Source organism: Cibotium barometz, chromosome 51 (genome assembly GCF_041138505.1).
Source record: "Cibotium barometz isolate CiBa-2024 chromosome 51, ASM4113850v1, whole genome shotgun sequence".
Classification (NCBI taxonomy): Eukaryota; Viridiplantae; Streptophyta; class Polypodiopsida; order Cyatheales; family Cibotiaceae; genus Cibotium; species Cibotium barometz.
The window spans coordinates 23,052,921-23,115,390 of record NC_141096.1 but is presented as its reverse complement, the minus strand read 5'-3'; the positions used below and the strand labels follow the sequence as shown (position 1 = coordinate 23,115,390).

At 38.4% G+C, this 62,470-nt stretch overlaps 1 protein-coding gene across 1 annotated transcript; it reads right to left on the bottom strand.

Annotated features, from left to right (window-relative positions):
• Positions 1 to 8,416: 8,416 nt before the first annotated feature.
• PBF1 (N-terminal nucleophile aminohydrolases (Ntn hydrolases) superfamily protein) lies at positions 8,417 to 18,336 on the bottom strand. Its single transcript, XM_086787855.1, has 7 exons — positions 18,180 to 18,336; positions 17,882 to 17,989; positions 17,640 to 17,721; positions 9,770 to 9,899; positions 9,513 to 9,655; positions 9,322 to 9,408; positions 8,417 to 9,214 (listed from the first exon to the last, which is right to left on the bottom strand). The coding sequence occupies exons 1-7, from the start codon at positions 18,212 to 18,214 to the stop codon at positions 9,140 to 9,142; spliced, it is 660 nt and encodes a 219-aa protein (XP_086643981.1). The 5' UTR covers positions 18,215 to 18,336; the 3' UTR covers positions 8,417 to 9,139.
• Positions 18,337 to 62,470: the final 44,134 nt, after the last annotated feature.

Below are 62,470 nucleotides of genomic sequence, written 5' to 3'. Positions count from 1 at the left end.
AGATTAGAAATGGAAATGGTGCTAAAAAAATCTAGAATCATTTGGCTTTCATAATGGAAACTTGATGAATGTGTGGTTGTTGCCACCAATGGGGGTGGAAAGATGATAGATTTTCAATAAATTATTTACAAAAAGAAGTAAATAGAAAGGTTATGAATTTTTTAGTTTTTCCTCTTGTTTGACATAGAGAAATGGTGATGAATGAAAGCCACAAAGAGCTATAAATAGGATCCATGGAGTAGATAAAATAGGTATTAAGATGGAACAAGGAGGAAAAAGAGATTAGCACGTAGAGATGCGGAGCTCTCTTCCATTTTGGATATAAAATCTTAGCATGGTAGGGAATCATTGATGAAGAGGGCAGTTTCCATGTAGCTTTGTGTACAACAACTAATGTTTAAAAGTATTGTCTAAAACTGCATCAAAAATTTATAAGTGGCTTTATCAATCAACATTTGAATGGAGATGGTCCTTGTTTGAGAAGACTTAAAAAGGGATATGTGGATGGGTCAAACATATGCCCCAATCCAATTCTATCACCTAGTACACACCTCAAGGAACCCACTAATGTGGTAGAAAAAGCCACTCAAAATTATAATGATTCGAATGCCCATTTTGACTTGTTTTAATTCTCGGAGATAGGTAATCTCAACTAATTTTTATAGTCTATGTACATAACAAAAATTCCATCTATAAACATGTGAAAATAGCCTCCCCAATAGCAATTGATAAGAAACTTACTTACACCTCACTTGGAGAAGACCAATTTATTTTCAACTTCCAAAAAGGTCTCTTAGATAAAGCCTCCATTGCTAACCCTAATTTTATCGACACCTAATCAGTTACCACACTACTTACTGCCAATGTGGCAGAGCTTTATCACCACATAAAATAGTGTCCTATAATTATAGCAACTTTCCACACCAATTGACAAAATATTACCAAAAGTTATAATGCAGAACAAAACTCTTATTAAAGCAACTAAAAAAGTTGCAGTTCGTCTTTTGGCCATTTCTATAGGTTCCACTATGCTACAAAGGTTGTTTTTAAAAAAAGGAGACAAATCTAGAAATGTTTCATCCCAAATTCCACAAATGTGTTTCACACTAATCAAAAGAAGAGATATTTATTGTGACAAAATTGGTCATAATGATCAAGAATGCTCGAAGAAAGACTATGACCAAAAACAACAAAGAAGGGAAAGAATACAAGCCAATTATTTTAACAAGAATGACGATATGAATGATGATAATAATAAATATATGATTTATTTTTTGTTTTGTTGTTTGTTCTAGGTTCACATGACCTCCAAAGGTGTGGAAAAGCTCAATGAAAGGTAGTGCTAGCAAAAGGTGCATATTAATAGATACACAAAAGGCAAAGCTCACAAAAGACTAAGAAAAGACACATAACACGGAATATGAGAAAGACTAAGTAATATGATGAAACACAAAATTCACAACAAAAATTAAAACATGTGTGTAGGTATGTGCAGGTGCATGTGTGTGTGTGTGTGTGTGTGTGTGTGTGTGTGTGTGTGTGTGTGTGTGTGTGTGTGTGTGTGTACTCCGCAAACAATATCAAACGAATAATTAGACCCGTACATCATAAAAGATGAGAAGTGCGGGATAGGCAAAGCAAAGCACTGGATCGGTAGCTAAACCACCACGGTGGCATAAATGTTTCAATAACCAGTAGTGCGAGTTTATTCGAACGGACAACAGGAAATGCAATAGTAGTAGTAGTAATAATAATAGTAGTAGTAATAATAATAATAATAGTAGTAATAATAGTAATAACTGGGTAGTAATAGTAATAGTAGTAGTGGTAGTAGTAGTAATAATAGTAGTGGTAATAATAGTAGTAATAATAGTAGTGGTAATAGTAGTAGTAATAATAGTTTTAAATAACAAATGAAGTTTTCCTTTCTAAAAAAGAACAGAGAATGTTAAGCTAACCTTTGTATAATTCATGTGATGATTAACTAAAATTAATTAACTTAATTAATCATAATTAAAATCTACTCTTAATGAATGCAACTGAGAGGGTGTGACTCCTCAAAGGGTGTAACCCTAAGGAATTATCACTGTAATATATGATCACTCAATTAATAATAATCACAATTTTGCTTGTCTCCTTTCTACTCTCTAAACTCTCATGTGCACTAAAGATAAGATAGTTGAAGGTGGTGGAAGCTACAAAAAGGTTCTTGTTGAATATCCATCTCCTCTTCACAAGCATTGGTGTCCACCACTCTTACACTAAGCTTCCATTACATACACCAAATAATTTTCAACTATTTAGTATGACCTACCTCACTTGAAACCAAAGTCCATTAAAATATCAAACTAGGGGTGGCCGCACCCCATGCCTCTTCTACTTACTCAACTGTCCCCTTCTTCATCTCTTCCTTTCACTGCTTACTCTTCTTTATCTTAGCATCTTCTTCTTTTTTCTCTCCTCAACATCTCCTCTTTTACCTGCTCACACCATATCCACTCTAAGCTTACCCTAGCCGCCTCCTTTGATTATGTCTCAATGCACCCTCTTCAATAATAATGATCCTCTACCATGCTTGTCCGCAATGGGAGAGAGATCCCTACTTCTATGTATCATTCACTTTTTCCTCCTTGTTGCATCTTAATACCATTGTTGCCTACTATGCAACACTCGATTAAATCATTGCAAATGTTCAACAATTCACTAATCCATAGCTTTAATCCCCCTTATCAAAACGTAAATTGCTCCATTAATAAAGAAGATTTAGAAAGCCATAGTGTTAAACATCAAACTATCCATGCTATTTCGGGCTTCAACCTCAAGGATATGAGTGACAGAAAAGAAGAAAGAACCCTCACAAAGTCTAAAAGGTAACTTATGTACTTCTCTCTCCCTTTCACATTTAGTTGGCCCTTGGCTCCTTTTTTATCTGGCCCAACAAATGCCCTGAGTACCCATTGTCCAGCTTGCAAAGTAACTTTTCACGCATGCACAAATTGTGCCTTGTCCACAACTGATCTCTTGGGAGTTTTATATTACTATACACAAACTTCTTATACTTGCATTTGAGTCCCAATTCACGTGCCAACAACAAGATCTAAGATCTGATAGTTAGCTCAAAATTTTAACCATGGATCCATATCACCATCCATACCCTTATTGCTCATCAATTCATGAGCTACAAGTTAACAATTTAAGTCCAATTAATCAATTCAAAAATTTTACAACCACCCATTTGTAAAGAAGTCTAATATTATGTAAAAGACCCCGATACCATTAAGTTTCTTAATATAGTAAAATAAAATAAATATGCATGCACATGTTGAAGTATACAAGCTCAAGCCAGATGTGTAAAGGATGTGAGCATGAGTCCAACACGTTGAGAATGAAGGCAAATGTATGCCTAGAACAAAAGTTATGTAGTTTTTGTGTCATGTATAGACACATATTCTTAGCATTTAATATAAGTCGATTTCTTTTGTGTTTCAATTAGTTTTTTGAACATTGGTATCAAAGCTAGTCAAAGGCTATATGATCAATGACATGGGCCCACATAACCCGATTTGTAGTGTAGTTTTCTCGGCTGAAATTCAGAAATCTCGGTTGGAATCTCACGTTGCCTTTAATTTTAAGGGATGAAATTTGTATATTTTAGATATAAATCCATGAATTTGTATGATTTTTAGTAATTTTCAAGTCAAAATCCCAGCTATGTCTAAGCATTGCCTTTAATTTTAAGGGTTGAAAAAAAAATAATTTCTTTTGGAGCACTGCACGAGCGAAAGGCTAATAGAAGCACGAAGCTTGGATGGCCATTGGTGCACAAAGATTGGCCGCCGCAACAGAAGCACGAGGGCTTGTGGAGCGTGCATGCATGAGCGAGCATTTGGCTCTCTTGGCGTGTGTGGGGGTAGAAGGTCTCCCCCTTTCACACTTGATTGGATTCCTAGAACAAAATATATGCAGTTTGTGTGTTATGTATAGAAACACACTCTCAGAATATATTTTGTATGTTTATTAGGGAAAAACGTAAAGAATAAATAAAATATTTTTTAATGTTTGTTAGGGAAATAAAAGCAAAAGCAATAGAAAGCATTAAGATGCTTTTATGGACTTGTCTGTAAAGGTATTGAGCCTCACTTTAATACAAGTCGATTTCTTTTGTGCTTCAATTAGTTTTTTTTAAACAGTACATGTACATGTATTTGACTCACCTCTTGCTTGGAATTTGGGCTCCTTCTCCTCATTTTTCTCTTTCTCTTTTTGTCTATTCTTCAATATGTTTTTTAAGGGTTTGATAAAGTTATATTTGTCTAATTTATAATAGATGTTTTTACTTCTTTATCTTTTCCTTGAGTAACTTATTGTGCTTCTTCTTGTTGTAGTCTCATTTGACCATTGCTGGCACCCAACCCTCTCTCCTCTAAATTCACAATTTGCTAAGTCTAAAATTTCTTTTTTGTCTTCTTATTACTCCTAATGTATCTTCTTCTTCTTATTTATCCTAGTGTATCTTATTGTTCTTATTTCTGTATCTTATTGTTTAGATTATGCTTGTATTTATTTGGAATTTGCTTGACTAAATTTTTGTGTATCTTTATTGATTGTTGAAGGCCCATTTGACTTATTTTGCTTGTGATTTTTTACTCAATCTTGTAAACCTCAATAAAGTACTTCTTCTTCTTCTTCTTCTTCTTCTTCTTAATAAGACTTTTTATATCATTTTGTTTGTGCACAAACACATGTAGTAGACTATGAGGAAACCTTCTTACCCATTTTTTAAGATGGGTACGATAAGAATCGTTATTACTTTGGGAGCAAATCAAGGATGGGTGTTTCATCAAATGGATGTGAAAAATGTCTTTATCAATGGTTACTTGTGAAGGAAGAGGTATCTGTGCAAGTTTTAAAAAGCATTATATGGATTAAAACAAGCACCTCGAGCATGGTTTGATAGACTCTCAAATTATTTGAGAAACATTGGCTTCAACAATAGTTATGAAGACCCTTCACTCTTTGTGAAGATAGAAAAAAGGAACATTATAATTTTGGTGCTTTATATGGATGATGTTATGTAGAAATGTTGGATTCAACAATAGTTATGCAGGCCCTTCACTCTTTGTAAAGATAAAAGCAAGCAACATTATAATTTTGGTGCTTTATGTGGATGATCTTATTTTGAGACAGGTAATGATGAAGAAGAGAATGCTAAAACAAAAGCACAACTTTATGCAAGTTCAATATGAAAGACTTGGGAGAGCTTAGATATTTCCTTGGAAATGAAATAATCAAAGGTGAGAAAGCATATGTTCTTTTGTAAAGAAAATATATCTTGGACATGTTGAAACAATATGGTTTGATAAATTACAAACCTATAACCACACCCTTGGAGGTAAATGTGTAGCAGATATTTGCTTATGCAGTTGGAGTGGTAAGTCAATTTATGCAAAGCCTGAGAAAGCCTCACATGGATGCAGTAAAAGGAGAATCTTGAGATATTTCAAAGATATAGTGAATCATGGACTTAAATATTGGTGTGAAGATTAGTGTGAACCTCATACATATTGTGGTGCGAATTGGGCAAATGATCCACCAACAAGGAGAAGCACTATAGGCATGCGTTGCTCAATTGGGAATGGTTTTGTTTCTTGGACATCAAAGAAATAACCTACAATAGCCTTAAGCACTACATAAATATAATACATAGCTTTAGCACAAGCTTCATGTGAAGTTACATGGATGCAACAATTGTTTGTAGATTTGGAAATAAGCTTGAAAGAGCCAATGATAATATGAGTTCCATTTAATTCGCCAAGAATCGTGTGTCTCATGCTCGTACAAAACACATTAAGGTACACTATCACTTTGTGAGAGAAAAAGTGCAACAAGGACAAGTGGATCTAAGATTTGTGAAGACTGAAGATCAAATTACAGATATCTTCACCAAGCATTGGGAAGAGAGAAGTTTGAAAAGCTATGAGGACTATTAGCAGTTAAAGACATGAACTTGAGCTTGAGGCGTAGTGTTGAACTATGTGTACAAGCTCAAGCGGATGAGTAGAGGATGCGAGATGAGTCCAACACGTCGAGAATGAAGGCAAATGGATTCCTAGAACAAAATATATGCAGTTTGTGTGTTATGTATAGAAACACACTCTCAGAATATATTTTGTATGTTTATTAGGGAAAAACATAAAGAATAAATAAAATATTTTTTAATGTTTATTAGGGAATAAAAGCAAAAGCAATAGAAAGCATTAAGATGCTTTTATGGACTTGTCTGTAAAGGTATTGAGTCTCACTTTAATACAAGTCGATTTCTTTCGTGCTTCAATTAGTTTTTTTTAAACAGTACATGTATTTGACTCACCTCTTGCTTGGAATTTGGGCTACTTCTCCTCATTTTTCTCTTTCTCTTTTTGTCTATTCTTCAATATGTTTTTTAAGGGTTTGATAAAGTTATATTTGTCTAATTTATAATAGATGTTTTTACTTCTTTATCTTTTCCTTGAGTAACTTATTGTGCTTCTTCTTAATGTAGTCTCATTTGACCGTTGCTGGCACCCAACCCTCTCTCCTCTGAATTCACAATTTGCTAAGTCTAAAAGTTCTTTTTTGTCTTCTTATTACTCCTAATGTATCTTCTTCTTCTTATTTATCCTAGTGTATCTTATTGTTCTTATTTATGTATCTTATTGTTTAGATTATGCTTGTATTGGAATTTGCTTGACTAAATTTTTGTGTATCTTTATTGGTTGTTGAAGGCCCATTTGACTTATTTTGCTTGCAATTTTTTACTCAATCTTGTAAACCTCAATAAAGTACTAGTTCTTCTTCTTCTTCTTCTTCTTAATAAGACTTTTTATTTCATTTTGCTTGTACTTGTTTAGTTTTTTCTTAGGTAACTTTTTCTACATCTTTATTGGTTGTTGTAGGGCTCAATCTATCTCTATTGGTACCCAACCCTCTATCTTTTATGCTCATAATCCATAAATCTCAATGAATTTATCCTTCTTCTTATTATTATTCCTCTTCTTCTCTTTCTTCTTTCTTCTTCTTCCTAGTGTATTTTCTTGTTTAGCTTGTACTTATTCTTGTTTACCTTTATCTTGACTAGATTTGTGTGCATCTTGTTGGTTGTATTGGCTACTTCTAATCTATTTATAGCAAGCATTGTTGCCCACAAACTGCAACCCCATATCATCTACAATAACTCTTTGGTAAGTCTTAATAGACTAATCTTGTTTTTTCTTGCAATTTGATAAGATTTTGTGTCTTGCATAGAGAAAGAAGAACACAGTTCTTTCTTCTTCATTTTTTGCTTTTTAACAAGCACTACCACCCATAGTTTTTTTAAGGTGAGGTGTTTGAATAATTGAAAACAAGGGAGGTTGCAATGGGACCATTGTTGCTATTCTATATTATGATTAGAAAAAGCTCAAGAGGAAAAATCGTTTCTACCACACTCTTAGATCAACATTGAAACGTAGCCTTACATGCAAAAATAAGTGGTTGGATTCAAACAAATTTCATATATCCAAGTGGAATGGATTATCACATGTATCATACAAAGTTAAGAGAAGACATTGTTTCTTCAAGAACAAAAATTTTCAACTTGGGTCCTTATAGATAATGATGGTAACTTTGAGTGTCATTTTTCTAGACATTTGATAAAGACATGTTTGATTAAGAACATTAGCTGCTTGCAAAGATGTGATTGTATATGTGTGAGCACCACCAACTACTAGTACAAGACCCATAAAAAAGCAAGCCCACCTTGTAACCAACACCTTTACAACAATGTCCCAAGACGTTGGTCACTAATGGCAAGATTTAATTTGTCGTTGGGTCTTGTGAAATGACCCTTTTTACCACCCTCAGAATAGATGACTACTCAACCACCTAGCATGCAAAGGCACAGCTTTCGTGCCCTTCACATTGTGAGTTATAAGATGAAGAAGCGACATGAAAGAGCCTAAATGTGTTTTTTAGGTCTTAAAATTTAAAACAAAGACTTTTCTTTTGAGTTTACACACCCCATCTAGAGCTAGATGTGTTATTAGTATGATAATCTCTACAATGATGGACTAACACTCTTATGGCGATACTGATAAACAAACATTGTTGGCTATTCAAGGGTCTAGCACACAACAAATGAAAGCCTACACCCGTGACGAACACTCACGCCTCCCAAAGTGGAGATACTCAGTTGCCTAGTGGCATATAATTTCAGTACCCTCGCATATGAAAAAAAAAAAAAAAACATAGTAGTACTCCTAGGCAACTCTCTCTTTCTCTCTCTCTCTCACACACACACGGGTTGGATAGACTGCACCTTAACTACCCGTAACTGCATGGAAGTCTTGTATTGCATCGAGAAAAAAAGGCATAACCTGCTTCAGAATCAATTTAAGGCAATATCCTATAAGAGTTCTTCCTTGCATTGCATTGGGAAAAACAAACACATAAACTGCTTCAGAAAACCATCTTTCAATTTAAGACCATCCTGTAAGAGTTCTTCAAGAAAGTGATTTCTTGATACAAATGAAATTGACCTCTTTGTGAGCAACCTCCCTTATCACAACACACGACAGAAGCATTCTGATGCCACCCCCCAACCCCCCCAAACCAAACCGCACGCACGCGCGCGCGCACGCACACACACACACACACACAAAACTAGTAGGGTTATGTTTTTTGGGTTTGCAAAGTGGAAGGGCTTAGTGGGTTAGCTCCCCACCAGTGAATTGGGTATGGGGGAAGGAAGGGATCATGGCGGTCCATCTATGGCTCATCATACATGGATGTAGGGATATCCCCCATTTGAGCCACTGCCCATCCAATGGGGTTGTATGACAAGATGTACAATAGCTTCGAAGGCACAACCAAAAATTAAACAACAATGCTTTGCCACCAAAGCAAGCTCTCATTCACGAAGCCAAGCTGTGTATACATTCCAATCTTAAAGATCCCAAAAAAAGATTCATTTTGCAATTGCTACTCATCACTTGCTTTTCCAAGTCCCAAATCAGGAAAAGCTATTGTGAATTTAAAATAAGAAGTCCTCTCAATTTAGTACTCTTTCACATCATCTTGTTTCTGCCAATAGCATCATAACCTGTTTCTAACTACTGCCTGGTTAATCCTGTCGAAGTTTCATAACCTGACGATTAATGCCTTCAGCATTCACCACCACTATCTCCAACCCATCACCCTACAAATAATACCCAGAAGCCAACAATCGCTCAGCCACGTTCAAAGGCAAATAACAATAAACTTTTGATAGGACATGCGTTTGCATAAGGCCAACAAGCTACACACCGTGTAAATGTCTCGTTCTGCTGCAGAGGCAAAAACGTCCATAATAAGGTCTACAGCTTCACTCTCACTTAAAGGAGTAGCAGACTCCTGGAGAGCACCAAGAAGAACACGTTAAAACCCATCAGGTTTAAATATGGGAGGCCGGTCAAGTGTAATGCAAAGCCTTAATCTACTTTGTTTGAAGTGCTCACCTTTGAAGGCAATAGAAGAGGGCTAGCTGATTGTAACTGGTTGTCAAGCACTGGCATAAGAAGTTGCTGGCCACTGCCTTGCGAGCTGTAGCCAACACGCTCATACGATCCAACAGCATCATATGTAAAAACACAGCCTTTACCTGTATAGAAAAAGGACAAAAACTAACACAACTTCACACTTTTGGGAAAAAAAAACATATTTCATGACCTCTCACAGAAGAACAATAAAGTGATGAGGAAGTAAAACTTTTTACCTTCGTTATCTAGACCTCCAAGAACATTGAAAGCATAGTATGGGAAGAACCGTTTGTAGTACAAAGTATTTGACAGCAGTTGTGCCATGGCAGGACAACTCATTTTCTTACTATGCTGATGCTGATATGTCTGCAAACAACCTTATCTTGTATAAATTTCCACTTCACTCATCTGATGTAGTCGCTCTCTCCCTTATCTTGTGTAAATTCCTCCCACACCAATGAACTCTCTCTCTCTCTCTCTCTCTCTCTCTCTCTCTCTTTGGACCACAAACACCATTGTTCCCATCCATAAAGCAGGAGACCCCATAGGTCCAAATAATTACAGGACTACTACCAAGATTGGCCATACAACGGCTAAGATTTATGGGGCAATACTAGAGTTTGAGATCAGCTTCCTGGCAGAGAGAATTGGGCATAGAGCATCGAGGCATGCAAGCTTTAGGAGAAACTGCTCCACACTTATCACATCTTCACCATGCGGGCCATCATAAGGAGGCATGTTACGTCCCAACCAGGCTACCAGCCTAGGGTTGGGTTAACCCGGGGCTAGGGACATGTGCTAACCCAAGATTAGGATGAAGGCTTGGTGAGGCGTGGGGGACCCTTAGCCTCTGTCAAAACTTTGGAAAATGTTTTAGGGTTTCATCAGTGCTAAGGATTCACACGTAGGCTAAGGGTGCTAGCAAGATGAGGTCTGGATTGGCCGTGGGCTTATAAATAATAGCCAGAGGCTAATTATAGCTAGACCATAGTTTTAGCATAAACCCTAGCTTGGGACAGGTTCTTCTCGCGTGAAATGGTGGTCTACGCGGGGAAGCTACAGATTTGGTTGCCGATGAAACTCTAAAAGCATTTTCCGAATTTTCAATCGCGTGAAAGAGGCTTTCTAAGTTGATGAATGTGTGTGTGTGTGTGTGTGTGTATGTGTGTTGTTGTTCATGGGTCATGATGGAATGCAGCCCATGCAGGCAGAGGCTTTGCCTCTCTGATGTCTTGTTTTTATATCTAATACTTTGCTGTATATACCTCTTTCATGCCTCAAACACTTAAGTGCTTTACCTACAATGTACAGAGCCTCTGCAATGTCTCAAAGTGGAGGCTTTTATGGAATTATGTACATAAAATGCAGCCAGATATTGTTTGTTTGCAAGAGCATAATCAACACTCCATGGTTGGTCATCATGTTTATTTTGGCGGTTATGATATATATTATGCTGGTACCACTACCTACTCAGGTGTATGCATACTGGTTAGACATGAGCCGGAGCCTCAGTTAGCCTTCAATGACAGCAGTGGCAGATGGATGGTCATACAATGTAATGTCAATGGTGATATTCTTGAGTTTGCATCAGTCTATGCTTCCCAGACCTCTGCCATGAGGGCTTCATTATGGGATTCTTTATGCAGATATCCATGGAGATCCAATGCATTCATCTGTGGAGATTTTAATAATTCCCCTTTGCCAAGAGATAACACCACTTCAAGATCTCATATGCTATCATTGGAAAGGCAGAAATGGGACAGCATGCTTCTTTCTGTGCAGGCTGAAGATTTATGGGTGCTTCTCCAAGGGTCAGTGCCTGGATATACTTTTCATCATAATGCACTTACTACATACTGGGCAAGGCTTGACAGATGGTATTTGTTTTACCCTCAACAATTTGCAGATTTTAGCCCTCATCTCCTTATAGATTTCTCATTGGGCTTGTCCGATCATGCCCCATTGTGGATGAATTTGCAGCTTGGCATGCCTCTGGATGATTTGCCACCCCTCTCCAGTAGATTATTGCATGTTAATCGGGCTTATTTCCGACATCACTATTTCCAGCAAATGATCAGACTTGCAATTCATCCCTTGCCTTTGCATGCCCAGGAGGACATGAATTATGCTTGGGACAACTTTGTCTCTCGTATGCAGAATGTCATTAGAGAGTATGGAAACTGGCATATGACTGAATGGAGGAATGAGATTAAATGGGCAAAAAGAACAACACAACAATTGACTGAATTTTCTCAGTTAAGGCCTCACTCTGATTCAGAAAAGGATTCCCTTTCACATGCTCAGTTTAAATTGACTGTTAATGATCAGAGGAAATTGCACAAATGGCAGATTAGGGCAAGAATGCAACCCCTAATGGATAAGGGCTGCTCATCAAAAGCCTTTATTCAGGGCTTGCATGCTACTCGAAAGAAAAACTCATGCCTAAGGGTAAGGAAGCTAGATGGCTCTTGGACGCACTCTTTCTCTGATTTTCAAGATGAATGCCAGAATTATTTCCAGAAATTATTCTCTGCTCCTAGTTCCCCATCAAATCAAATGACTGAGGCTAGGACTGAATTTCTCCAATATGTTTCTAGAATAGTGGAAATGGATGAAGCTCTTACCTTGGAGAGACCCTTTACTGACACAGAACTTGATAATGCATTGTTCCATTTCAGCAAATACAAGTCCCTTGGCTGGGATGGCCTTACGGTGGAATTTTATATTTCTTTTTGGGATGATTTGAAAGAAGTCCTCTTGCAAATGATCAATGTTGCCTGGCAAGAAAATCAGTTGCCGCACTCTTGGAAGCATGGCATAGTCAAACTTGTGCCCAAAAAACATCTGTGTGACCATATGTCAGATTGGAGGCCTATTACTTTGATGCCTGTAGGTTACAAACTCATTACCAAAATGATTGTGCATAGGCTTCACAGGATACTGGATGCGGGACTTCATCCTCATCAGTATGGGTTTGTGCCGCGAAGACAAATCCATGACAATATATCCAATGCCTTGACTGCAATTGAATATGCTAAGTATTCGCATCAAGATGTGCTTATATTGCACGTGGATATTGCTAAGTATTTGACACTGTTCAATGGGATTTTATCTCTCAAATCATGACCAAGTTGGGCTCTGGTCCCAAGATGGCAAATGCAGTTTACTAGCTTTATTTTGGCTCTACTTCTCAGTGCATTCTTGGGAGTCATCTGTCTCGGTCATGGACATTGGGTCGATCAGTTAGACAGGGCTGTCCTCTTAGTGCTCTCTTATATGCAATTGCGACCCATCCCCTTTTAATGTATCTTGATCATCTTACAAACACAGGACAGATGACTGGTCTTAAAATCCCTGGAGCTGCATCTTTTTTGGCACAAGCATATGCTGATGATTCCTTCTTTATGCCACAGAATTCTTCCCGGGAAGTTCAAATGCTTATGACCACTCTTTCATTGTATGGCTTGGCAGCGGCATTGCATGTCAATTTTGACAAATCTAAATTACTTCCCCTGAAACAATGTGACTGGCATTCTATTCTTTGGCCGGGTCAGGTGGTGCATTCCAAAGATGTAGTCAGGCATTTGGGATATTCCATAGGATGGCATATCACCAGGAAGCAGCAGCTAAAATGGATCTTCCAAAGACTTCAACATAAACTGGAATACTGGAAGATTTCTACTTGGCCTCTTCATGTCAGGCTCAGAATAGTACAGTCCATTGTAATGTCCTATGTCCAGTTCTATTTGCCTTTGCTGCATTGGTCCTCCAATCAAGAGCCTAGGGCTCTAATACCATGTCAGAATATGCAACGGAGATAAAGACAAAATCTGAGAACACAAGAGCAAGTGCAGAAAAAATACAACAATGGAGAGAGAGAGAGAGAGAGAGAGAGAGAGAGAGAGAGGCGTGTAACTCTACTCTATATGAAAATCCCGAATACTAAGATACAAAAGGCATGGAGCAATGGGGCCATTTTATATGGCCCCAAGAAGGCAGTTGGCCTGCAACAAGGACAACCGACAGGAGAGCAAAAGAGCCCACGACTACACACGACGGTCGGCCTGCATAAAAAAGGTCCACGACCTGTCCAAAATAGTCGACCACCTCCAAAATGTACTCTTGCAGTCGACCAACAACTAGGTCCTCCTGCCACCACAGGGCAGCCACCCAAGCCATATAAAAATAGGAAAAAATGGGGAAAAAATATGGAGTGGGGAAAAATGAGAAAACACCTAATACAAACGGGCACACCCACAACAGAGACCCTAGTGTATATGTATAGACAGGAGATGGCTTCCAACATAGTCATTAGTAGATGATATGTAGAAGGAGCCAAGGTCACCCCTATGGAGCTGACCAAGGCCTAAGGCATGTTGCAACCTTTTTGTACCATATTAAAATACGGAGAACCCTAACACCAATCTCTCTTCTTCTCTCTCCTCTATCTTAATCATGTGTTAATCAACATCAATGTTCTTAATCAAGCTTAAGGTTATGGATTAAGCGGTCAAGCTTCCGCGCATGCAACAAACCTCATGTGTGGGACATGCACACATGACCATGACCCTCTACATGTCCCAAACAAGGGCTTACAAAGGGCTACTTACCACTAAGACTTGCACTTGCCGTACAGATATGGCCACGTGGCATCCCAGTGCAGGATGCACGTGACATCCCCTTTTGCTTAACTTGACGGAAGCTTAATAACCTCCAAATAGTTCGTCAATAATGTTGGAAAATCTTCAAAAAGGTTATTGTCAAGCCAAACCGCTTCATGCGTCTCTCAGTCCGCTCTTTACAATCACAACCATGCTTAAAGCAATGCAAAAGGATTTGCTCTAGAACCATCACTTCGGCTTTGTCGACGATATCAGGTTCTGGTTCATCTTCGACGTCTATGGGAGGAGGTCCAACATAGTGCTTCAACCAAGCATGCATCAATAAATGGGTTGGCCTTGCTTGGAAGATACTCAATCATGTCACCGAATTGTTGGAAGCTTTGGTTTCAACGGTGCTATCAGTCACTCCATTGCGCACTTAGCATCATTTGAAAATCACACCCATATAGGAAATGTTTCCAATGCTTCAAGACTTGGATCATCTCAAGGAGTTCTTGATCTATTAGGTGCTTTATGCTAATCCTCGAGATTAGGTATTAATCTGGACAGGGTTGGAAAACCCTGAGATTAGGCGGAAGGCTACATGTGGCTAGGGTTCATTATTATGATGATCCATGGTTACTAGCAATTTATGACTCGATGGTTATTTATAGAGCTAGTGGAAAACCTACAAGGTTTGTGTGTCTTGCATGTGTTGCCAAAAGTTGCCCTTGCAAGTATCTCTTGGTCACCGAATATTAGTTTGGTTTTGCAAAGAAGAACATGCTTTTCTTGGTTGATGGCAAGATTGGTTCATGTAGATGGGGGAGAGAGAGAAAAAAAGAGAAGATGGTGATGCGTTGGGGTTGCGTATGCTGTTAAAACCTAAAACCCAGAAGGAGGTATGTTGTCCTAAAAACCCTAAAACGTACGAGTCCTAAAATCCCTTCTTTTTCTGGTTGAAAGCTGCGTTGCATGTCATCGTTGCTTTGCTGGACTCTGTGTGTCGTTGTGCATACATAGGGAGTGGATAAAATATCTTACACGTGCTCACAAGTCAGCCAGGATATGCTGTCCTAGGAACCCTAAAACGCAAGAGCCCTAAAATCCCTTCTTTTTCTGGTTGGAAGCTATGTTGCATGTCATCGTTGCTTTGCTAGACTATGTGTTGTTGTGCATACATAAGTCATGGAGTGGATAAAATATCTTACACGTGCTCACAAGTCAACTAGGGTGGACAACAACAAGTATAGCAGCGCACAAATCAATCAGGACAGGCAACAGCAACAAGTTCAACCACCATGCTAGCACCTGCACCAAGCCTCATCATCGTCGACGACCATAATCCACAACATCATCCGGATTCATCTCTAGATGGGGGGGGGACTGGTGGGCCCATCATTTCAAAGCATAGTGTGGTGTTCAGTTTATTTCAATTGTTTGTGGTTGTGCTGTGATTTATTCATAAGGCCTCAAGGATACTCAAAAATACCCTAGACGGATCACGAATGTAAACTAACATGTATGGTTCAATATGTGCACTACCAAGTGTTCTTATGTGTTTTGTAGTGGGAGGTAAGCTTACAAATCCATTTCTTAAAATTTTGGTGTATGTCACAGTAGTGTGAACTCTAAAAATGCTCAAGCCCCAAATCCACCCCAAATCCAAACGATAGAAATAATGTTGAAAACCTACCGCAGCTAGGTTTGAGGACACCTACACGCCCAGCAAACGAGAGACCACACAACACCACCATCCCGTGAGAACGTGGCATTGCCGAATAGATTCCCATCTCTCGTCCACCACCCCTCCATAAAACAACCAGCCCGAGGAGATAACTATGACAAGATACCACTCTAGCCTATATATGGCTCTTCGACTTCCAATGAATTAACCCGAGATTAGTTGCGTGCGATTTGCAACTCAAACATCCCCCTCCATTCGGCCACGCACTCAACAGGATAGGAAGCAATCCAGGGATCCATCAAACCTCTCTCTACACAAATACCATGCAGAAAACCTACCGTGACCATGTTTGCGCACACAAGAGACCATAAACCAACAGCATCCCACAAGAGCATAGAGTTGCCGAGTAAGCTAATGTATGTCACTGCTTTGCAAATCAACGGCCCGCACTCCATACGCCTCCCCGATGTTTCGTAAACATTTAGGGCTTAGGATTCAAGGTTTAGGGTTCATTAAAAAATCAAAATATCCATTATATATTATTGTGATCCTTCAAAAACATGTAGAGAATTCAAAAACTTCATGAAACTTAAAAACATGCATATATCCGTATGGGATGTAGAGTCCTCACTGCATAGAAAATTGTGCACCCAGGGGCTCGCTTGTTGCCTATGAGAATTCATGACTTAGGAGTTTGAGATGATACATAATACATATATATACCTATAGATGAATCCAGGAACATGCCCAAATTCACCTTTTAGGAATGTGCATGTTATATACTCATGGTAGTCAACCCACAAGACTATATAACTATCAACTCCATTATGCATAGTATGGACTAGATACTACGACATCCCCAATAACGTCATCAGTGCCCAATAGTGGGTGTAGAACTCTCTCTCTCTCTCTCTCTCTCTCTCTCTCTCTCTCTCTCTCACACACACACACACGCATGAGAGCATATATTCACACAAAGCCCTTCGTACTGAGTTTCTGTCAAACCTCTGGAGATGCAGGACAAACTCAGCCATAATGAAGCCTAGCACTAAGGGAAGTAGCAAATAGAAAGAATTAGTACAACAAATAAGTAGTTGATAGGACAAATGCACCGCTAAAGATAGAAAGAATTAGCACAATATCAATTGGCCGCAACTCTAACGACAACTTCACAATGTGAAATCTGCATGTCTGCTAATACAGCTGAATTATATACCTAGATGAATCCAAGAACATGCCCAAATTCACCTTTTAGGAACGTGCATGTTATATACTCATAGTAGTCAACCCACAAGACTATATAACTATCAACTCCATTATGCATAGTATGGACTAGATCCTACGACATCCCCACTAACGTCATCAGGGCCCAATAGTGGGTGTAGAACTCTGCATCAAGATATGCTCTCACACACCATTCATGATTTAAACTTCAAAGTTCAAACTTTTTACTTTTCAAACCCCCCAAAAAAAAAACTTGGCTTGGCAAAAAAACGTTTCATATGTATGAAAATCTTGTTGCTCTCGGAATCAAAAGACTACTATCGATCTAACTGTTTGCGCACTCTTCACTTTTGTTAAAAGTGAGTAAGGTTACAAGGCATTATGCTACTTAGCAATAACTAGCCCTAAGGATAGCATGCATGCCAGCTACCAAATAGGATATTTTGGGCGCTAATTTATAGCATGGCATCCTAGTTAGCATCCCATTGCCCCGCACAGCCAAACCCACCACTCATAGTTTGTCACCAGCTTGGCACCAATAAGACTTAAGTGCTAAGACAAAGTGATATAATTCTAAGAAATGCATTTACTGACCTGATGTTGCGCATCAAGGTTCTTCTGAAGGGCCCGAATATCAGCTTGAAACCCTGACGAAGCCAAAATACAACTATCTGACCTGACGAGAACAACCCAAATAATATTAGATGAAGAAGCAATTTCTTGTGGTGAGCATAATGTTGAGTATATATCAGCCAAGCATGTGAGGATGTGAGCTTCTTCCAAAACAAGGGCTTTTTTTATGTTAGATATCTTTATCAAGACTGGAAAAATCTTACAGCTGACATATCTTTGAATGATCCCTGGTGAGGATACTGTATCCGGTGGATAATCGGGTGTCTGCGGCTATTACACAGTAATTTGATCCGGCTATGGCAACACAAGTTCTGCAAAAACAGATCAGAAAATCAACCCTAAAAGGAAAACCCCAGCATCCCACACGCAGAAACCTAGCATGTAAGAAAACCCTAGCATCTCACCGTATTGGAAAAAAACCCTGGCATCTTACTGTGAAGAAATCCGACAAGGGAAAGATTTCTTGTTAAATAAGAACAGAGATGAGAGAAAGGGTCTTACCCGCCATTGTTGTCGTAAGGGCTCCACTTTGCCATGATGGAAGAGACGATGTGAGCAAGCGTCTGTGTTGCTGCTTGGAGAAGGCGGGCTTCGTATTCCTTGAACTTCAAGTCATGTCAAGAAGTCATGTCAAAAGCCAGGAACTTTATATATATAGATAGAGAGAGAGAGAGAGAGAGAGAGCGCGAGAGGGGGGGAGGGGGAGTAATTTAGAGAGAGAAGAAAGTTATATTAACGTCTGATAAACACGAAAATGGCCTAGAGAGAGAGAGAGAGAGAGAGAGAGAGAGAGAGAGAGGTCTTAGTTTTTAGAGCCAAATTTGTGAAACGAAAATGGCCTAGAGAGAGAGGAGAGGTCTTAGTTTTTAGAGCCAAATTTGTGAAAAAATCCACTTACCAGTGGGGATTGTTCAAATGCATAGGCCACATGTACAAAAGAAAAATTATAGTAACTCCCATTTACGGTCTGTCGAAGATATATCCAAGTTTGCAATAATGCATGGGTTCAATTGAAGCTACTGGGTTCCCCATTGCCTAGGAATAAAAGATGTATGTGGAGGAATGATCAAACCAATAGCAATGGTTTGTTCCAACTAACATTGTATTTATATTACAATTTGTCCAGATGTGGTCCAAGGTTGATCCATGTATTTTATGTTGAAGTCCCCTAGGATAATGATAGGGTCGTGCAGATTTATTTTGTGCAAGATTTCTTGTAGGAGCTGTAGGAAACCTATAAAGGTATTGTACTTCATCAAAGAAATATACTATCACATAATTAAGTCATGCAATACATTCTTTCTCTAGAGCATTATATTTATCTCTCTAGCATGCTCTTTCTCTCTCTCTATATATATATATCTTTCACCCTCTATAGCTCTTGCAAGAATCCCTAACTCTAGGACCTTCATGCTCTTGGGGATTTGTATATTCCAATGATGTTCATGTTGTGTATGATGTGTTATGAGCATATATCAATTCGATTCCTTCAATGACCTTTTTTATGCTTTCCAATAATGTTTGGGTTTTGTTTGTAGTAAATTGATAGCCCATAGCCATTGTAGTAGGAAGTGTTTTTTGAATTGTGGAATGATATTGTAGAATGATGGGTTATAGTGGCTCTTGTTTCTTGCAAGCATAGGATATCGCTTGTCATCACAAGGTTTTGGTCAACCAAGATGTTAGGTAAATGTGTGGCACTCATTGAAAACAGTGTTTATCCTTATATTCTTTTATGCTTTGGTTTATACATGTCCATTTGGTTGTTGATTAGAGCTGAGATATTTCTTGTAAGATAGTTTTTTCTACTCTTATGTGTGTTATTTCTATCTTGTCAAGCAAGAATAAGTTCTCTCGCTCGGAGAGAGTGTTATGTAAACTAAACCATGGGCTTTGATTTTTGTCGAGTTGAATGCCAAGCTTGATCCTTGTGCTCTGAATAATTTCCTTGTTGCAATGTTTAAAGGAATTTTACCTAATTGAACTCCTTTGTGATTTGGTATATAGGTGTCCAAGCTTACGAGACAACAGCATTGTAAAGATGTTGATTCTCATATCAAAGTTTGCTTCCTATGGTTGTGGAGTGGAAGTGCACCCAAACAATGGGCCATGTTTGTGTGGTATTTGCATGCTGAAACACACCATTAGCACCGTTTACTAATCCATCCAATATATCTATGTTGCCCCCACATATTTTGACTATCGTGCCTTTTTTTTATGCCAACAACGTGTGTAGTCCAACCACTGCCTTCAAATCATCTGGAATCTTTATTTTCTTTACTGACTTGTGTGCTTTTAGTCTTGCGCAACTATTACGTGAAGCTCTCCTTCCAGGTTTTGAAAAATGTAGTGATTGTGCTTTTATTTGTGTTCATTCATGAAGAAAAGATAAGCAATATCTATGTCCGTGGTGGTTAGTTGTTTGTGTCATAAGTCATCATCATCAGTTCTATAGTCATGTCTTAATTATGTTTAAAGTTTGTATGGACTTTGATGTCTTTTTAGTGAATTGTTTTTGGTAGTTCATAGCATCGACCAAACGTGTGAGTGCCCTCATGGTTGTGTGATTAAGCTTATAGTGTATGTTAGCTCTTTTAAAATCCAAATAAGGTTGCCACACAAAAGTAAAGTCCAAGCCTATGAATGGCTCTCATGATTTTGATTTATTACTTGAAGTCTGGTGTTGACAAAGTTGAGCATCATGCACTAGTTGATTAGTGATGCTTCATCAAAGACAACAAGCTTCAAGTTTTTACTCGAAGTCTGGTGTTGACAAAGTTGAGCATGCACTAGTCGATTAGTGATGCTTCATCAAAGACGACAAGCTTCAAGTTTTTATATTTGATCAATAATGTATCAAGCTTTGCTATAGTAAGGTTAGTCAATGTGTGATATTAATGGTATGCGTAATGTTGAGTGGATTATTCTTCCACCTATGTTAAATGTTGCTTTTCCTGTGTAGGCCATTAGGAGTGTTTTTGTAAGGTCCCCCAACCTAAAAAGGGGAACCCTTAAGATAGTCTAACAAAAGAAAAATTTCATACTCATTAACACCTCGACCGTGTAAAGATAGTCTAACCCTTAAGATAGTCTACTAAGTCTAACAAAAGAAAAATTTCATACTCATTAACACCTCGACCGTGTAAAGATGTGAGGATACGACTAATAGATAAAACCTAGTTCTATCCTACAGGGAGAATGGTCTCCTAAATGACTCTTAAAATCGAATCACCCATGGAGTGATTGACCTAACTTGGGCAACCTCTATTATTGATTCCTAGAAACAACGTTTTTTCCCCATCTATGTGAGGCACAACCCGCTCACCTAGTCCTCTAAAGTAAGGTTTCCTAGGGACCTACTTACCTAGCATAGAGCTTTCTAATAATTTTGTTGGAAAGCTATCCGACTAATCGGGTCCACCCGTCCATAGGATGATGTCGTCAAGGCATTCCATCCTCCCACTTTCCATCCAACTCACGCATCAATTTTGTTTTCTAATTAGTTCTACCACGTTGTGCACATATATAAACAAGTTTCTTAATTAGAGATCTTACACAATGTTTGTTAAAACAGCCACTTAACAATGATACAACAATATCAAAAAACAAGGGATTTAATTCAAAATAGATACAAGGTTCAAATCTATCCATAGCCAGATCAAGGCTTATTTTATTCCGCCGATAATCTAGAATTCGGCCTTCTAGTCTCCATAGACTAGGCAATCCCTAAGGGACCATACACCTCGTCGTCGTTAATAGTCGGCAAGGACTCAAGTCGACTTGTCGCTCTCTTAGGCTCCGACACTCGATCCTCCCACTCCTTAGAGGAATGTCTACGCGCGCTAGGGTGGGCTTATTTACCATAGTAGCCTCGGCCCATAGAACTAGGCACATTCATAACACTTGCCCAAACCTGCGAATTCCAACTTCCCAATGGTAGGAAGAATACCTTGGGCCTCGCTAATGTCACCACCTGCCTACACAAGCACATGAATGGGGTTAACATCAAGGAAGGGAGAGAGATGTACCTATAGTTTAACTTAATCAAGATAGCAACACAATTGTTTAACTAAATCATAGGATACCAGAACCCAATTATCTTCTCTCGAGAAAGCGACAATTTTACAAGAAATTTGGTAATTTTGAAATAAGGAAAAGTAACACCCTCTTTCTTACTTAATTAATGCTAACATTAAAGATCAATTTTAAAAAAACCTCTTTTTAAACAATTATCAAGCTAACCTGGCCATTGGCTCCATGTGGTACTCCCACGAGAAGAGCTGGGACCACGTCCGAGGCATTCTCTCTAGGGTCATTATTATGCACGCTTCGCGAGGCAGCATTTTTGTGTCTTCGAGGAGGAGCCATACTATCCACCTTCTCTTAGCTTGCGTCACCATGCACTCAACACTTTAGTCAGATTGTGATTCGGAGTTCGTTTGCTCACTTTATGATCATAAAACTCACTCGTGAAAACTATTTCTAAGAGCCAAAGTGTGCTTGCTTAAGTCTCTTTATATGGGGGGAAAGTAGAGTGTCCTTAAGCTGGGGGCAAGGCTGGAAGCTAAACTAGAGGGGAGGAGAAGGAGAGTTTCCCCTTAAGTCTATTCACATAGGGGGGAGGAGATCAGTGTAGGACACCCCCTCCACAAGACAAGGGCTGGCTATTAGAAGCAAATCTATAGAACCTACTTGGAGATGGGCTGAAAAGGGCTTGCTGCTAGGAGTTGGGCTATAGAGGGCTATCGGGTACAGCCTTCACTCAGAGTGTTGGGTGTTGGCCATAGAGGGGTTACTAGGGGATTATATAGGGGCTGGTACGGGTAAAGAGAGGGCAAAGTGGGGTGCAAAGGACGGTGTACAGTGAAAGTACACCTATCTGTGGTTGCATGAGTCTAGGAAAAGGGGTGGTGTCTGCCTATACGTGGGCCAAAGGTGGGGTACATATGTACCTTCCAAGCCAGTAATCACATGGGTGTCCACATGGCGGCCAATAGGGACCATACGCTAGGGCGGTCGACCTTTGGTCCGTACACGCCCGTTTGTATGGGCGCCCTAGTATGTGTATGGGTCTTTTGGGGTGGGGATCCCTTTTTGGGACACCGGCCTTGATATACGTGCCATTGCATCCGATGGCTGAGAATTTGATTTTAGTGAAATTGTCTGGGGGGGGTCTTTCCATGGTCGCAGTGGTGCAATCCGTTCGTCAATTGGACACCTGGATGGGCATTTATTGCGGTCGAAAGTTTACCATAATTTAACTAAAAATGTATGTAAAAGCTTATTCCGGTGTCCGTTTTGAGTGCTGTAAAATCCTACAATAGGGTAAAATCGCATGCAAATTCCAAATTTGGACTCTGAATTTTAAGATTCTAAGTGGGAATATCTTAATTATTAAAAATGATGATTTTTTATTATAAAAAGGACCATAATTTCATTTATTGAATGGTCATAAATTATTATTAAAGATGGGCATGTTACATCCTTCCCCCCTTAAAGAAATTGAGATGTCCTCATCTCGTCCATGAATTCGGGGTAATCTCCTAAGAGTGTAGCTTCATCTTCCCAAGTTGCATCCTCTTCAGAGTAGTCTTTCCATTATACTAGATGTTCTATAAGAGTTCAATTACGGAGTTGCCTTTCTCTAGAATCTATGATCCTACTTGGTTGTAACTCAAGGACTCCCTGATTTGGGATTACAACTTACTCATCATCAACAATGTGATCAAGACTGGGTATATAAGGCTTTAACAAGCTTATATGAAATACATTGTGGACCTTAATATGGGCTGGGAGCTATAGCTTATAGGCACTTCTGTCCAGACACTTGATGATTGTATAAGGTCCACAATATCTTGGGCTGAGCTTCTAATATTTCCCAAGTGACATAGAGCTGCGCATGGGTCGCACCTGTATATAAGAACTTTGTCTCCTTCCTTGAAGATCCTTTTAGACCTTGCTGTGTCGGCATAATGATTTTGCCGATCTTGAGCAACTTTAATATGTTTCTGGATAGCCTTGGTCTGCTCTTCCATCTCCTTGAGCATTTTCCTGGAGGCTTCGACTCTTAAGGTCGGATCAGAGAAATTTAGAGGAGATAAGCATTCTTGTCCATAGAGTGCTTTAAATGGTGACATCCTTGAGCTCTGGTTATAATATCTATTATAGGAATTCTACTAGAGAAAGGTATTGAATCCATCTTTTTGGCTCCCGCCCACAATATGCTATGAGAATGTCTTCAATTACTTGGTTGACTTTCTCAGTCTTGCCATTGGTCTTTGGATGATAAGCTGTACTTAAGTAAAGTTGAGTACTCAAGGCCTAAAATAAGGACTTCTAGAACTTTGAAGTGAAGTCAGAGTCCCGATCATTGACTATCCTTTTTGGTAAACCATAAAGCTTGAAGACCTCCTTGATGAATAATTAGGCAACATTAGAAGCTTTTAAGGTTTTCTTTGCCGGTATAAGATGAGCTACCTTGGGCAAGTCCACCATTACAAAAATGGAATCATATCCTCCTTGTATAGTGGGGAAACTTGTGACAAAATCCATACTAATGCATTCCCACCATTACAAAAATGGAATCATATCCTCCTTGTATAGTGGGGAAACTTGTGACAAAATCCATACTAATGCATTCCCACTTCATTTGAGGGCTATCCAAGGGTTGAAGCTTCCCAGGCATCTTGACTCTTTTAGCTTTCATCCTTTGACATGAGAGACATTGCTTCAAGTATCGAAGGACATCATTTTTCAAGCTTGCCCAATGATAACTCCTCTCTAGAGCATTTAAGGTCTTTACATAGCCTGGGTGCCCTGCGGGGCGGGCGGGGCTATCATGAGCTTCATGGAGGATTAGCTTCTTTATCCTTAGAAATAAATAACCTATGATTGAATTAGAGGCACCCATCATGGATGGAGTAATCATTGATTAGCTTTTTCTTCTTTTATGAGATTCCTCCTTCTTTGACTAGGTTCACCATCCTTTGGTAATTAGGATTATGAAATGAGACTTCTTTCACCACCTTGACCAGTATGGGGTCATTTGGCATAGAAATTGCACTTAAGAAAGATTTGCGGCTAGGTGCGTCTGCTACCATATTATCTTTCCAAGGGCAGAATTTGATGTCGAAGTCATATTCTTCTAGGATCTCAACCCATGATCTTTGTCTCATATTGAGATTAGGTTGGGTGAAGATCCACTTTAGACTCTTGTGGTCGGTTACAAGCTGGAACTTGTGTCCCAAAAGGAGATAATGTCTCTCTAACTTGAGGCAATGTGAACAACTACTAAGAGTTCCAAATCATGAGTGGCATATTTGGCCTCATATTGCTTTAGCTTTCAAGAAGTATAAGCCACCAGTCTTCCTTCTTGGGCTAAGACACCACCAAGTGCTAGACTACTAGCAACATCAGTAACCACCTCAAATTCCCTAGTGAAATTAGGAAGTTTCGGGACTGATGCTGAGGTAACGATGGCTTTGAGTTGATCAAAGATGACTTGATAGATTGGCAACCACACTATTTTTCTTAAGAAGATTGGTCAAGGGTGCAGCTACCAGCAGGGAGTAATCTTTGATGAAAATCCTGTACCGTCCTGTGATTCCCATCCACAAACTTCGCGAACTAAATTAGGGGGTGGCCATTTTAGGATATCCTTGACCTTGGCGGGATCTACTAAGATACCATCTTAGGAGACAATGAATCCAAGATACTCAATCTAGCGAGTAAAGAAGGTACAATTTCTTTTCTTATCATAGAGTTTATGTCTACGCAGTAATTTCAGAACTCTACGCACATGCTCCTCATGCTCTTCCACCGACTTGGAGTAGACGAGAATGTTGTCAAAAAATACAAGCACAAATTCATTCAAGTAGGGACGAAATGTATCTTGTATCAAGTGGTTGAGAAAGTTGTAGGAGCATTGGTTAACCCGAATGACATTACAGTAAACTTATAGTGGCCATAACGGGTATTGAAAGCTGTCTTGGGTATATCTACTTCCGTGACTTTGATTTGATAGTAGCCAGACCTCAAATTTTTGAGAAAACCTTGGCCCCATGAAACCTGTCAAGAAGTTCATCGATGTGAGGGATAGGGTACTTGTTCTTGATAGTGACTTGATTTAGCCCCTGGTCATCTATGCAAAGACGAAGAGTGTCGTCCTTCTTCTTTTGGTGGAAAATAACGAGTGCTCCCCAAGGAGAGCTATAGGGGCATGCAAATCCTTGCTCAAAGAGTTGGTGAAGTTTCTCCTTGAGCTCAATGGCTTCAGGGAGAGACATCTTATAGGGTATCTTAGAGCTCGATCTCATGGTTGACTTCTCAAGGAGGTGGTAGCCCTGTAAACTCGTTAGGAAAGATGTCAGAGAACTCTTGGAGTTAAGAGGGTTGTGATTCTTCACTAGGTTTAGCAGCTTTGTTGAGCTTAACAAGGAAAACTTGATGTCCATTACATGCTCCCTTGAGTAGATGTTTTTCTTTGACTACCCTAGACTTGGGTTTACCTATCTTCCCTTGAACTAATAGTACCTGGCCATACTCATTTTTAAAAGTGATACTCCCTTGGTTACAGTGAATGATGCTGGCATTGTTTGCAATTAACTAGTCCATCCCAAGGATCCCATCATAAATGCCTAATGGTAGGATCCTAAAATGGCCATGAGTTTGTTCACTGCCCAATTCAAAATAAAGATTTCCTATAGAGTGGTGAGATACTACTTCCTTCCCATTAGCTAGCTATACAACCATTTTCCTATTTGGTTTTTGATCCAAGTTTAATTTTTGTAAACACCTTCGAGAAAGAAATGAATGGGTGTACTGAGAAAGAAATGAATGGGTGTACTGCTAAATCAATCAAAAGCTGGAATGGCTTACCGTGATGATGAGCAGTTGGGATCTGAATAACACCAAATTGCTTGTTTTAGGACCTTGGAGCTCTACCGCCACATGGATGGTGGCATGCTCTTCTTTGGTCATTTCCAAAGTTCGTTCTTCATTTATAGCACAAGCGTGAGCAACTACCCTGCAACCTCTGCCACGTCCACGACCTCTTACACCTTGGCGGATGGGGATTCCACGATCCTGATTTGCTCAACCACTTTGAGAAAAATATGTTGCAAGCTTGGGGAAATCGGCTTTGAAGTGTCCAGGCACATTGCAATGGAAACACACGAGGGCCTCTCTAGTAGAAGCAGTATATGTGCGGGTTGGCCGACCTCGGCTGTAGTTGGGAGCATTTGGCTGGGGCTTCTTGTAAGACTGATCCTTAGGGTTTGATTCAGGTTGAGATCTCTTCTAGGGCTTAGCTTTGCCAGACTTTAGCTCCTTCACAAGAGGTTTTGCTCGTATGAGAGCATCTTGCAATGTGCTCGGCCACATTGCTTCGAGGAGGCGGGAATCCAAAGGTTCATTCAAGCCTTGGCAGAAGTAGGCCACTTGCTAGGAGGTAGTCATGGGTGGGGCATATTTCCGGAGAGTGATGAACTTAGAGTAGTACTCCTCCAGAGTTAAGCTAAGATGCTTGAGGCTAAAGAACTCATGAGACGGGGAAAGATACCGCTCCTTCACAGCTTGTTTGATGTCATCCCAAGTTTGGGAGTGTTAGGTGAATTCCTTATCGCGGAACCATTGCTTTCACTAGAGTTTATCATCCCCAGAGTGAGGTGAAATTGTGCAAGCATGGATTGGTTCGCAACTCCAGTACCAACAGCTAAGAAGTAATCGTGCATTGCTTCAATCCATACTTCGGCATCCTTCTCAAATTTTAAACCTTCCCCCTTAAAGGAGGGAGGTTGCAGTACATCTATTTGAGTAAGAGCTTCTTCTCCTAGGTATTTGTGTATAGCACATTGGGAAGAGGAGGCTAATCGTCCTGGCCATCATCACAAGATTAAATTTAGGATCACGAGATTTATACTTTACACTACGCTCATGATTTAAAAGTAAAACCTTGAAATCACTTTATTTCTCAATTCAAATATTTACAACAAGGACAAGATTGATTACAAGGATTTGAGACTAATGTATTTAGTCTTATTCATCATAAAAGATACTCCTAGGCTTAACTAAGTCATAAGGCTCGAGTGGTCCATGCAGGTGAAATATGGGGGTTTCGCCGTGGTTTCATAATAGCTACTTTGTCGGTGCAGGTAAGACTTGCATTACTTGGTCATACACCAAGCAAATATGTGGTATATGGTTTCCCTCTATGGTCACATAACTATCTAGTCTAGGAGTACCCATGAACCAGAATAAGTGACCATCTTCAGCTTCTCGATCCAATGAACCCGCTTTAAATTGATGGTGAGGTTTCCAATTCGATATGCTTGAATGATGAAGTACCTTGGCCCACGATTTCCCCACCCTTTTGGATACGAGAGGGAGGGACAACTTTTTGAGTATCTGCATCATCGTATCACAGAATTCAAAATTCGAAGAGTGACAAGCTGTCTAGAAGACATATTAGAAGACTAGGAATCTAGAGTAAACATCTTCCTCTTTCTACAATCATTCAATCACCAATTCAAATTGTAATATTAAGATATTTTATCAATTAGCATTTATTTTAGGTAAAACATACATTCCAAAACAACCTTAAATAAACAATCCTAGGAACTAAGATCGGCTCTGATACCAATTATATATAAATGAGTTTCTTAATTAGAGATCTTACATAGTGTTCCACTTAACAATGATACAACAATACTAGAAAACAAGGGATTTAATTAAAAATATATACAAGGTTGTTTCTCGCTAATTTTCCTATCAGAGCAGAATGGCAAGACAACAATCTGGTGTGAAAGACTAGTCAGGCAATGCCGTGGGAGATTGAAAGACTAGTCAGGCAATGCCGTGGGAGATTGAAGACTCCCGTCTCAGAGGTTCTGGGTTCAAACACCAACTCTCAAGTGGTCGTGGGAAAAGTACTAAACTTCTCTCTTGTGGGCAAGCATAAGCACAGTGGATCCACCTTACTCTCTTCCTCACTCACCTCTCACATAGAATGTACACATGAGGAGAAACACAACATGTTCATTCACTACATAGTAATAGATGACACAGAAGGGAAGAGTAATAGCAATCATGCCTTTTAATCCATTCCAGAAGCATTACAAAGTGACATAGAAGAGACACCCAATACAATTACCAGTTGCCAGACTCTGATATATTAACAAGCTCCATGACATGCTAGTCAATTAACATTGTGAGCTTAGAAGACTACATTGTAGTACATAGACCGCGAGTTATCACACACACACCCCAGCACTCTCTCCTTATCCATCTCTCTCCTTTGCAATAGTTGATTGCTAGTCAATTAACATTGTGAGCTCCATGACATGCTAGTCAATTAACATTGTGAGCTTACAAGACTACATTGTAGTACATAGACCACAAGTTATCACACACACACCCCAGCACTCTCTCCTTATCCATCTCTCTCCTTTGCAATAGTTGATTGCTCTTTTAAGTTGCGCCTTCTTGATCTTGGTGGCAACGGCTCCATGGTGGTTACAGATCGCCGCCTTTACACGTGTGACACCGAGGTGGTGCTCACATCATGCGTTGTGGGTTGATCGCTTCGCCAACTACCACTGACTCTTCCGCTGCCATTGCACCGCCAGGTGCAACACCTGGCATGCTTTGTGATAGGGCTTCTGCTTTCGGACCAGTTCCCTTGACAAATCTTTGCTTGAATTTGAAGAACATCTTTGGGGGAGTGTGATCCGGAATGTAAACTTCGTTGAAGTAGGTGGCGCTTTTTTGTATTTTCTTCATCCTTTCTGTATGTTCTTTTGAAGAGCCCAGACCTCTGTTGGTTGCATGTGATGTCTTTTGATCAAAGAGTCTCACCACTAGTCTGAGTTGAGTTTGCCCCAGAATCCTTTTTTTTTGCCATTGGTGTGGGTCTCCATTCAACTGGGTGGCCTCCTCATACTCTTTTGGGTTATCTAATGATGGGCTTTTTGCCTTTTCTGCCATTGCTTCTCTGGTGCTCCATTCTCATGTGTTGATATTTGCGGGTGGTTGCATTCTGGGGTCTCTTTTTTTGTTGTTCCCCTTCTCTCCTCTTCTTCTCTACTTCCTCCTTCCTTTTCCTTTCTTCTTCCTCCTTTCTTTTCTCTACTTCTTCAGCTTTTTTCTTTCTTTTGGCTTTAGCAACAACCTTGGGGGCTTTTGAATATCTTGCGGCTTCTTTGTGCTTCTGCTTGTCGGGGACGTCTCCCGTTTGGCGGTCTATCGATCTTGCTGCTTGGGCAATCGCCCTTAGGTGTGCATGCACTACAGTGGGTTGTTTCTCCTTTGCCTAGGTGGCTACTCTCTTGGCCAGATTCTCCTTATAAATTGCTTCCTAGTTTATCTTTTCTCCCGCTTCTGCTGCTTTGAGAAATCTATAATTCTTGTTGGACATGTCCTCCGGCTTTCCCATAAACATGATGTCATGTAAGAAGAAAAACTGCTTCTGCCGGGTTTTGTCTACTACGTCCTTCACCTGGTGCATGTTACCTTTCTTAGGAATCTTTTCTTCTACCCTTGGCTTCATGCTGGTGTCTAGAGTGCCATCCATAGGTAGACCCAACGCATGGTGTACTGTATTTTCTGATATTTTTATTGGCTCCTTCCCCTCCACATGCACAGTGTTTGTTTCCAAAAATTGATTAATGAGTTTTCCTCTATCTTCTGGGGTCGTGCAGCTCCTCCCATTGTTGATCGAGAAGTTTTTTGAATCCGTACCTTTTTGCTCATTCTTGATGCTCATGCTTCCTCATGTCTGGTATGAACATGGGCATGCATAGGCCCTTCTCTGGTTTTTTGTCGGACCTGATCATCTTGTTGATTTTTGGCATGGTGGGTTAGCCAACTGCCCAACCACTGTAGTGATGGGATCCATTTAAGAATTTGGTTAGGTTTTGTCCCGGGTACCAGGGAAAAGAGTTCCCAGGCCCCCTAACCGGATATTCATGCAAACTTAAAACTAGTCACACCACTTACACACCCAATATGAAATTGCCTTTTTCACAGATTCAGTTGTCTTTAAAACAATCATTTAATGAAACTATAGTATCACTGATCATAATCCTCCAAAACATCTGGTTGAATCCTAATTTCTAATTTTTCCTTCATCGGTGTACCTATGGCATCATTGGCAACCAGAACGCTCACCACCTGTCCACTTAGGGGCCTTTTTGATAGTTCCTAGCTCATAGTACCTGGCAATATATTCACTTATAAAAATCAAAATGGAGTCTCCGTTGAAGATCAGCAAGATCAACCAACAGATCCATATAAAAGAGCCATGGACTCATCCGTTGAGAACCAGCAAGGTCAATCAACCAGATCCATACCCGAATTCAGAAAACAACTCTTACTCCTTGTTCCAATATCTTCCACGATGCACGTGTGAGTATCTTCGGTGACCCAGAGCCCGAGCACCATATGGTCAGCACCCTCTAGGATCCTTCGTAGGTCACCTAGCGCTTCACTCATAGGCCGCTTCCTTGGTCCCTCATCCACCGTACCGGAAGCTTACCATTTAAATCGAACCGAGGCTGGTCAAGACCTCGGTGACCTTGCTACGCGAGATGTCCTCCGTTGACTCTCCGTCAACTGTTGCAACTTTATCAGATAGGTCTCCATGACCTCATACACAAGATGGTCAAAATGCTTCCCCAGCATTTTTGACATAAAACAGTCATTTAAAAACAGGTCATAAATACAGTTTCTATAACGAACTCTCGTCTTTCCACATTGTTCCACATCAATCCTCATTTATTTCATATGTATTCCCATTCTCATCACATCATTTTCCATCTCATTACATCTCTCCTCATTTATCCGCATTAGATCTCATCCACTCACATCTACCCATATCCACATCTCATCACATCATATTCATTCACATCACATATCACATTTATCCCAATTTACATCACACCTCATTCACTCACATCTCGATTCACATGACATGACATCTCATTCATTCACATCCCGATTCACATCACATCACATATATTCACGTCCATCACATTCATTTACATCACATTTATTTACATTTATCACATTCATTCATATCCATTACATTCATTCATTCATATCCACCACATTCATTTTCATAACCATCCCATCACATACATTCTATCCACATTATATTACATCACTTCTATCCACATCATATCTCATTCATCCAATCGTTCACATGTACGACTACTCACATCTATCCATACATTCATATCTATCACTTCACATCCATATATATTCATGTCACATCATATCTCTTTACATCACATCACATTCTTTCACATATATATCCACATCCATTCTTTCACATACATCCACATCCATTCTTTCACATACTCATCCACATCCATTCTTCACATACACATTCAACATCCATTCTTCACATACACATCCATATCCATTCTTCACATACACATCCACATCTATTCTTCACATCCATCCATTCATTCACATCTATCTGATTCACATCGCATCTCATCACATCTATTCACATCACATCTCATCACATCTATTCACATCACATCTCATTTCCATGCAAGTTTTCAGTTTGATTTTCTTTTGAATACAAGGAGTATTTCTTGAATCAGTATCCCCAAAACTTCTTGATCAGAATTCTGAATTTCATACCAGAATTCCTCGAATTCTATAACCTTGATCCACAGATCAATTCGAAGGGTCTCAAACTTAGTTTCAAATTTGGTAGGAGTTTTGAGTGTATTTTTCTAAACTGGTCACACCTTCTATGAAAGAGTTTGGTCTTGGTCATAGTCTGATTCAAGGTTCGAGTCGGATAAGATTTTTTGTGAACTATCTTTCTCGAAAAGGTTTGATAATTCAGTTACTTTTTTACTGAATTTCTCTCTTTGAATATTCACTTAAATGATTTCTTAATTAGTCACAAATTTCAATGAGGAATAAATTAGCCATTTATCTAAATATTTCGATCTCGATAGATTTCTTGAATTTTCTTTTTACAGTCCATGTGAATATAAAACGATAGAAATTTCTCTCTTAGAGTATTTAATTATTCATTTATTAAATACTCATAGAATTCAAACATAGAATTTAAGAGAATTCTAATCTTGATATAAAAATTCTTTATGCATCTATTATGCATAAAAATCAACTTCAATGGGAATAACACTTTTATTAAAAAAATCCTTTTATGCATCTATTTATGCATAAAATCAAATTTGATAGGAATAACACTTCTAAATATAAAAAGAATTTCTTTATGCATCTATTTATGCATAAAAATTAATTTTTATAAGAATAACTCTTTTGTAATAAAAAAATTCCTTCATGCATCTTTCTATGCATAAAAATCAAATTAATAAGAATAACACTTTTGTAATAAAAAAAATTCCTTCATACATCTTTCTATGCATAAAAATAAAATTTAATAAGAATAACTCTTTTGTAATAAAAAAATTCCTTCATGTATCTTTCTATGCATAAAAATCAAATTAATAAGAATAACACTTTTGTAATAAAAAAATTCCTTCATGCATCTTTCTATGCATAAAAATCAAATTAATAAGAATAACTCTTTTGTAATAAAAAAAATTCCTTCATGCATCTTTCTATGCATAAAAATCAAATTAATAAGAATAATACTTTTGTAATAAAAAAAATTCCTTCATGCATCTTTCTATGCATAAAAATCAAATTTAATAAGAATAACTCTTTTGTAATAAAAAAAATTCCTTTATGCATCATTTTATGCATAAAAATCAAATTTAATAAGAATAACACTTTTGTAATAAAAAAATTTCCTTTATGCATCTTTCTATGCATAAAAATCAAATTTAATAAGAATAACACTTTTGTAATAAAAAATTTCCTTTATGCATCTTTCTATGCATAAAAATCAATTTTAATAAGAATAACACTTTTGTAATAAAAAAATTCCTTTATTCATCTTTCTATGCATAAAAATCAAATTTAATAAGAATAACTCTTTTGTAATAAAAAAATATTTCTTTATGCATCTTTCTATGCATAAAAATCAAATTTAATAAGAATAACTCTTTTGTAAAAAAAAATCCTTTATGCATCTTTCTATGCATAAAAATCAAATTTAATAAGAATAACTCTTTTGTAATAAAAAAAATTCCTTTATGCATCTTTCTATGCATAAAAATCAAATTTAATAAGAATATCAGTGATATCCATGCATATTCATAGGTGAATATGTACATGGAGTAATTAGAATATTTCTTTTAGATGCAAAAATGGTGGGAATTACTCTTTTGGAATAACATAAAAACAAACTTTCTTTTCCATAAAATTATGAAAAATTTTGCCATAATCTCCTTTATATGGTTAACCATTTCTCATTTTTATCATTCTTTATTTAACTTAAATTAACCCAAATTAGATTTATAGAACTCTAATCTACACAATTTTCTAAATTCAAGAGAGTAAACAATAAGAAGAGTTTAATTAATCCCTTAGTTAATCTTTCTAGGATTGAGAAAGGTTGGAATGTAAAGAGGAGAAGGGGGTGGCCTTTTTATCAAAGGCATAGCATTTGAATTTAATTCAACATTTGCAAAACATAAAAGTTGGGAACATTCTCTCTTATAGCAATAGTGGTCTTGAATGGCTTGTATTCTTTGCCAAGCCCATTCAAGTAGACTCTCACCAAGTCATTTTCTTCCACTGTGACATTAATAGATCCAAGGGATTCAACAATACCCTTGATCTTCAATGCATACTCATTGATGGATATGTTTTTCTTCTCCATTGTATGCAGTATTCCTGTAACTTCCTTGCCTTTTTGTTTATCTAGAACATCTTCACTAGGTTTTGCCATGCAACCGTTGGAGTGTTAGCATCATGTATATGCTCTATCATAGTGTCTGTCACACTAAGTGAGAGCCAATACATGACTTTCCTTGCACCGTGGTTCCAGTCTTTGAATGCCTTTATCTTTGCTAGAGTTGCATTCTCTTCAGGCAATTCTAGAGGCTCCTCATTATCTCCTTCAATAGTGTCAAAATCCTTTTTCCATCACGGAATTGGTCATTATGAATTTCCATGCATGGAAGTTGTTCTTGTCAAGCTTCTCATTAGAAATCTGGTTGATGTTGTCAGACATCTTTACGTATAACAATTTAGGTTGTGATTTTTTGTAATAACCAGGGATGGATTTCCATGCATGGAAGTTGTTCTTGTCAAGCTTCTCATTAGAAATCTGGTTGATGTTGTCAGACATCTTTACGTATAACAATTTAGGTTGTGATTTTTTGTAATAACCAGGGATTTTGTGGTCTGATCATTTTTGTTGACTGGCCACTCTTCCGCAATCTTGCGATTTTTGGGATCTTTCGCATTGACCTCTATAAGTAAAATCATGCCGGCAGATGCTCCTGACTCTCTCTTGGTCTTTCGCTTCTTCTTTTTCCAGTAGAACCTCCATCAGATGGACTTTGTATTTGAAGGGTGTACCATCCAAGTTCTCTAGGGAAAAAAAGTTTTGGCTGACCATGTTTTTCACTATGAATGGTCCTATCTACCTAATCTTGAATTTCCCTGGATGGGGTCCTAGCTTGGCATTGTAAACTAACACGGGGTCATGTTTTTCAAAAATTATATGCTTGAGATGTCTTTGTTGCACTATTTTTGCTTTCATAGAGTTGATTCGTCTTTTTTCTTCTAAGGCTAAAAGTTATTATATTCTATGCTCCCGGGATTCTTCCATTGGAAGCTTCTCTTGGATGGCTACTCTTAGACTGGGCACCACATACTCCATTAGCATGATTGTTTCCAAACCATAAACCAATTTGAATGATGTTTGCCCAGTCGCGACCTTGAATGATGTCCGGGCAGCATCTAACTTCTAGTCCCAATCATTTTTGTTCACGTTTATGATTTTCTTCAAAATCTTGGTAAGCACCTTGTTGGTAGACTCCGCCTGACCATTGTACTGTGGATAGTAAGGTGAGGACTTCTTGTGATTGATCAAGTATTTCTCCATTAATCCCTTCATTACCTTGTTCATGAAATGTGACCCTTGATCATTGACTATTTCTACTGGCAACCTGTGCCTTGCAAAGAATGTCTTTGAAAAGGAACTTCACCACCTCTTCTGTGGAATTTCTTTTCACAGCCTTGGCTTATGGCCACTTGGTGAAGTAATATATTGCTACAATGATGTACTCACATCTGCTGCCTTTTGTGGGTGGTTTGATAGGTCTAACAAAATCCAATTCCCACTTCATGAATGGTGCTAGCGATAGTATGGGTGTGATGGGCAATCTATCAAAATTTTTGGGCTGACCCATGCATTGACAAACATCACAGTTCTTTGCTTTCATGGCATCTCTCATGACAGTTGGCCACCATAAGCTTGCTTGTAAAAAATTTTAGGCTATTATTTCACCACCCATGTGTCCTCCGGTAATGCCGTAGTGTGCTTCCCTTAGCACTGCTGGTTGTTCATGATCTGGAACACATCTTCAAAGAATCAGATCTATGCTTCTTCGGTAGAGTTGCCCGGCAATCATGGTGAAATTTCTGCTTCTCATGGCAATTCTCTTCTTCTTGTCAACTATATATACCCTTCCGGAAAAGACCCATCTTCCAATCATGTCATAATACCAGTCTTCTTCTACTCTAGATGATGCAACAATGAACAAGTTGGCATCTGGAAACTGATCCTCTACACCTCCAAAGAAGGTCCTCCAGAATCTAGCTTGGACAAAAAGTTTACCACTTCATTTTTTTTTCCAGGTGTGTGTTGAATAGTGAACTCAAATTCCTGAAGTAAGAGCTCCATCTTGCCATTTTCCCTACCAAAAGGCTTTGTTCACCAGATAGATGAGAGCTTGATGATCCACATGGAAAACGAATTTGTTTTCCAAAAGGTAGTGCCGGAACTTGTTCACAGTGAAGATCATGGAGAGGGCTTCTCGCTATGTTGTACTGTAGTTTCTTTCCGCTCTTGTGAGAGCCTTACTGGCATAATGTATAGGCTGCATGTACCCTTTCTATTTCTCCTGCATGAAAGCATTGCCTACTGCTCTATTTGAAGCATCTACATAAACATGAAATATCAGATTCCATTCAAGATTAATTATTACCAGTGCAGATGACACCATGCACTTTAGCCAGTGGAATGCCTTCTGACATTTCGGGCTCCATTCATATTTAGCATCCTTTTTTGTAAGCATATATAATAGATATGCTACGTGAGCCAAGTATTTCAGAAACCTTGTATGCCACTTCACTTTGCCAAGAAATCTTTCAAGCTACTTTATGTTTTGGGGAGAAGATATTTTGGATATGGCCTCCGCCTTAGCCGGCCGGATCTATGGCTAATCCTTGGGCTGACACAATGTGTCCTAACAGTGTTTGGATTTTATTGTAAATGTACATTTGGCCAGATTCAACTTGAGCCTTGTATCTCTACATCTCTGCAAACATAACCTTTAGTGATAGATGTGTTTAGCCTTATCCCCGGACACACTGAAATCATCCACAAAAGCTTTCATGAAATCTGTCATGTAGTCATAGAAGATTTCTTGCACCATTCTCTGGAAAGTTGCTGGTGCATTCTTCAAGCCAAACATCATGACAGTTGCCACAAAGACCCCCCTTTTCGATGATGAAATCAGTCTTTTCCTAGTCTTTCAGAGTCATCTTCACTTGGTTGTATCCACTGAAACCATCTCAGAAGGAATACATCTCTTTTCCAGCTACCTCATCTAGTAGTTAGGGAATCCATGAAAGGGAGTGAAAAAGGATATGAATTGGTTGTTGCATTCAGTTTACGATAATCCACACATATTCTGATCTTCATGTTCTTTTTGGAAACTACTATAATAGGAGATCTCCATGCAACTTTTTCTATTGGTACAATGAAACCTACCCTCAATAATCTGTCAATTTCTTCTTTTACTTGTTTGGCATAATTTAGGTTCATTCTGTACCTCTATTTCCTAATAGGTATAGCTCCTTCTTTTAAATTGATGCTATGCTGGAAGAACTTAGGGTTGATGTCCTCCATGTCTTCATATGACTAAGCGAAGACATCTTGGTATTCCCTTAGTAGTGATACTAGCTCCTATTTGAATTCATCTTCCAGTCCTAGGCTGATCTTTACATTTCTTTCTTTTTTCCATCCCCTAGATTTACTTCTTGTAGTTTGTTTGGGCTCACCTTAGCTGCATTGTTTTCCTGGCTCTCTTTTTACTTTTTCACCCAATCCCAGATCTCATGGATCTCTTCTTCTTGCTCCAAATTTCAAGCCCACTTAATTTCTTCCATTGCTTTCTCCTGCAAGGCTTTTCTTAACTTCGAGCCTTCTGCTTTCCCAGAATTTACTTCTGATTTCGTTGATTGATTATTAACTACCTTTGGGTTTCCAGCCTTTGGTTTTGTGTGTTGCCTCATTTACCATGTACAACAGTATTAAGGAGGTAGAAGCCATCAAGCTTGCCTTTTGTGAAGGTCGATGGTGGAAGAATGCACAGGATTGGTGCAGTAGTATTAGGACGAGGTAAAATCCATCACTCCTAGTATTCTATGTAAACAAAGATTATACTTTATGCATTATTTTTGCTGAAAAGTACCTAAGCTTTGATACGATATAAGAATATAGCACAAAGATAGATAACAAAACAAAGTGTAATAAACAATGCAACATATTTTAAAATTTTGAGATAGGTACTAATGTGATGGTGATGTCCACCCTAAGGGCTCTCAAGTAGAGCTTACATGGAAATCTAGATAGACTTTGGATGGAGGATGTACTAAGTGTAGAGGGTGTACTAAGTGTAGAGGGTGTGGATACTCACAAGCATTGGATACCTTAGATTATAATAACTATGTCCATATATAGTACTACAAGTGGTGTGGTAGAGCTTAGATGGAGATCTAGACAGACTCTGGATGGAGGATCTAGATGGAGGATGCACTAAGTGTAGAGGGTGTGGATACTCACAAGCATTGGATACCTTACCTTATAATAACTATGTACATATATAGTGCTACAAGTGGTGTGGTAGAGCCATATACAACACAGATGCAACATAGACACGGTCAAGGGTGTGGATACTCACAAGCATTGGATACCTTACCTTATAATAACTATGTACATATATAGTGCTACAAGTGGTGTGGTAGAGCCATATACAACACAGATGCAACATAGACACGGTCGCATCGCCCTTAAAACATGGCCACCATAGACCATCGCTAACCAATAATGAACCCATACCATCGAGCTGTGCCAGCTAATGCTTGAATCTCAAACCAGCTTCCTAACCATCAATGGTCACAATAGTGACCCCATGGGTGTCTAAGCCGACGTTCCCACCAAAGACATGTGCTCCAATGGCTTCTCCTCATAATGGGCCTTTACAAATATGTGCCAAACATAGATATGAGATTCATTATGAGAGGCAAGCATTAAGTGTATACTAATAGGAGTCATTCCTTGAGGACCTTTGTTACACTCCTATTAAGAATGTACATAGTTGTGTTAATTGCCTCAGCCCAAAAGGGATTTAGGTAGAGGAACATTAAGCATGTTCCTTGCCATATTAACAATAGCAAGACCTTCTTGATCTGTTTTAAACTACTTCACTTTTGTTCTTGTGTCAGTTTCAACCAATGCAAGCCATTCCTTAAACTTTATAAAAGTTCGAGTACACCTAAATATTTCTATTATAATCATCTATCAATGTGAAAAACTATATCTCTCATGCCAAAGTTTACTACTACTCAAGTTGTTCTAGAATGCAAATGCCAAAAGCTTATATAAGTTGTTCCTCCAAATGCCCTTTGCAATGACCTTATCATCTCCATCAAGAATGGCTACACCATTCTTGTCAAAGTGAACCTATAAGTTATGATCCACGATGGCTGAGATAGAAAGCAGGTTTCTCTTTATATCTAAAACCCAAAGAACATTTGAAAGACTTTTTGTACGACCTTCTTTAGACATAAGTGAAATAGTACCTAAATCTTTGTTGGGAACTTTGCATCATTTCGCACTACCGCCATGATGTCATCTCACACTGGATTTAAAGAGGAAGCCCAATCCTTGCAAGACTTGTCATGTGCCTAGAAACCCCACTATTTGATGATACAAGAATAACCATATATCTATAAACCCATAGTGTCAATGATTCAAGAATAATCATATGCTACAACATTAGCTGTCTCACTGTGCACTTCTTCAAATGGCAATAAATAGCTCTATTTTTGTAGCATGATTGGATTCTTCCTTGGTTTTAGAGTGTCATTATTAGCATCTACTTGTTTTAGAGTGTCATTATTAGCATCTACTTGTTTTTTTCTACATTCTTTATCTATGTGCCCTTTCTTGTTATAGTAAAACCATTTAACTTAATTTTTTTTTGAAGAGTTAGAATCCTTACCCTTCTTCTTTGTGTTAGTGAAGAAAGATTGGTCCCCACCATTGCACTATGCATCCTCATCTCCTCATCTCAAAGTAATAAGTTGAACTCCTTGGATGTGAGAGGAGTAGGCTTGACACCAACATTTAAAGATGTAACCAAACTATCATACTTAGGAGTAGGTTTGACACCAATATTCAAATATGTAAAAAAATTATTATACTAAGGTGATAATACCCTTAGACAATCATGAGTGCGATATCTAAGGAGAATAACCATGTCATGGAGATCTTTGATTCTAATGAGAAACACCTCGACCGTTTCATTGTTATTCAACTTCTCTTTGTTGAAGCTAATTTTTTAGATTCTAAATCCTTGAGGGATTTGTGGTATCATATTGGATCTACAATAAGGTCTATGCTTATATAGATATGGAGACATGCTAAACCATGATTAGCACAATATCTTCCATGCTCATGTGATGATGGCATAGAGAGCATTTGAATCCCTTTGTCTCTAATCTTGGACAAGATTGGTAGCACAAGGTACATGGTTACCATCTACATCCCTTGTTGGTGTGGCAAGTGAACATCAACACCAATGACAATGTCCCAAAGATTATAGAAGGAAAGAATAAACATGCAAAGAGGATCTTTGGTGTCATTAAGCTTTCTATTAACATCAAATGGTGGCGGGTGGGGTCTCAGATGTTATTTCTCTAAGGGACTACTAAACATCAATTATAAAAGAAGTTTTATACCAAGCCGGAGCTCTGATACCATGTAAGAGAATACAACGTGTGATGTATAAAAGAGAACATTCATAAGAAGTAAGATCTTTCACAACATAAAACTTTAAAACTCTAACAAAGATAAAGAAGAATAATATATTAATAAAAGAGAACATTCATAAGAAGTAAGATCTTTCACAACATAAAACTTTAAAACTCTAACAAAGATAAAGAAGAATAATATATTAATACAACGTGTGATGTATAAAAGAGAACATTCATAAGAAGTAAGATCTTTCACAACATAAAACTTTAAAACTCTAACAAAGATAAAGAAGAATAATATATTAATACAATAGATGAAAAATCCCCACACCTGTGTGCTCCTGTGAAGGGAGTTTTGATGGTTAATATTAAATTTCTAAGATGGAAATTGTATACGAGTAGAAGCTAGGGAGTAAACTCATAGTGATGAGACTGATGAACTATGTGGAGAAGGGGCTGGTCATGTATCTATATAGGCCTATATATGCAGGGCAACTATGACATAATGACATAAATCCATAATTACAGTTAGTGACATCATCCACATTGGCATAAAGATGTATTAAAAAATGCATAGCAATTTCCCAACCTCTCACGACCATCTAGATCATCTTGGGCCCCATTCGAGCCCCCGCAATGTTAGGACAGAGTGTCCAAGAGTAAAGTCTATCTACTCCATGTAAGGATTGTTATAATATAATTGTCTAGTGTAGTATGTAGCCTATTTGGCAATGTTCCGAATATAATCCAAGCTATCTCTAAACTATCTGGTCTCATAGCCACCTTCCCGTGTAAATGTGGGGATATTGAGAACTCGGGCTACTCAACCACTTGGTTACTCTTTGTAATAGGGGCTGTATAGATATGAGCTAGCTTGGGTGCCTAGAAAATACAACATATAAGGATGGAGCATTGATATCAAAAAATCTTAGCATACCAGGGAATAAAATTCCCTTTGACTTGTTTTACCATCTTTGGTTCTGGCTGATTGATAATAGCTTGCACCTTGGCAAGATCAGTAGGGCAGATGTTGATATACCATCTCTTGATGTTGTGAACCCTAAATATTCAATCTAGTTTGTAAAGAAGATACACTTACTCTTTTGGTTTGTAAAGAAGATACACTTACTCTTCTTGGTAAAAATTTTACGCTTTCTCATGTGGTTTCCAAGACTTTATGCACATGCTTCTCATGATCATCAACATTCTTGGAGTAACAACCAGAATATCATCAAAGAAGAATAACACGAAATCATCCAAAAGTTAACTCAAGATTTCTTACATTAATTGATTAAAGGTAGTAGGGATATTTGTTAATCCAAATGGCATTATTACGATCTCATAATGTCCATACTGGGTATTAAAATTTATCTTGGGGATGTCTTGCTCCTTAATTTTAATCTAATAATATCCTGACTTCAAGTTAATCTTTGTAAATATAATGGTATTAGTTAATTTGAATGGCATTATTGTGAAGTCATAATGTCCATATTGGGTATTAAAAGCCATCTTGGAAATATCTTGCTCCTTAATTTTGATAATATCCTGACTTCAAGTCAATCTTTGTAAATATTTGGCTCATGCAAATGATCTAATAGCTCATCTATCCTAGGAATAAGATACTAATTCTTAATAGTAAGCTAATTATTCAGCCCTCAATAGTCAATACATAATTTAAGAGTCCCATCCTTCTTCTTCTAAAAAAGAAGAAGAGGGGATATATTGGGATGAACAAAGCCTTGCTCTAAAAATTATCTGCAATTTCCCTTAAGCTCAATTGCTTTTGAAATGGCCATCTTATAAGATATTTTTCACAGTTGGTTGGGATTTAGGATCAACTCTATCTCATAAGGGCGTTTCAATCAAATATTTAAAAAATATATCAATATACTCACTTTACCATCCTAGGTCCTTTGTATCAAACTCTTTGCCTATAGGATTAAGCAGCTCAACAACATAAATTTCTTACTTCTTCTTGGATCCCTTCAATACCTTAGATGTCTTTAAAAGTTGCAAGGTGGGAGCTCGAGCTTCAAATATCCATGAATAATACACCTTGTTCCCATAAATATCCATGAAAGAAATGGTACCTTCAAAAATGAATATTAGCTTAATTCTATGGGAGATCCAATCCATACTAAGGATCTTATTGTACACTCTAGAGAGACTCTAGAGAGAGAGTAAGACTCTGAACTTACATTTGGTCAGGTCTCCATCCAATGATAATGGAATTATATCATGAAATTATACCATCTCATAGCACATGAAAATAACCTTTTCACTAGCCAATTCCATTATATTGGTTTACCTTGATTTTGGTTGATTACTAACTTACACAAGCATCCTACTGAAATGAAATAATGAGTGCTTCTTGAATTAGCCAAAAGTTTAAAATCTTTACCTTAGAAATTGACGAGGGAATGGATTACTAATAATTGTTGGTTTTGAACCTAGTACCCAACTTCGGTGACATGAATTCTGCTTCTTTCTTCTTCCTCCTAGTCACTACTATAATATAGCATTGGAGTGGTGGCCTTTTTTGAGCTATGAGGTGGAGGTCCCAAGACTGAGACCATTAGCCTCTCCGGTAATAAGATCTGAGAGTAGGAGGAGTTGGGAAGGTGATAGAAATGGGTGCATTGAGGCTAGCATCTAAAATGCTTGTGCTCCTTTTTGACCTAAAAAACTTTTGAATTTATGTCATTCTAGATAAATAATTTGATGTTTTGTTTGCCTTGAGATAACTGTAGGAACTAGTTTGTCTTGTCTTCTTGAAAGCCAAGTGGATAAAACTTGTGATGAAGATAAGCCCTCATGTCTTCCCATCTCATCTAGTCCTGGTTTAAATGGTTAGAATTAATGTGGATAAGGATCTCATCATCAATCACAAGAGCATCTCAGACTAGACTTGCAAAATACTTGTGATATACCTTAATAGGTTTTCTTGCCTGAGATAGCTCTAAGAACTTATTCATCTTCTCTTCCTGGAAGCTAAGGGGAGGCTACACTAGTAACCTTAAATATGGCAAGAGCCATCTTGCTTCTATCATTATACCCCACAATAACAAAGTACTCATCCATAGAATCTATCCAAGTTAACACTGGCTCTCCAAGGTTATTATCATCTCCTTAGAATGGTCTTGTGGCTGAGATATCTGTGGAGCACCTTCTTAAGACCGTTATCTACTAATACCTCAATTTTGGATACAATGTTTTGAGCTTGACGCCTATGCCTCTTATGATTTTTTTGAAAGAAAAGACTTCTTAAATCAAAATCTTGCCAATGTGACTATATAATAAGAAAATTATTTTCTTTATTTCCTTCAAACTATTTATTATATTACCTATGAAAGATCTCAATCTTGGGATTTAGCAAGTTGAAAATAATGATACGGACCTATAATTACAACTTTATATGAGAGAGAGAGACAAAGAGTAAGATGATTTAGCCTAGCTAAATACTCACCTGGGATAAAATGATTTTTTTAAAACAAATTTTATACTCTTTTACAAAATCTAAACTCTCCATAATCATGGCCAAATTTAAATTCGAGGTATAGAATGAAAGATAATCTATGTCTATTAACCAAAATAAACTTTTCTTTATCCACATCCCATAATGACACTACATGAATAGTGATGTGATTGATAAGGCTTCCTAAAATAAATATTCTCAACAATTGAGATAGAAATTTATAGCCACCATCACTCTATCACCACTTGCTCAAAAGCATCGCGGATTTCTTATCCTTCAAAGGAAGAAGACACATTTTGGGCCTTCTACATTTTAATTTTACACAACATCAATCACAATAAAAGACAAGATTTAAACAAAAGACAAGACAATAATCAAAAGTTAAAGGATGTTGATGTTACATTATAGCATATGCCAATTGGCTACCTATTATTGAAGTTATATGGAGCACTACTTTGGTCAACCCTACTAGCCTTTATTCATGTGGAGACACATTTGGGACCAAGTAGAAGCAAAGTTCAGTGTGGAGATAGAACTTGACTATCTACCATACTATGTATCAATTTTATGTTTAACCATGATTATGGAAAGATTGAACCTTGTAAAGGAATATAAGATATGTGGGAGAAGCTTGCAAATCTTAAATGAGTATTTGGCTAGGTTAAATTATTTAAGTTTGTATCTCCCAAACCAGAAGTTTGTAATAGTTAGGTAGAACAAGTGATTCCATTTATTCAAAACAAAGAGTTGAATTTTCCTAGTGATGTAATAATTTAAAAAATAAAGTTATTATATTTTTTTTCTATAAAGCTTATCAAATAGAATGGTCATTGTGAAATTTTTAAGAAAAATAAACTTTTCTTTCAGATAAACCATAAGTCATGTGATAGGCAAGTCAACCCAAAACATAGTGCCTATTATGGAAGAGTTAGATAATTATGTTAAAGAGGTGCTTGCTAGATCTTAGCCTACTCCCTTTTGAGGAGAAGGTGATAACCTTGCAAAATCCGTTCGGAACTAGATGGATGCTATGGATACTTCTATATAGCAGGGTGGTTCAACAAATGTAGGAAAATGGCACTTTCTTGTCTTAAGATTATAGGAGCTACCTATTCCAAGATAGAGAAATTAGGTAGAGTCTAATTACCTAAACTAAGACCAACTCACGTGGGAGGACATGAAGGCTATTTTCATAAGAGGTTTTGCCCTCCAGGATATCAAGAGGACAAGATGAATAAATTCCTAGAGATTTCTTAAGAGGGAAATACTATTGAAAGATATCATCAAGCTTGGAAAAATTTTGTTTATTTTTCTCCACCCATGGATATGGAAACCCTCCTTCACAGGGTTATCTAGAAGTTGGACCCTTAAATGGACACTCTAGTTAAAAATGTAAAGCCAACTTCACTATCAAGAGTGATCAGAATGACCACTGATGATTTTGCAAAGGCCTCTCCCAAGGATGATTCATAGTTGAAGAAATTGCCACCTATTTGCTCCTCCTAAGAGATCTTTGACTCCGATAAACAATTCTAAATTTCCTAAAACCAAAGCTTTGAGCCGAGGATAAGGAAGGATCCAAGAACCCAAACTATGGGTCAAAGAAGAGATAATTTTCATTCTAGCGTGTCAGGAGGATTGATGCAACATGTTAAAAGATTATAAATGTTTTTGATGCCAACAATGACGGCATATGATGAATGATTTCAAAATGCCCCTATTGCTGCATATCTAAACCAGATTGTTGTAGGGTTTTGTTACCAAAGGCCCATAGTATCTATTCAAAGTAATCACAAACCCCCCCAACTCAGCCAACTGCATCTAAAGCTATTATACTTGCTAACTTAGAGGAGAAAGAGAAGAAAAGAATCCATGTTGGTGAACATCAAGGTCAAAATACCAGCAGCTCTCCATCACTAAGCGAGTTACGAAGGTAAGGAATTTGAGCATTTAGTTGATTCTAGAAGCACTCATTCGTTCATTTTTCATGGATGCTTACATAAATAAGAGCTTGACTAGAGAGTGGTACAATGCAAGTTGAGCTAGCTATTGAAAGTTGACTTTCATGTGTCACAAGATGGATAACATTCAATTCTCTTTAGGTGGAAACTTGACCGAGTGTAAATTTAAAGTCTTATCCTTAGGCATTTATGATGTGATTCTTAGAATGGATTGGCTCACTCAGAACCATGCTAATATTCATTTCCACAAAGGAACCATCTCCTTCATAGATATTCAAAATAACAAAGTATAAGGGATCAGAGTAACAAGATCTCCAACCTTAAATCTTACAAAATAATTCAAATTATTGAAGGGACTTAAGAAAAACCAAGCAACTATGTTGTCAAGCTTAACCCTACTGGTAAGGAGTTAAATTCAAAGGAATCGAAATGGCTGAGTGAATATGTTGATGTATTCCCTAAGAAGCTATGGATAGAAATGCCCCCATCACAAGAAGTGGATGACAAGATTAAATCAATACTTGGAGCTCATTCAATTGCTAAGTGAGTGTATAAAATGTATATTCAATAAACAATTGAGGAAGATTTTAGAACATGGTTTTGTCTAGCCAAGTGTATCTCCACGAGGTGCAATAGACATACTCTTTTAAAGAAAGAAAGATAAAACCCTTAGATTATGCATTGATTATAGAGGATTGAACTAGTTGTCCATAAAGAATAAATATCCCATCCCTAATATCCCATTGCCCCTGCTACTTTTAACTGGTTGATGCAAGAAATATCTAGAGAGCATTTACATGATTTTGTCCTTGTGTATTTTTATGACATCTTGGTCAAGAATGTTGCTTTGATCACAAGAACCATGTTTGTAATAAGAAGTTCTTGGAGATACTAAAAAATCATAGACTCTTTACTAAGAAAATTAAATGTTCCTTCTTTATTAACTGATTGAATATCTAGGATTCACAGTCTCAAAAGATGGAATAACCTCAGTTGATCAGGCAAAGTTACAAGCTCTCATTGATTGGCCTAAACCAAAAATGATGAAGAAAGTTAGAGGATTTCTTGGCTTAATTGGATGGTATCATATATTTATCCATAGCTATGCTAAGATTTCCTCACCTTTAACAATTCTTCTTAAGAAGGATGCATCATTTCAATGGACTCTGATGTGCCAAAAGTGCATTTGATAAGCTGGAAGCTACTTTGGTAAACCAAACCAATGTTAAAACTACCAGAATTTAGTAAGCCTTTTAAGGTAGTCACAAATGCAAGTGGATTTTCTACTAGTGTGATCCTTATGTAGAAGGATGATCCATACCTTATGAATCCTGAAAACTTAAACCTCATGAGAGGAATTATGTGGTTCTTGATATGGTCTATTGGCCATAGTGCATGCCTTGAAGTTTTGGAGACATTATCTTCTTAGATAAATATTCACTCTAGTAAACTGACCATAAGAGCTTAAAGTGGATATTTACTTAGAATGTATCAAAGGAGATGGATGCAGGCTCTAGAAGAGTTTTAATTTGAAATAAAATTCAAATTAGGCAAGGAGAATGTGGTTGTGGATGCCCTTACTAGGAAATCTTATTTACTTGTAGGTAATTGTGATTTTAAACCCTCTTCTTGTAGAAATCAAAGAGAAGTTTGGGATAAATGAGTTCTTTTCTCCATTTGTTACCTTGCTAATGCAGGAAAGCAAGACCTTTTAAGAACCAAGGAAAGTCAAGGGTTACAAAATTGAAGACAATTGTTTGTATATTTCAATAACCATATGTGTGTTCCTAAGGGAGGGGACTTGAGCAAGAGAATCTTGACTGAGGCTCATGAGAGCCCCATTATAGGACATCTGTATTATGTAAAGAAATTTATAGAAATCAAGAAGAGTTTCTTTTGGCTTGCATTAAAAAAGGATATACTCCATTATGTCATCCAATGCTTACTATGCTAGAAGATTAAGGGAGAGAGAATAAAAAGGCAAGAAAATTTGCATCCTTTCGATATGCCAAAATCTTGCGAGAAATATTTTAACTCCACAAACTGCCTCATAGAATAATAAGTGATAGAGATGCCAAGTTTACTTCCCAATGTTGGTGGACAAGTTTCTTTGAAATAGTTAGAAATTCTCGTGATCTCAATAGTGCTTATCATCCTAAGACCAATGGGAAAACTAAAAGGATTAACCTAGTGATTGAGGATATTCTGTGTGCAATTTTGTGCTCATCATCCTGAGACCAATGGGTTAACCTAGTGATTGAGGATATTCTTTGTGAATTTTGTGGGTTGAGAGCCAAGAAGATAGATAAATTATTTACATCTAGTGAAGTTTGCCTACAATGCCTTGCCTATAATTCCAACTTTCATCAAAGCATTGGTATGAGTCCATTTAAGGCAATATATACGGGCAAGAAGGCCTTACACCCTTGAATTGGTCTGACCCACTAATCAAGGTTGAAGTTTCCAAGTAGATGCTTAATGCGATGGACCATCAAATGCAATCTATAAGAATACGCATAAAGTGTGCTTTAGATAGGCAAAATCAATATGCCAAAATAAAGAGATTTAGCTAGAGATTTAGCCCAAAATTCAAAGAAGGTGATATGGTTTTTCTTCATGTACGGCCCAAGAGGAGTTCTCCCTCATTGGGAAAGTATAAGAAATTATCACCCAAATATTATGGTGGGTATGTGATTATGGACGATCAAGCTATGAACTTATTCTTCTTCCCCCTGTATCTTTAAGTCCACAATGTTTTTTATGTCAGTTTATTAGATCCATCATATATCCTAGAAGATGAGCAAGTTGCTATGCTGGTTCAAGGATAAGTAGAACTAGAATTAGACGAAAACTTCCATTATCAGAGAAAAGCCTCTTAAAAATAGTGTTTTGAAGGAGTATTTAATATTTAGTGGAAATTCTTTATAGCTCAAGATGCAACATGGGAGAAAGAAAAGGATATAGTAACATATTATCCTGCGAGATAAGGACATCTCGGTTATTTAAGTGGGGGAGAGTGTAAATCACTCTTACCAATAATAAATTAAAATAAGTGTGTAAAATATTGTACTCACACTAAGGGGAGACAAAATATGTAAATTCTTTGTAAAAGTATCATAAATATATTAGGAAAAATATTTTTGAGTAAAATTAATAGGGTTCATATGCTTAAAATAATGAGAAAACCCTTGTGTGCACACCTACATTTAATTTAGGTCAAAGGAAAAAATATTAAAATTAATTGAAAAAGAGAATAAAATTTAATTGGGTTAGTTTCAATATTTAGTTAAAAATATTGAGGCCAAAATTGTAAGGGTTCCCATGGAAAAATAAATTAAAAAGCTCTATTATGTGTGGGTGCACATTATTGTAACGTGTGGGGTAAACGATTAATTTTTCTAAGATTTAGAAAACCATGGTCTAGCAAAAACTAGGCAGATTTTGGTTGGTGGCTGTTAGTTAAATTACCCATGGTATTTATTTAATGGTATATCGTTTATGGCTCATGTAAAATAAGAGTAGTGCACATTGAAACTAAAAGGTGGAGTTCAGCCCCCAAATTCTATGGTTTGCATGAAATGCATAGTACGTATGACCTAGTATAACTACTCAGCTAGTCCATGCACATGTAGAGGCTCTCAGTCACCCTGTTCATGTATAAATATGCCCCCCCCAAATGGAGAAATGCATGAAAATTTTTTCTTGGAGAAAGGGAGGTCATTTTATTGTTTTCATATTTTGGTACTTGTCATAAGTAAGTGCAGTCAATTTCTATCACACTTATCACTTCTAAAGTACATAGTCTATGCCAAATTCAGAGATACAACCACTTGAGAAGAGCTAGAAAGCTAGTGGGCTTCTAGGGAGCTGTGCAGGTCTTTATCACACCCAAAGGCATCTACTCCAAGCATTAAAGCTAGGCGTAGAGGTGCTTTATGAAAAGATGCAAGGGGGAAGAGAGCTTGAGCTTTGCAAGCACACACACACTCACAAAACCCTAATAGAGAACACACAAGGTGAGAGGCTGAAAATCTTCTACTCTTTCACTCTACTCAAGACACCATATACAAGATAAGAGTACACATAATATGAAAGGTACTCAACCAATACATACACGGGTTCTCTATAGTGTGAACCCAACTAAATGAGCTGGAGCTATAACTATGCCAGTCTCTAGAATGGCTGTCACACATCCTGTCATCCCACTGGCCGCATATTACCCATGATCTCACCAACCATGCCAGTGGTGTCAGTGTGTCCATCGCCTCACTAGACGAGCTCGATATCTCAACACTCCCCCTCGAGCTCAACTCCATCTCATGTACACCTCATGTACACCAAGCAAAGCCCTGAATCTGTGGAGCTTCTCTGTATCCAATGCTTTGGTGAAGATGTCAGCTACCTGATCCTCTGTGCTGACATAAACAAGGTCAAGGTCTCCTGCCAAGACCTTCTCTCTGACGAAGTGGTAGTGGACCTCTATATGCTTCGTACGAGCATGAAAAACTGCTAATGTTGTCACAGAAAATGACAACTTGTCTATCCACTAATAGACCCAAATCTGCAAGTAGCTTTCTCAACCAAGCTACCTCACATGCTGCCATAGCAGCTCCTCTGTACTCGGCCTCTGTACTGAATAGAGAAACCTTAGGCTGCTTCTTGCTGCTCCAAGTCACAGCAGCACTCCCCAAAGAAAACATGAAGCCACTGGTAGATCTTCTATCTGAGATACTACCAGCCCAATCAGCATCTGTGTACCCATGTACACATATCTCTGTCCCAGTCTCATAAAATAGTCCACAATGCCTCACATACCTCAGTATGCGTCTCAATGCATCCAAATGCGGTTTCCGTGGAACCTGCATAAACTGACTCACCAACCCAACAGCATAGCTCAAATCTGGTCTGGTGATCGTCATATAGATCAAGCTTCCTACTATGCGCCTATACATAGTAGGGTCCTCCAAAATCTCTCCTGAATCTGCACTCAACTTGCCATTCTGATCCAATGGCACTGAGATAGGCTTACAGCCTGTCATACCATACTTGGACAACATGTCCAAGCCATACTGTCTCTGCAGTAATCCAATACCATGTGGTGACCTAATCACCTCAATCCCGAAGAAATATCTGAGCTCCCCCAGATCCTTCATCTCAAACTTCTGTCTAAGCAAGATCTTTACATCAAAGATCTCTGCATCATGGTCCCCCGTAATGATCAAGTCATCTACATAGATGACAACAAGCACAACCCCTCTATCACCATGTCTCACATACAGCGAGAAATCTGCATTGGCTACATGAAAGCCAATAGTGACAAGATATTCAGAAATCTTGTCAGACCATGCTCTTGGTGCTTGCTTTAAGCCATACAACGCTTTCTTCAACCTGTAAACATGCTCGGGGTGACTCACATCCTCATAACCAGGTGGCTGCAACATATACACTTCTTCTTGCAAATCCCCATGCAAGAATGCATTCTTTACATCCATTTGATGTAAAGACCATTGCTTTGACGCAGCCACTGCTATCACAACTCTCACTGTTGCCATCTTGGCAACTGGGCTGAAAGTTTCCTCATAATCAATGCCATATGTTTGCGCATACCCTTTAGCTACCAACCTAGCCTTATACCTGTTTATGCTTCCATCACTGTTATGTTTTACTTTGTACACCCACTTGCATCCAATGGCTTTCTTGCCTTCAGGCAATTGCACTAAGTCCCAAGTTTCATTTCCATATAGTGCATTCATCTCTTCATCCATAGCTTTCTCCCAACACACATTTCCAACAGCCTCATCAATGCATGTGGGCTCAACAACCTGCACAACTTTGCCATATATGCATAGTGATGTGCCACATAACCATCATAGGTAAATCTCTGCACAGGATTTTTCACTTTCCTAGATCTTCGCATCTTTTCATTCATGGCTTCCATAGCCTTCTTTACACCAGGTGTTCTCATAGCTGGGATCCCAAGCTCCTCATCGAGGCTCATACCTGAGCCACTAGACTCTCCATCAACATGAGAATGCCATATATGCATAGTGATGTGCCACATAACCATCATAGGTAAATCTCTGCACAGGATTTTTCACTTTCCTAGATCTTCGCATCTTTTCATTCATGGCTTCCATAGCCTTCTTTACACCAGGTGTTCTCATAGCTGGGATCCCAAGCTCCTCATCGAGGCTCATATCTGAGCCACTAGACTCTCCATCAACATGAGAATGCCCTGCAGAAATGTCAGGCATACCAAGGGGCTCAACCACTTTCTCTTTTCCTTTACGTGATGTACTAATCACATTTGCAGGACTGGTATTATGATGCAGCCTGCCACTCCATGGTCTATCAACAGACCCACTAGATGAGGACTCTCCTGGTCCACTCAAAGACTGTGATTGCTGACATGCATTCTGTGCAACCATACTTCCACTCACATCAGCCCCACAGCTTCTTTTTCAGCAGCATACCAGCTGCTCATCTCATCAAAGACAACATCCCTGCTTACCCTCAACTCACGTGTAGCAGGGTAATAACACCTTTATCCCTTTTGCTTAAGGGAATATCCAATAAACACACATTTTCAGCTTTCGGATCCAGCTTAGTTCTCAACTCATCTGGCACATGCACATATGCAATGCATCCAAAGACTTTCATATGAGACAAATCTGGTTTTCTACCAGTAAACCTCTCCTCTGGAGTTACATCATGTATGGCTGCAGTTGGAGTCCTGTTCATGATGTATACTGCTATAGAAACAGCCTCAGTCCAATAGCTATGCTGCATATTTTTCTCTTCCATCAATGCTCGCGCAATCTCAGCAATGTGCATGTTTTTCCGCTCAGCAACTCCATTTTGCTGCGGAGTGTATCTGCATGTAAACTGTCTCCGAATACCATTCTTCTTCAAAAATTCAGAGAACTCATTGGAGAAGTACTCTCCCCCTCCATCTGACCTTAGGCACTTTACATATTTTCCTGTTTGCTTTTCAACCAAAACTCTGAAATTCTGAAAGTGAGTGAACACCTCACTCTTCTTCTTCATTTTCCTTGTGTGGTCCATCAATAAATGTCACATAATATCTGCAGCCTCCCATAGACATGGTCTTCATAGGACTCCATACATCTGAATGCACAACATCTAGTGCATTTCTGCTCACATATCTATTACGTGGAAATACATGCTTTGTTTGCTTTCCAAATTGGCATGCTTCACATATTCTCTGCATACCTTCCACTTTAAACTTTGGCAGCCCTGTCACAATTCCTTTAGTCTGCATAGACTTCATTCGCTGCACATTCATATGTCCAATTCTTTTATTGCAAATGTCCGTGTCTGCAACAATTCCTAAATCATTTGCAAACATCGCAGCACTCATTTCAGGCATGTCTACATTCAATGTAAACATTCTGCCCACTCTGTTGCCTTTTGCAACCAACCTGCACTTGTGTTTAAAGTCTTCAACATAACAACCATCAGGGTTAAACCGAACCTGCAAACCCTGCTCAATCATCTGGCCAACTAAAACTAGATTCTTTGTTATGTTTGGAATGTGAAGTATATCTCTGCAAGGTACTTCACTTTGCCATCCTGCATGGACAATGGCACATCTCCAACATGGGCAATTGGATGAGCAGTGTCATCCCCTGTTTCCACAAAACCTGGTCTTTCCGGGTTTTTAATCTCCTTGAACCACTCCCCATGACTTGTCATGTGGTTCGAAGCACCTGAATCCATATACCATACATCATCTTTTTGTGCTGCTTCAACATTTTCAGACATGGCATTCACGACATGCTGCATAACAAACAACCTTTCACTATCCTCATTATTTCTGCTTGAGGATGCATAGTTGTTTTGCTGCAATTTTCCATTTTGCATGTCAGCCTGCTTCTTATAACACTCTGCCTGCACATGTCCAGGCTTACCACAATAAAAACATTCACGTGCATCATTATATTGCCTTTGCCAATTTCCACGTCCTCTTTGACTCCACCTGCCTCTGAATTTGCCTCTTCCAGCTGTGTGTTGTTGATGTTGTTATTGTGTATTCTGGGACTGTTGTTGCTGTTGCTGCTGGCCATAATTCTGATTACCTGTTCGGCCACCTCCTTGACCGCATCCACGACCTCCTTGACCTCGTCCACGACCTCCTCTACCTCGTCCTCTACTTGAACTTGTGTAGAAGGCCTGTTGCTCTGAACTGTTTTTGTTTTGTGAAGACTGTTGGTCTTCACCCAAGCTCTTCTTTTCTATAATCATCATAGACACCAAATCTGTAAAGTTGGGAATGTTTTCCCAACTGTTGGTCTTCACCCAAGCTCTTCTTTTCTATAATCAGCATAGACACCAAATCTGTAAAGTTGGGAATGTTTTTTCGAGTCTGAATAAACGTCTTGAACGCCTTGTATTGTGGCTCGAGACCACGTAGACAGACTTCCACCTTATCATCATCATCTACTGACACACCAATAGATGCAAGGGATTCCACAATACCCTTTATCTTCAATGCATAATCATTCACAGACATGCTCTTTTTCTCCACAGTATGAAGTTCATTCTTCAACTGTATCTTACATGCCTTGGTATTTGTTTCATAGAGTTTTACCAAGGTGTCCCATGCCTCCTTGGGGGACTTAGCATCCTGAATGTGCCTAATCATAGTGTCTTGTATACTAATGGAGAGCCAATACATAACTTTCCTGGCTCCTTGGTTCCAGTCTTTAAACTCTTTCACATCTGCAGCAGTCGGATTTATGTCCGGTATCTCCGGTGCCTCTTCATGCTCACCTTCTATGTAGTCTCCCAATAGCCCTTTCCCATTAGGAAATTCATCAACTTGAACCTCCAAGCATGGAAGTTATTCTTATCAAGCTTCTCAGCCACAATCTGGGTTATCCCATCATTTGACATCTTGCCAAATACACAATTTTACCAGAAACAGCACTCTGGTTTGTCCTGCACAAACTGCTGTATCTTCTACAGTGGTACTGTAGTACTCTCAAATGTCACAAGCAGTGACTTCAATGTGCATACATACACCCAATGGCAACTGTTGACCTCTTTGCAGCACACATTGTGTCTGCACAGCCAATCTGTCTTCCTGCACCTCTTAAAACAGAGTTCTGCAGAGCATCGAGTGCTTGAAATCGCCTACTTTTTGAAAAACGGAAGTCCAGACACGCGCTCGAAATGCGCTTTCGGCCCAGGAAAATGTTGTCTGATAGGACAATATAGTTGCCCTATAGCTTTACTCCCGCGAAGAAAGCTCCTCAATCAGAGATCGCTTGCCGATGCCTCTCGTAGAGCTCCCGACAAGGGTGTAGTCACCAACACAAATAGGGAAGAGTAGTTGAAGCTCTTACCCTCGTACCGCTTCCTGTGGTTCTCTTGCTTGCAGCTCAGCCCTTAGCACAAACCAGGCTCTGATACCGTGAAAAGATGCAAGGGGGAAGAGAGCTTGAGCTCTTGCAAGCACACACACACTCACAAAACCCTAACAGAGAACACACAAGGTGAGAGGCTGAAAATCTTCTACTCTTTCACTCTAAACACACCATATACAAGATAAGAGTACACATAATATGAAAGGTACTCAACCAATACATACACGGGTCCTCTATAGTGTGAACCTAACTAAATGAGCTGGCGTTATAACTATGCCACTCTCTAGAATGGCTGTCACACAGCCTGTCATCCCATTGGCCCATGATCTCACCAACCATGCCGGTGGTGTAAGTGTGGGGCCTATCCCCCAGGTGGGTCCACCGCCTCACTAGACGAGCTCGATATCTCAACACTTTAAGCATTTATATCTCATTTTGAATCATTTGCATGCATTTTTCTTATTTGTGAGATTAGTTTAAAATTAGTTAATTTTAATTTTTCTATTCTCTATGAAAATATTTATAGAACAACCTTAGGAATGTAAAATTTCACCTTAAGCTATGCGCACATAATTAATAGTTGACCCCTCTATTATTATTAAAGCTTGGAAATATTCTAGATTAAGAATATGATTAATTTTTTTATTATGGAATATTCTCTACACATGCCCCAAACTAGAGAATTAGTTGGTCTTAAAATTCACCTTAGCTTAGGATAAATTAATATAAACATGCCTAAATTATTTTTGCACAATTGGTATAATTATTTGACAATAGATTACACATAAACTTGTAGAATGATAATAACTATATTGGATGATATAACTGTGGAGATAGGCTATCACTAATTATAGATTACTATAATTAAATTAAACCTTAGATTAATTTATCAATATAACCTTATGATAAATTTTACACTAAGCGACAAATTACTATATTTAGATAATCTATACATCTAAATTTAGAAGATTGAACCTTATGTAGATTAGTATAATTTATTATAAATTTTGATTCAAATTAAGATTAGATTGAGGTGTGCATCAAAATGTGTACATAAAGGTGTACTTATTGTGTGCACATACATGTGCAAAATGACCCAATCATATGAGAGATTATTTTTGCTAATAATTTAAGAATAGATTAATTTAAATAATCCAAATGAATAAAAGAATAGAGTAGGGTAATATTAAGGCCTACTGGTGTCATCTCCAGATGGTGTCACGCTAGTGGCACACTCTTTAGCCTCTAGGAATTTTTGGGATTTATAGCATTCATTTTCATTTTTTCCTATTTACACATTTTTGGGTGGAGGAAAGGGTGGAGGAAGAGATCCGTTCATCTTGTGCCTATATATACATTGTAGTTCATTTCTAATCAAGTTGGCTAGTGGCTCATTGATGAGGTCTTGAGTACATTGTCTCTTCTCTCATCTCTTCTTTCTCACATGGTATCAGAGCAAGGTGGTGGCGCACATATCCTTCTTCCTCTCTACCTCTAGTCCTCTTCAACAACCCCGCTTTCAATGACGTTTTTTCAATTTTTGATTTTCTGCTAAACGAATGCGTTTTTGAGGACTGTGCCTACTGGACCTACTGGAATCATCGTGGTCTACAACTTAGTAGAAGAAAGTTTTCGCAAATTCCTCACTGTTTTTGAGTTATTCTTCACAGACTGCCTGCATGCAGAATTTCTGCTTGTGTTTTTTTGCAGAAGCCCTTACTCATCATCCTTGCACTCATTCAATGATGCAAAAGGCTTCAAACCAACCCCTTACCATCCTCTACAAGTGTGTTTTTAAAGCACTTCAAACTGAGTCCTACAACTCTACTTACGGCGGTGAAAACATTGCACTAGTTTTCCCTACACGCGGTAACGTTTTTTTTGGAGGCTTCTTATGGAGAGATTTGTAGCTATTTCTTGGCTGCATTTTCATCATCAACTTCAGCCCTCTTCATGGTGTTTTGAGGTACATATTCATCCTCTTTTCTACACCTTTCTACCGGCTGCTGAAAATTTCACTTTGCTACAGACTTTGTGTTTGACACTTCTTCCCTTGTGTTTTCCCACCCTCCTCTTCCTATGGGATCTCGGAAGTCCTCTACTCCAAAAGACAAAGGCAAACTTGAAGATACTATGGATCCTACATCTCCTATGACGGTTGGACTGACAACTACTACACCGGAAGTTGGTGCAATTCCTTCTTCGGTAGGTGCTTCTACTTTCTCTTTTCCGTCATATCCATTACCTTCTACGGATCCTTTCTCTCTTTCTTCTTTGTTCTTTATGCCTTCCTATCCACATACTTCTATGCCCTCTATGGTATATCTCCCTACATCATCTATGCCTTTTATGGCAACTTCATCTACTATGATTCCTCCTTCTACTACTTCCACTACTCCTCCACTCCCCACTCAATCATATCAGCCCTTTAACCCATTCACTCAATCTTTGAGCCTTCCAAGTCTTTTCGATTCACAAAAGCTTATCCCAAACAACTACCACACTTGGTCCTTGTTTATGCAACTTCTTTTGGAAAGCGCCGGGGTGTGGTCTATAATCACTTCTCCTCATATGGTGCCTTCTCAATATCAAACCTATATGGATGCACGGGCCAAAGCTTTACTTGTGCCTGGCATGTCTACATCAGTTGTGTCTCAATTTCTTTCTACAAGGAGTACGGCTCAACAATTATGGCACGCTATACAAATGCAATATGGAAGACTTTCAATGGTTAAGATGGCTAAGTTGGAAGAAGATTTGGATAAGCTTTCTATCTCCAAATCCGACAACATAGTGGAGAAGCTTGGAGAATTTAATCGAATCAACCGGCAACTTGAAGAGTTTGGTACATTGGTAAGCAATCCGGTCCACAAGCTACTTGGTAAATTGCCTTCTTCTTTTGAATCGTTCAAAGATAACATCTTTCTTTGAGTTTCTTTCCCTTCCTTTGAAGAGACTATGGGTCTTCTTCATGATAAGTGCCTTACTCGCCGCAAGCAAAATAAAAAGGACTCGGCTTTTGTAAGCCAAGGCAAGGGCAAAGGCAAAGGCAAGGGGAATGATCAATGCAAAGGCAAAGGCAAAGGCAAAGGCAAAGGCAAAGACAAGGGGAATGATCAATGCAAAGGCTCTAATTCCAATGCTAAAGATTCTTCAACCACTCTCTCTCATTCAACAGGAAATGGAAATGGGTAGCAACCATTGTGGTGATACTTACCTTGCTTCTATGATTAGGATCTCCAAGCTTTGGTAGAGCTAGCTAATTGACCTCATTTTGAGGTTAACTTGGCATCTCTCTACTACATATGAGAGATAGCATAATAAGTTTCATGAAATGGCACTATAAAGGTTGTAATTATGAGAATGGTTAGACATGCCCAAGCTTAAGTAGCGTTTGTAATAATTTAGTTTATCTCTTTTTAAGTTTTAGGTGCTCAAGTTTTAATTATGAGAACTATTGGACATGCCCAAGCCTATGTAGCCTTTGTAATCATTTAGTTCATCTCTTTTTACATTTTTGGGTGCCTAATTATGAGAACGGTTGGGCATGCCTAAGCCTAAGTAGTATAATTTAGTTCATCTCTTTTTAAGTTTTGGGTGCTCAAGTGTGAATAAGGGCTAGTTGTGTAAGTACTAATTTCTCATATTGCAAAGATACAATCCCTTTTGTGTCAATTGAGTCTTCTTCTTATCTCCTTGCTTTCTTGTGTGTCTATGGTGTGTGTGTGAGAGAGAGAGATTTGAGAGGAGAGAAGTGCTCCATTCTTGGTGCATGTTCCTCTTGTGCTTGTGTTTATAAGTGTGAGAGTAGAGAGTTGTGAGAGTCCTTGTATAGAGAGAGGCAACCCCTTGGTGACAACTTGAGGAAGGAGGCAAAGGACACTAGTGTAGCTTGGAGTCTTTAAAAGATATTAGCTTGTAGAAGCTGGTAAGTTTCTCATAACATGTTAAGGTAAATATTATCCATTGCATTTGAGAAGGGTAGTGTAGCCATTAACATTTTTGGCACCACCGAGGAGGAAATCGATCACTTTCTACTCTCTTTGTAATCCCATCATCTTCTTGCAAGTCTCTTTTCCCTAGATATGACTTCTTAAAGTCGGTAGATCGTTTTTTGAGAAGAGGATAAGTTATGGATAAGGTTGTGAGAAAGAAGAAAAAATAGAAAAATATTTGTTGTTTTTGTTTGTTTTTACATTTTGAATGGTTGTTTGCATTGCAAGCCTAACTAAGGAGGTTTAAATAAGAGAAAGTGAGCCTAGATCTCTACAGAGGAAATTAGGTGAGAGACATGCCTTTGACATGGTAATATGCATGGGGAAGGGTCATCCAGCCTCAGTGGATTGAGACGACACGAAGAAGACTTGGTCACTCAAGACAATGCTAGAGAGATGGAACATGCATGGGAGGAAGGCATGCCACCTCTAGAACCTATTCCAGAGGAGTCTCGGGTAGACATGACCACTCTTGCAGCACCTCTCTTAGGCAATAATGATCTATTAAGAGAAAACACAGAGAATACCTACACCAAGGTAGAAGTGAACACAGTGTTAAGGACCCCCCTAGAGTTTCAAGAGTATATAAGAGGCATGTTGTTATAGCAAGGGAACCTAGGAGAAGAACTTTTTGATGATGATGTTAATAGAAATGTGGGAGTTGTTCCAATACCACCCAACCTAAGGATACATGTAAAATGACATGATGGAGCCGCTAGAGGTCGAGGCAAGGGTGGAGTAGTCATAGTAGGAAGGGTGGTCCATGAGGCCCCACCAAGGGAGCCAACCAAAGTGACCCCTCACATGATGGGGATGCAACACCTACCAACCTATCAAGAATAGTTGAAGAAATAGGTAGGGGTTGCTAGGGAGCTAGGTACTGTGACACGAAGTTGGGGTTTTGACTTCGGTCACTTCTTAGAATCAAAACACACTTGTATGAAACCTCACAGCCTCCTCACCTCCCTTTCTCTCCCTAAGTTAAAATAAAGATATACATATCAAAGGTGAGATCATAATTCATGGAAGGAAAGATGAAAGGCTCCGAAGAAGCAAGAATTTCTGCCAGTCTTGCAGCTCCAAATAAGAGGGCAATTCTTTGTTGGAAGAAAATCTTCCGACTCAAAATTATGTGAACGGAAACATACGGGGAATATTGGTAAGGTTCATCCATGCGAATTGGGAGATTTGGACGGAACATATTAAAGCAAATAGCAATTACTTACAAGAGGATAAGACACATGGGATTGGCCTTTTGATAAGAGATTAAGAGGAATTAATCATTATTAAGAAGAAAGAATGGCCAAAAGTCTATAAAAATAGAGATACACAGAGAATTGCAGTTTTAAATCCATATAGGCTATGCAAAAGAGGATTATATAGATGTGTAGAGCTTGAAGAGAGCTTCGCGCCCATATAAAAACTTTCAAAAACGGACAACCGAGCGAAAAGTTATGAGCATTTTACTACAAGACTATAAAATTGCCAAAATTGCAACTTTGGGAGAAATTCTGATCATCAATGAATTAAAGGATTAAGAAATTAGTTACATGAGTGAAAAGAGCATATAAAGAGCTTCCTAGCCATATGACCAATTTTAGAAATCAATACCCAAGTGATGAGTAATTGGTTGAAATTTGGGTATTGGACCACAAAACTGCACTTCCCTGAAACCTCAATTTTCACATAGCCTCTTGCTTCTCATCTCTTTCATGATTCAAGCTAGAGGGTAAGGGTTAACATTACTCAGTGGATAATCGTAAAGATTTACCTATGGTCCCCAAAGTCTTTCCACATGCTCATTACCGCTAAAACCATTGGTACCTCCAAAGGAGGGCGTCAATAAGGCAAGGGCTACCTTGAGAAGTCACAGGCCCACCAAGATAATAATCCTTATCTCCCTTATCATGAATCATCAAAGAGGTCCAAAATTGGGTTAAGCATGAGGAGCTAATGCTAAATGAGATATTCACATGTAAAGAGAGTGTTTGAATAAGGGTTTGAAAGATAAGAGAATGGCAATGAAACAAAATGCTCAATTGAGGAGGCTTCATTCATTGATTTGAAAGGGAGAGGAGGGCTCCTTTTATAGGTGGAGAATCACCCTCTCTTCCATTGTTACAAATTACAACATAAAAATCTTCAACCCTTCAGTGACATAAGGGTAGATGTTACCATCAATTATCCTCTTAGGCTAAGTCTTCTTCCATTGTTACAAATTACAACATAAAAATCTTCAACCCTTCAGTGACATAAGGGTAGATGTTACCATCAATTGTCCTCTTAGGCTAAGTCTTCTATTGATTATTAAATTGAAGACTTTTTGACTTTAAGAGTGTGATGAGATAATAGCCAAGTCTAAGTGGCATGTAGGTGGAGATCCCACTTACACATGGCGGAATTCTCCTCTTCCATGTAGGCATTCTAGAAGAATCTTTCCTAATTATGCACCTACACACACTCCTCCACATGCCTTCCACACTCCCTAACTTGTAGTCTTATGGTGGTGAATACCATATTAATAATACAATAAAAATCCATGTGAGCATGAAGGCCCACTTTTATTTTCCACATCACTAGCCTATCTACCATACCAAAGTATTTATCAAGCATACTTGTGGCATTTACAATGTGTGCACCCTAAATAAAGTAAAACCATTATATTTGAAGATACAATGTTGTTATCAAGGTAGCCGCCAAGCCGCCGCATCACCACGCCATTATTCCATTGTGGGCACCGCAATCTTCTTGGACAAGCTTCCACCTTATTACCATTGAGAAACCATCAAAATATGCACAAAATTGAAAA

What these genes read in the sequence shown, in the direction of transcription:
- PBF1 (XM_086787855.1), bottom strand. Translation starts at nt 18,214, where the DNA reads ATGGCAAAGTGGAGCCCTTACGACAACAATGGCGG. An exon ending in CATTCAAAGATATGTCAGCT is followed by an intron (nt 17,722 to 17,881) that starts GTAAGATTTTTC and finishes TGTTCTCGTCAG; the next exon opens with GTCAGATAGTTGTATTTTGG. An exon ending in TGGAGGTCTAGATAACGAAG is followed by an intron (nt 9,656 to 9,769) that starts GTAAAAAGTTTT and finishes TTTTCTATACAG; the next exon opens with GTAAAGGCTGTGTTTTTACA.